This window comes from Phacochoerus africanus, chromosome 9 (assembly GCF_016906955.1).
Source record: "Phacochoerus africanus isolate WHEZ1 chromosome 9, ROS_Pafr_v1, whole genome shotgun sequence".
In the NCBI taxonomy this organism is placed as follows: Eukaryota; Metazoa; Chordata; class Mammalia; order Artiodactyla; family Suidae; genus Phacochoerus; species Phacochoerus africanus.
In genome coordinates, this window is record NC_062552.1 from 88,011,070 (window position 1) to 88,083,158 (window position 72,089).

Sequence of the window (72,089 nt, forward strand, 5' to 3'; positions counted from 1 at the left end):
TTGGGTCCCAGCTCTTAATCCCATCAGGGAAGGAGCCAGGGTTTTTCTAGTTTGTATATCCTAGATTTGGGGTTCCCTCCGCAGCCTGTGACATCTGAGCCTTCCAGAATGCTGTGAGCAGCCCCAGGAAGGCATATAGATGTGACGGACCTTCATACCTGACCCTATTTTGACCCATAATTTTTTCCAAATGTACAGTTCCTGCAGTCTGACATAATGCTGCTTGGCCATTAGTTTCATGCACTGTGTTAAAATGTATGGGATAAACCTAAAGCAATATTTAAAGGAAAACATATAGCTTGGGTAGATTGTATTAAAACAAAGACTGATGATTAATGATTTAGACAAAGCAAATTAACAAATTAGAGAAAAGAGCAACAAAGTAAACACAGAAGACAAAAGGGAAATAATTAAGTGGAGAGACAAAATTAATAAAAACAAAATGTCAAAATAATATAGGGAATTAAAAATATCAAAGTAATTTCCTTGAGAAGAATAAAATGCAAGACTTCTCAAAGAGAGATTCAAAAGAGGAGTCACAATAAGAAATTATGAATTAGAACACAATTTATATCAGCAATGAGATCCTGCTGTGTAGCACTGGGAACTATGTCTAGTCATTTATGACGGAGCATGATAATGTGAGAAAAAAGAATGTACACATGTATGTGTAACTGGGTCACCATGCTGTACAGTAGAAACGAAATAATGTATTAGGAAAATTAAAAAAAGAATACAATTTATAGATGTAGTACAAACTATTAAGATAAAACATTTTTTTTTAAATTCCGCACTAATCAAGTTGACAACTCATCATAAACAGGCAAATTTCCTGAAAAGTATGATTTACTGAAATCACTCAAGAAGAAATATTTAAAAGGCAAATGATATTATAGCTTTTAAATAAGTCAAATCATCAGTCTTATATTCTCCCACAAATACAGTCCAGTTGATATTAGAAAGTTCTGTTAAATATTCAGGAGACAAATGATTTGAATATGATATGAAATATCTTAGAAAAATTTAAAGATACAATTCTTTATCCAATCTTAATATGCACAGAAGGAGCATTTGATAAAATCTGACATATACCTCTGACAAATCTCTTAACAAGTCAAGAATTGAAGGGGATTCATAATAAATCTACAGTGAACAGCAGAGCCAATGATGAAATACTGAAAGCACTCCTTTTAAAATAAGAAATAAAATAACTTATTATTCCTCCTACTTCACAGAAAACTGAAGTTACTAGATAATTCAATAAGACATAAAGAAACAAAATATACAGAGATTGAAAAGTAAGAAGCAAAATTTTCAATATTGGAAAACTGTATGATTACCTATATAGTGAAACTGCCATTAAAAAGCAAGTAAATGCTAATTGTTAAAATTCACAAGAGTTAAAACTGATTGTATAATATATAAAAATAAAAAGGCAACTTATTTTTTATTCAATAGCAAAAAATAATTTGCAAATTCAATTTTAACTACAGCAGCCTTTATCAGAGCAACACAGAGTAATGTAATAAAGGACAAATCTAATGTAGATGTGAAAGACCTTTTTGAGGAAGATTAAAATTTTATTAAAAGACAGAAAGGCTAAGCCACAATACCCTCAATATGTTGTTTCTCCCCAGTTGAATTCAATGCAATTCCAATAGATAATCCATCTTTCTTTCTCAGATCTTAATAAGTCTCAAATTTATACCAAGGAGCAAAGAATCAAGATTAGCTAGACATTCCAAAGAAGAATAGAGTGGAAGAAATTTCCCTATCAGTGATCAAGACTTTATGAAACTTACAGTCATAACAAAAATGCATTACTTGTGCAAGAATATACAAATAGGTCAATGGAAAATAACCCCAAAATACATACACACATACACAAACATACACACATACAGATACAGAATCTGACAAATGACAAAGTAGAATTAGAGATCACTGGGTATAGATATATAGATTATATAATAAATGATGCAGGGAGAAGTAAATTTTCTATATGAAGATATAAAGTTGGATTTCTACTATATAACATACACAATTAAGGTTTAAATCAGATTTCCAGCACTAATATATATATTAACTCATTTTAAACTCGGAAATATATGTTACAGTATAATAGAGGGTTTTTTTTAATAAGTCCTTACTTTACATGTGATACGTTAAGACAGAAAGAGGTCAAGTAACTTGTCCAGGATGAAATTTGCTCAGGTTGGAATTTGCACATGCTGAAATTTACCAAGTAAGTGATAAGAAGGATGACACCAGACTAAGATGGCCTGATTTTAAAATCTTTGATCTTAATCACATTGTGTTTCATCAATTTCAGAGAGATTAAGAACTTAAATGGAAAATCTAACTTTTTATCTTTTAAAAAAAAATACAAAAATCTTTGTGATCCTGAAGTTGTAAAGAATTTCTAAACAAAATGCCAAAAATATACATCCTCAAGGAAAAGATGAATTCACCAGCAACGAACTTCAACTCATCAAAGATAATTTAAAGGGATAAAAATATGAGACACATAACTGTGAGATAATATATGCAACATTTATAGCTATAAAAGAATTAATATTCAGAATTTTTAAAAAATTCATTTGAGACAATAATGAAAAGAGAAAAACACCACACTTCAACAAACAAAAAATGTAAGTCATTCCTCATAAGAATTTCATAAGAACCAACATTTATCAAAATACTCAAACTCAATATGTCACAAGCCATTACTAGTCATGAAAATGCAAAGAAAAACCAAGATTAAATTCCATTCCATAGCCACCAAATTGGTAAAAATAAAAAATATATAAAATTAAGTATTGGGAAGGATGTGGAGTGAGAAAAACTCTATATGCTGCTGGTCAAAATATAGCTTTGACCAACTACTTTAGATACAATTCACACTGCCCAATTTGAGGAAAAATACACATACCTGTCTACACAGCAGTTCCTCTCCTAAACCATACACAAGAATGTTCTCGGCAGCGTTGTTTGGAATCACACAAAACAGCTTTTTTAAAACACACAAAGGTTTTTCAACTATGGAGCAGATATATAAACTTAGATGTATTTATACATCTTAACTATGTGATTTTATTAATATTTTTCAATTTTGAATCATACGAAAGTATTCAATTTTTAACAATGAAATAATTAAAAAAAAAAAATCCCAGGTGTTGAATTGGTTGGCCAAAGGCTATGTATGTGTCTTTTACACTTTGATACCCACAGTCAGATTGCCTGGGGAAAAGTTTCTTGGGAATTGATAAAGAAATAGCCCCAGGTTCATTTCCCCACTAGTTCCCTTAGTTCACAGTAACAGTTGTGTAATTCATTATTAATCTTCAATTGTTTCAATGCTTCTAGTAGCTTCTGATCTCTGAAATCTGACCCAGACCCAGATCAGGGCAGCTCTGTCAGAGCACTCAGGTTGCAGGAATAGAGTTCTCCTGGGGGAGTCTCAACTGAGTTATGATTTGAGGATACCAAAGAGACTCAGCTGTATCATAGGATAAAGATCGTCTGCCCCTGCGGATGGCATTTGTCATTGACCAGCAACATCCATAGAGAAAAAAATTGCTAATCACCATCTTTGCTTCTGTAAAAACAATGGACTCTTCCTGCAGAGGCTCCAGAGGGAAAGAATCTGGCCTTGCAATCAGTAATTCTTTCCTCAGGAGATGGGAAAGAGCAGCTTTCTTCTCAATTGGGAAAATCGTTTCATATCCTTCAGGTGTCTAAGATACCAATTCATATTCACATCCACCTTAGAAACAGGAGAAAGAAGGAAATACTGATGGTTACCTTCTAAAGTGGTTTTATTATTTGGTTTTTAAATCTTCACATTTGAAAGAGCCATCCATAAGTTTCAAAGGCTAGAGAGTGACTAAATAGCCTTTAAATGCCTTTTCCTTATCTCTCAAAGTGGAATATAAATGAGACATTTCTTTGCCGCTTATAAAGCAACCCAGACTTCAGTGCTTCTGTTAGGAATTGATCGCACACCTCCTGGGGGTTTTATTCAAAGAGACCAGGGGATCATTTTTTCAGTTCTAACAATATGCGTTTATTATGTTTCTCATCTTGCAAGGTGGCTGCCCATGGCTACACTGAATGTACATTGGCAAAACTCCAGGGAGGGTCCTTCACAAAGACTAGGATATGAATAGACCCCTTAGAGCTGTGAGAAATGCTAGTCCTGCTACCTGTGTAGCAGTGAGAGTATGCCTGAGAATAGACAGTGAAAGATTATAAAAGACCACCACCATAGGGGTCATATTTCATGTCCTACAGATGACATGAATGGATATCACACCCTAATGCATAAAGCTCTTCCAAAAGCAAAAGCTGTCAGAGCAAGTGTTCTGAGAAACAGAATACTTTCTCCATTGATGGGATGGGAATGGCGAGGCACAGTGTGATTCAATGTTAAGTATATTCTTTATAACTTTGATTTCTTTCTGAGATTATACATATTTAATTTTTTTCTTTCATTAAAATATAGTTGATTTATAACGTTATGCTAATTTCTGCTATACAAGTATAGTGACCCAGTCACACACACACACACACACACGGATACATATACATATATACACATATATATATACACATTCTTTTTCTCATACTATCTTCCATCATGTTCTATCCTAAAAGACTGGTTATAGTTTCCTGTGCTGTGTAGCAGGACCTCATTGCTTATCCATTCTAAATGTAAGAGTTTGCATCTACCGATACCAAACTCTCCATCCATCCCACTACCTCCCCACTCCTCTTGGTGGCCACAAGTCTGCTCGCTATGTCTGCGAGTCTGTTTCTGTATTATAGATAGGTTCATTTGTGCCATATTTTAGATTCCACATCATAAGTGGATAAGTGATATCATATGGGATTTTCTTTCTCTTTCTGACTGACTTAGTATGAGAATCTGTAGTTGCATCTATGTTGCTATAAAAGCTATTACTTTGTTCTTTTACGGCTGAGCAGTATTCCACTGTATATATGTACACATCTTCTTAATCCATTCATCTACTGATGGGCATTTAGGTTGTTTCCATGTTTTCGCTACTGTAAATTGTACTGCAATGAACATTGTGGTGCATGTTATCTTTTTGAATTATAGTTTTGCCTGGATACATGCCCAGGAGTGGGATTGCTGGATCATGTGGTAGTTGAATATTTAGTTTTATGAAGAACCTCCACCTGAATGATGGAAGAGAGTATCAGTCTCCCACTTGTTCCAGTCTCCTATTGGCTGAGATCATCTATGGGCATTAATTCCCTTGCATGTATGAAAACTGTAAGCTTCCTCCTAGGAATCCCATACTGCAGAAGGTAGAAAGAAAAATAAATAAAGCTGAGGTAGGATCTTGTGAAAAGAATGTTTTATGGCAATGGAAAGTTACCCAGGGAAGCAGCAATGATTACCAGGTTGAACTTCTCTGTTGGCTGCTCTCTTTAGGCAGAACACATTAAATCATAATAATAGTAGAGAGGGGAATAAAAGATCATGGCTTCTAGAATATTCTAACATGGACCTCGGCGCTCTGGTCACCCTGGGCACCAGATACATTAGGTAAAATAATCCCTTTCTGACATCACAAAATCAAACACACAAAGAATTAAAGCCAATATATGTTTATTCCACCTCTAAGAAAAGATACTATGGAATCTACCTATGGAGCCTAGCATGGAGGCTGAAGCTCTTTTTGTGAGCAAACCTCAGCCAGAACTAGATTCATAAGTGGTTCTGGCAATGCAGACAGTGCAGACTTAGGTAGAACATTAAAGGAGGACACTGTTAATGAGTTCATAAAGGAGACTGTTTAGAAAGGGTCAGAGATATAGTCAGAGATGCAAGAGAAGTGCATCCCAGAACCTAGAGAGAGGAGGGCTTCAAAAATCAGTCAAATGTCAGCTGCTGCTCATTCCTTGAAGATATGGAACTGTTTGTCTCTGTGGAGTCCTTCCCTCTGGTCACTCAGAACCATCAGGTACATGTAGTCCTTCCCACTGCCAGTGTGACCTTCTGCTATACTTCATTCATAGACACTAAGTGAGAAAGATGAAACACAGAAGATGATTCAACATCTCCAAGGAACCAGCAACATCTGACAATTGACTAGCTTTTGAGAAAGATAATCTCCATTATTTTCCCCACTATTTATTATAACCCCTTCTCTCTAGGACATAGGTAGGAGTCTTCCCAGAGTGCACGGTAGGACTGTCTAAATAACCTGCAAAATGCTGGTCTCAAAACTAGTCTCTCCCAGTGACTAACCTTGTTATCTTGGATTACAATTATGCATCTCAACTTTTCCATACTCAGTGAATTCTTCTCCACAAGTCTCTGCAAACTGATAGATCTTACCAAATAGATTCCCCAGACAAAGCTGAAAATGTTAGCAGTGAGGCATCAACAGGACCCATTTTGCCTAACTAGTGCTTAGTCCTATTAACACTTACTTCATATAAGCCTTTTTATTTTATTTATTTATTTATTTTTTTTTTTATTTTTTGCCATTTCTTGGGCCACTCCTGCGGCATATGGAGATTCCCAGGCTAGGGGTCCATCGGAGCTGTAGCCACCGGCCTACACCAGAGCCACAGTAACGCGGGATCCGAGCCGCGTCTGCAATCTACACCACAGCTCATGGCAATGCCGGATCGTTAACCCACTGAGCAAGGCCAGGGATCGAACCCGCAACCTCATGGTTCCTAGTCAGATTCGCTAACCACTGCGCCACGACGGGAACTCCCATATAAGCCTTTTTAAAAGAAAACTGGAGAGGAAATGTGGCTAGGACTTAAACACTAATGCAATGATTCCTCTAGGCATGGACTGAATGTCAAGAAGTAGGTGTATAGATTCTTGGTTAATGTACCTGTGTGCTAGGTTACTACAATGGTGCAGGGGAAGAGGGAAGATGAGGGGAAGGAAAGAGAAAGAAAATATCTGAAAGAAACAGAACTGAACAATCTTCCCTTTCCTCTACTTTTGCTCAAAAGAATAGAGTTCCTGAAAAATAACTTTCATTCACTTACTGAAATGCAATTGTTTCTTCAAGTTGTTCAGATCTCAGAAGCTGAACAGCATGCTCTTCAATGATACTTTTCCTCAAGGAGCCCTGCAGTGGATAGTAAACCCTTTGATGGGCAGCATGCATTATTCATCAGGTTTGGAAAGAGTCTAATCATCCATTTTGTTGTTAATGGCCTGCAAATGGTTGCTTTTGACAAGAACATTTAATATCAGCAAGAAGGGGTTCAAGGAGGGAAGAGGGAACAGAACTTGAAATACATTTGTGAAAGAGTTTGGAGCTTTCTTACTATGGCAGGCTGAAGCTGCTGCTAGAAAGGCATCCTCTCAGCCCAGAGCTCATGGTGGATCAAATGAATGGTGTCCCTGAATGGCTGGAGAGAGTCAAGTAACTCCATGATAGAAAATGAGACTGTGTCTGTAGTGATGGCTCCTGGAGAAACAGGTGCAAAGTCTCCAATGCGGCTGAATAGAGACACCCCTAAGCTTCGTCTCACATGCTCTCTGAGCATGACCCTCCCTCTTTACACCTCTATTCCTCTTGCATCCCTGAAGCTTCTCAAGAGCAGATTGTCCTTCCCTTCTGAAAGACATAACCCCATAACTTCCAACATCTTAATTCTTGTTCAGTAGAATGCAGAGGAAAGAGATACCTGGTTTTGCTTCAGAGCCATTACTGGTCAGTCCATCTCAGAAAAGGGGCTTCTGAGCCTCAGTTTCCACTTTTGGTCAAAGGGATAAATAATACCGACATCTCCAGATGTACATGAAGCTTGGGTGGGAAAAAGCAGGTAAATTTTCTGGTATGATGCCCAGAATATGTTTGGTTCTTAATAAACCTCAGTATCCTTGCCCTTTTCCCTTATCAGCAAGTCAGAAAGTACAACTGTCTTGGAGGCTGGAGATGGCAGATAAAGGGGATGATGTTTGAGAGAGTTACATGGGTTTTTGTCTATGTAGAATAATTAGTTTTTAAAATAAAGTCTAGATTTTTGTTAAGAATAAGACTCTATACATTTATTCCTCTAAAAATAGAAAAAGCCAATGACTGCAAATACAGAATTAATGTGTGGAACACAAAGTCATCAAAGAGCAGCAAAATCAGCAGCATTTCCTGGCCATCACCCATTGGCAGACAGTTTTAATGGAGTCATTCTTGCTTCCTTGGAATGTGGCTACTGCCTGCGGGTTTCAGGACTTACAGCCTCTCGAATGGTCCCTCCTCTTCATTTCCTGGAGGCCCCAGATTATTCCACATGTACTCACAAATTATCCTGTGTCCCTCTGCCCCAGGCTTCTTGCTGATGTCACATCCTGAGAATCTAGGGTCTTTCTTGAGAAAACTGACTTTCGTAGTAAATGTTCCATCTCCTTGGCTATTCCAAAGTCACCAACCCCAAGAGTGATTCCTTCCCCTGTGTTTTTGGCAAACAGGAGACAAGAAATATCCAAGAAAGTATAATACGTCCTTCCCTTTGTCTCCTGGATCTAGAGCAGGGCTGCTTGTATCCCAGGTCTCACAGGGACCCTAGGGAAAAGTATTTCACCTTAGTCTCTTAGTGTAGGCTTGCCTCCCTCCAAAGCTCAACCTCAGTCCAAGGAGATCTTTCTGAAAAGAGAGAATATCCAGGGTTCTCCACTTTCCAGCATTGCCCCCTCTGTTCCCCCACTTTGTCTTCAAGCATTTAGGAATAAAGGTCCTTCTCAGGGTTTCCTCATTCTGCATTATACAAATGTATTTAAGTCCACGCAAATAGTACCTACAACTTAACAACCACCAGCTCACAAATGTCTGAACACTACTCTGCTACACCTACAACACACACACACACACACACACACACACACACACACACACCCCATGATTTAAATCCACAAGACAGAAACTGATTTGCATTCACACAGGGAGATTCTTCCTGTTACTATTTTGCTCTTGTTTCATTTCTTGTTACTTTTCTTGCTCTTAAAAGGTGATTTAAGTGAGGAGCCTCTCTCCTCTCGAGCAATAGTCTAGGACATTTTAAATAAAACAAAGTTAATTCTATATAATCTAATTTAGCTTCAAAGCAATAGCTACTTAGCCCTCCTTCCTTACTGCTGGCTTCCCAGATACCAGACATGGATACCTTAAAACTACTCCATTCAGTGAGTTGACGTCAGGGAGTAGCTGAAACATATCTTATGGGGACAGTCCAGATCTGCAGTATAGACATCTAATCTGCTCCTTCGAATCTTTTTTTGTTTTCAGTTAGACTAAGCAAAACAGACTTGGTGCCCAGTTGACTCAAAAGGCTGCCATATCATGGACCTAGCAACCAAACTTAATTGGAGCTGAATGGCCCCCTATAGAGATAAAACCAAGGGAAAATCAGAAAGCAAAAATTATAGGATTTATATTCATTTGCTTAATCACCACTTCTAGCTCCTTGGTGCAGGAAAGTAATAGACACCTCATTGTATTCTTGTCTCTATTTATATTCACTGCTTTATCTCGCTTTTCATCTGCATTGTATTCAGGTTCACTATTTCTTCTTTCCTTGCAGTGCCTACACTGTGAGAAAGTCTCTCCCTAATCCCCTCTCAAGGTTGCATCAGATGCTTTAAATGAAGAGGGCTGCATGAAACAAAGTTAGGAGCTGTGTTCTGCACATCTATTTTTCTCTAAACAATTCATATTTTGCTCTTTATGACACATTCTGTTTCAGTAATGGGAGGATAAATATTCCTTTTTCTAAAAAAGGGGTCTTAATCTGCCTTTTAAAGGGAAAAGCTGCTTCTGGAAAGCTTTTACAATAAAAATAATAGAATAACAGAGATCTGAAATGAGAAAGATAAATGTGCTTATTTGATCCTCTGTCTGAGGCAAAATGATATTTAATTCCTTCAGATTCTCAACTTTTGGTGCCTTTGTTCTTGGCTTTCATAAACAATTTCTCAATTAACTAGTAATCATATACCAAAAAAAATAATTTTATTGTGGTAAAATACATAACATAAAATTTATTATTTTAACCCTTTTTAGGTGTACTGTTCAATGGCATTAAGTACCTTCAGATTGTTTTGCAATCATCACAGCCATCCATCTCCAGAACATTTTTGTCCTCCCCAGTTGAAACTCTGTACTCATTAAACAAGAACTCCCCATTTCTCACCTCCTCAGACCCCAGCAGCCACCATTCTATTTTCTGTCTCTATGAAGCTGACTATTCTAGGTACTGCATATAAGTGGAATTATACAACATTTGTCTTTTTGTGTGTCTGCCTTATTTCAAACATCACAACATTTCTGGCCACGCCCATGGCATGTGAAATTTCCCAGGCAGGGACTGAAATGAAGCCATAACAGTGACCCAAGCTCCTGCAGTGACAATGCTGGATCCACAAGAGATCTCCCAAACATCAGTGTCTAACTTGAGGGTGACAAAGGTAGAAAGAGACAGTTGACATTTTGAAAGACACAGCTCTGGATTTAAATTCTACCTCTGCCACTTAATCCCTCTGTATTCTCTGGGGAATTTCTTTGAACTTGTTTCTTTATCAGCTCCAAATGATGGTATTGATAATACTAGGTTGTGTGACTGTCAGGAAGACTAGTATATCCACCAAATGGTATAGAATATAGAGCGAATACTCAGTAGGCATTATTTCTCATTCCATCTACTAAGCCTAAGAAAACTGGGATCAATCCAGAGGTCTAACTTTCAAGTTAAATGAACACTTCTGTGCCTATAAGACATACATTGAAACTGACTCTCTTTAAAATGAGGATGAGTATCTCCCTAAAATTTTATCATAGTAACAAAATTAGATTAAATATAAGAGCTCTATCTTATGGCCATTGGTCCAATTTTAATGGAAGGGATTCCAGAGTGGCACTGGATGATCTGTGATCCATATGATGAAAGTGATACAGTGGTTGGCATCCCCAAGAGGAGAGAAGAAAAGATCATGCAGCATTTGTAGCTTAAAAGGAGAAGGGTATGGACTCATAAAAAGCCCTGTGTTTCCTGCAGTAGAAATACTGTTGATTAAAAACACATGTTTGATAGACTCCTTTTATTTTATTGTTGGAATAACAACTAAAGGTCATCTATCCCAATATTGTTATTTCATGCAACTGGTAACAGCTTGTGTACCTAACTCTTTTCTTCATCAATAGACTGCTGGTTAAAAAAATATAACCCCCAAAAGTGCCTTGTACTTGCCCTCCAGGCAATACAATGAAACTTTCTCTTGAGATGTCATATTCGGATTATTGAATTACAGGCTGTGTCTGCCAATTCTGAGAGAGCTTGATCTTTAAGAAACTAGGCTGAGTCGAAGGTTATTACGAGACCCTTCAAATTGATGGAGTTCAAAGATTCTGAACGTGTTACCCATGACAGGGAAGAAGTAAGATATCTGAGTTTTCAGCTTGTGTATTTGTGGAAACTTATCTATCGCAAAGGTTGCACTGAATCCAATTCAGCAATATATTTACTTGTATTTAAAAAAAAATTTAAAGGAATCAGCTCATAAAATCAGAGAAATTAAACATATAAGCAAACATGCATATTGAACTCATACCTTGAGAGGAATTTAGGAATTTAGCAGTGTGATAGGCTGATTAATCACCATTAAAGATATCAGCTTCTAACCTCTGAAATCTGTCAGTGTTATTTGATTTGGAAAAAGTGTCTTCATAGATGTGACTAAGTTAAGGATCTGGAGATGGAGAGATTATCCTGGATTATTTGGGTGAGTCCTAAATGCAATCACCTGGGTGCTTACAAAAGGAAGCTACAAGAGGTCTGACATGCACAGAGAAGGCATCAATGAGAGAAGGAACAGAGACTTGAAAACTTGAGAACTGAAATAATACAGCTACAAACCAAGGAATGCTGGCAGCCACCAACAGCTGGAAGAGGCAAGACATGGATAAAGAGAAGCCCTGCTGATACCATGATTTAGGTCCAATGACCCTGACTTCAGACTTCTGGCCTCTCAGACTAGAAGAGAATACATTTCCATTGTTTCAGCCCAATTTAAGGTAATGGTTTTAGGAGTAGTAGGAAATTAAAACAAGCAGTTTAAAAAAGATAGTACAGTCTTTTTTGTCATGGATCTTACAATCTACAAAAGAAGATAGACGATTAAGCATATTAAACTGATGGTGACAAATGATGGGAGATATGATAGGAAAGTGCAGGGTATTTTGAGAATATATTAGCAAGGAGGCAAATCCTGATTTGGAGGTCAGGAAGGGCCATGCTGAGGGTGTTTCCAATTATACCTAAGACTGAAAGTGAGTAGCAGGTACGTGGGAAGGGATAAGTAAGGCAGTGATGGAAGTATGTTTAACCCTGTGCAAGGGCCAAGAGGCCATGGAAAGCATTACACATTCCAGCCCTGAAAATAGTCCAGTGGGCCAGAGTGTGGATGAAATGAGTGATAAAGATGAGGTGGTGAGGCAGGTAAAGACCATATTATGCATGTCTGATTGCTGTGGCTAGGGCTTCCAGTACTATGCTGAATAACAGTGGTGAGAGAGGGCATCCTTGTCTTGTTCCAGATTTTAGTGGGAAAGCTTTCAGCTTTTCTCCATTGAGTATTATATTTGCTGTGGGTTTGCCATAAATGGCTTGGACTATGTTAAGGTATGTTCTCTCTATACCCACTTTGATAAGAGTTTTGATCATGAATGGATGTTGTACTTTGTTAAATGCTTTCTTTGCATCTATTGAGATGATCATGTGGTTTTTTCACTTTTCTTTTGTTAATGTGGTGTATGACATTGATTGATTTGTGTATGTTGAACCATCCTTGTGAACCTGGGATGAATCTCACCTGGTGTACAACCTTTTTTATGTGTTGTTGGATTTAGTTGGCTACAATTTTGTTGAGAACTTTTGCATCTATATTCATCAAAGATGTTGGCCTACAGTTTTCTTTTTTGGTGGTATCTTTGTCTGGTTTTGGAATTAGGGTGATGGTGGCATCATAGAATGTCATTGGGAGTGTTCCTTCTTCTTCAGCCTTTTGAAAAAGTTTAAGGAGGATGGGTATAAGTTCTTTTTTGTATGTTTGGTAGGATTCACCTGCAAAGAAATAAAAGGAATCCAAATAGGAAGAGAAGAGGTAAAACTGTCACTGTATGCAGATGACATGATACTATATATAGAAAACCCTAAGGACTCAACCCCAAACTGATCAACAAATTCAGCAAAGTAGAAGGATAGAAGATTAACATTGAGAAATCAGTCACATTTCTGTGTACTAACAATGAAATATTAGAAAAGAAATACAAACATACAATACCTTTTAAAACTGTATCCTAAAAAATCAAATATCTGGGAATACACCTGACCAAGGAGGTAAAGGACTTATATGCCAAAAACTATAAAACATTAATCAAGGAAATTAAAGAAGATCTAAAAAAATTGAAAGATATTCCATGCTCCTGGGTTGGTATAACTAATACGGCAATCTACAGATTCAATGCAATCCCTATCAAATTACCCGTGACATTTTTCACAGAATTAGAACAAATAATCCAAAAAAGTTACATGGAACGCAAAAGACCCAGAATCACCAAAGCAATTCTGAGGAACAAAAACCAAGCAGGATGCATAACTCTCCCAGACTTCAGGCAATATTACAAAGCCACAGTTATCAAGACAGTGTGGTATTGGTACCAAAACACACAGACAGACCAATGCAACAGAATAGAGAACTCAGAAATAAACCCTGACACCTACAGTCAATCTTTGACAAAGGAGGCAAGAACATAAAATGGGAAAAAGACAGTCTTTTCAGCAAGTATTGCTGGGAAGCCTGGACAGCTGCATGCAAATCAATGAAACTAGAACACACCCTAAAACCATGCATAAAAATAAACTCAAAGTGGCTGAAAGACTTAAATATAAGACAAGACACCATCAAACTCCTGGAAGAGAACATAGGCAAAACATTCCCTGACACTGACCTTACAAATATGTTCTCAGGTCAGTCTCCAAGAGCAACAGAAATAAAAGCAAAAATAAAACCAGTGGGACCTAATCAAACTGACAAGCTTTTGCACAACAAAGGAAACCACAAAGAAAACAAAAAGACAACTTACAGAATGGGAGAAAATGGTTTCAAATAATGCAACTGACAAGGGCTTAATCTCTAGAATACACAAGCAACATATACAACTCAACAGCAAAAAAGCCAACCACCAAATGGAAAAATGGGCCAAAGACCTGAATAGACATTTCTCCAAAGAAGATGTACAGATGGCTAATAAGCACATGAAAAAATGCTCCACATCCCTGATTATTAGAGAAATGCAAATCAAAACTACCATGAGATACCACCTCACACCAGTCAGAATGGCCATCATTAGTAAGTCCACAAATAACAAATGCTGGAGAGGATGTGCACTGTTGGTGGGAATGTAAGCTGGTACAATCACTATGGAGAACAGTACGGAGGTATCTTAGAAAGCTATTCATAGAACTACCATATGACACAGCACCCCCACTCTTGGGCATATATTCAGAAAAATCTTTCCTTAAAAAAGACACATGCACCCACATGTTCATTTCAGCACTATTTATAATAGCCAAGACATGGAAACAACCCAAATGTCCATTGACAAGGGATTGGATTAGGAAGATATGGTATATATACACAATGGAATACTACTCAGCCATGAAAAAAGAACAAAATAATGCCATTTGCAGCAACATGGATGGAACTAGAGACTCTCATCCTGAGTGAAGTAAGTCAGAAAGAGAAAGACAAATACCATATGATGTCATTTCCACCTGGAATCTAATATATGGCACAAATGAACCTTTCCACAGAAAAGAAAATCATGGACTTTGGAGAACAGACTTGTGGCTGCCTGATGGGAGGGGGAGGGAACGGGGTGGATTGGGATCTTGGGGTTGATAGGTGCAAACTATTGCCTTTGTAATGGATTAGCAATGAGATCTTGCTGTGTAGCACTGGGAACTATGTCTAATCACTTATGATGGAGCATGATAATGTGAGAAAAAAGAATGTATGCATGTATGTGTAATTGGGTCACCATGCTATACAGTGGAAAAAAAATTGTATTGGGGAAATAACAATTAAAAAATAAAAATAAACTTAAAAAGAGATCATATTATGCAAAGACTTGTAACCATGGCAAGAAGTATATGGATTCTTTTTAAAACAATAGGAAATCACTCAAGGTTTCCAAGTCAGAGGATGGTGTATCTGATTTCACTTTAAATGGATAATTTTGATGTCTCTACAAAGAAGGACTAGAACTGGACTAGATCAGGACCAGATGAATACGCTATGGCTATGATGACTGTGACTTGCACCAAGACCAAGGACAATGGCAGGGGCTACAGAGGAGGAGTGAACACTTGCAGGAGATGTCCACTTGGTAGATATATTGGAACTTGGCAATTGGACGTGAGGTGTGTGAAAAATCAAAGAGTCAGGGTGTCTCTATTTGCTGAGATAGAGAATCCTGAAATCTCTTGGGGCTTAATTGTGAGTTTGGTTTGGGACGTGTTGACTTTGACGTATGTACTGATAGAAAACCTAAATGTAAATAATGACTTGACAACTGGAAATACAGATATGAACCCCGCTGTCAGTCTAGCCCAGAGTAGAAGAAGTGAGATTTACTTTCAGGAAGAGAGAAAAGGTAAGGAAAGAGGGAAAGGGCTTGGATAGAGACAAGAAGAACACACAGTAAATACCGTAGTGAATGCTGATCTCTGAAAACATCACCACCATGAGAGGTGCTATAAACCAGACAATCCGTCCATGACTCAAAAACTTCCTAATCCTGAGCTGAAGTTTCTTTTTCAACTTTTACCTTTCAATGCTTGATTTGACAGTTTAATATTTTTTCACTTAAACACATCCCTGCAGACTCTTTTTTGAACTATCAAATAATATAGTTACATCCTGCTTGGAAAATATCTGTTATTAAAGTGAGAGCTGAATTTTTTGAGGTTAAATTACTCAGAAGAAAAAAAAAAAAAGAAGGGCAAGGATCAGGGTGGGGAGGAGAATGAGATAACAGAAAGGTGATAACTGCAATGATACCGCATTAGAAAAACGCTGTAATTCAAGGCAATTTAACTTAATACACCTATCATTATTTTGCAATACTGCACCTCCAGATAGAAAATTGGATTATTTACTATACCTCCAGAATATTTCAGGTCAAAAGAAAAACAATTTTCACCTACAAAATGTAGAAAATTGACCCAAAGATTAACTTGGATTGAATGTTCTCTAAATATGGCTAAATTTCCTACTTCCTTTTTTCTCCATTTAAATTCCTCCATGCACCAGAAGGAAAAGTAGATTTCTTAAAAAATATACAATCACAAATAAATTCATTTCTTTTTACCTAATGATGAGATGACAGGCACTGCAGAAAGGAAAAGACAAACAAAAAATGTTAACTTCCTCCATTGTTCACAATGTTAAGAATAAATAGGCCAGATATTGTACGCCACTGCAACAAGATCCGTGTTAATGAATGTAGCTGATATCTGAGCAGCTATTACATGTTTGGTATTTTATCTGACCTTCAGATTATAGCAATGAATGAGATAGACAAGGATTCTGTATTCAGCAAGTCTGTCTCCTAAACAAAGTATTTGAAGAGCAGAGAGGTGCGAATAAATGCTGGCTAATTTACATTGGAAGATAGAGGGAGCCAGGCCAGAATAATGGTGGGAGAAACTGGAAAAGGTTTCTCAGACAAGGTGACATGTGCTTTGAAGTTAGACAGATAAAGAGGAATTCACCAGCTAATTGTAGAGGAAGATGTAGAAGGCAGGGGACTTGACAAAAGTAGCAATGCAGAGATGAGAAATTACCTAACAATCTTCAGAGAATGAGGAACCAACTGATAATAGCTAAAGCACTGGGGACTGAGGCCAGATTATATTAAATGCCATGCAAAATGATTTGAAAGCCAAGCATTTCTAACTGACCAGGAGTGAAAAAATTGTTTTAATCTGTTAATAGCCATAGAGAGCAGAACCCTTGTCATGTCACAGATCACCTGATGAACCTGTTTACACCATGCTCAATCTCCATAATAAGCAACTAAAATAAATAAAGTGAGTTTTTGCCATGGGATGAGATTTATTCCTTAAAAGTTCTGGCTCATGATGGATTATACCAGGGAATGAAGTAGATTTTCCATCCGTGGAGTTCTAGGGCTTTGAGACAGTTTCAGGCTGGTCTTGTCAAAATCTCTGAAGCCAACCGCAATGACCATTTTAGTCCCTCTGGAACTCGGGATTTTTATGATTGTGAGACCTTTAAATGTGCAACACATTTACAGAACAAGCTAAAATTAGACTGCTGAGGTAAAACTAAAATAACGAAAGGTTGTATTTTATATCCATGTCCACATTTATGGCTGCTTTAAAACTTGTAGCTTTTCCAGAACCTTGGAATCAGGCAAAAATAAGATAGTGTTTGTGGTTTCTCAACAAATTATTTTTATCAGCCATCCAGTGGCACAGCTTCAAGTTTCTATAATATACTTGCTAAGCCTTAATTAATATGAACCTTTTACCATTATTTTCATAGTGAAAGCTCAGACCATTGTCATACATCAAACAATAGAAAATTAATTTTGTTTGTCACTGATTTCTGCTACAGCAAATATTGTATTTCTCTCCAAATAGATAATTTATTTGGGAGTATTTTTATAGCTACATATAGCCGTGATCTTTCTTCAGAAAGATGAATTTCAAAGGCCAAGACTTATATGATAAATCCCCACTACATAATTTAATGATCTAAAAGAACAGTTCTACCATCATTGAATTTATAGACTCTTTGTGTATTAAGAAGCAGACATGAGCTCAGACTTTGTTAGTGATGAATAGCTACAAGGGCATGAACAGCAACTATTCATTTAAGGCCAGGATCTCCTCAAGTCATTCCATCTTTGGGTCAAGATGTCCACAGACTATTGAAAATTCTCTCATCACCTATTAAAAATGTAAACACTATGAGGTGGCAAAACCCATAGCTTAAAAAAAAGAAGTTTCATGGCTCCTTGCCCTGAGCCAGCAGACCTTTAGTCGTATGATGTAATCTTGGGCACAAACTGGTTTTTAATGTGATGTAGGTCACAGTCCAAGCAGACTCTGTAGAGGTCCAAGGGCACAGGTTATGGGACATATTTCACTGTCAAAGCTTGGTTCAACATTGATGGTAGGACCAGCATGACTCTCAGGATTTGGGAAAGAATGACAGATGACCAGGAGCAACAGAACCTGAAGCTGTTTTAAATTTAAGGATACTGTGCTTGGTGTTCAGAAAGCATCCATTCTACTCTTTTTCATTCTATGATGTCTGTATGTCTGTTCATTTGTTTCTGGGAAAGCTATAGAAACAAGATGGAAACAAAGAAATGTAATACTGCCTCAAGATACGCAGCCTATAAAAGAAAAAAAACTCAATTAATCTGTTGATTTACTGCATCTACACAAGGTCAAACTGAAAAGCAGGACGAAAAGCAAGGAAGAACAATTATTTTAAATCTCAACAAGGGAAAGAGATCAGAACGAAAAGGAAATAATCAAAAACCAAAAACCAAAACCAAACCATAAACCAAATATCAAAGAATGCCCTCTCAAGTAAGATTCAGAGTCACAGTGGCCTCCTAATTTTTATAACCTGGGTAAAAGAAGCTATCAGAAAGGCAGAGGAGGTGAGTGAGTTGTGGACCAAAACAAAAGGACACACAGGAAAGATGAAGGAAGGGAAGACAAAGTAACTGGCATTTGCTGCTTAGCAGGTATCTGTCAATGATATTGACACCTGTACATCATTTCCGACCACAAAGAAGCTCTGTGGGATGGTATCACTCTTTGTATAAGTGATGGAGTCAGGATGCAAATGAAGGTGTGCCTGTAGGAAAGCCACTGTCCTTTCCCAGTGTCTTATGCTACCCTCTCCTAATTTATCATCTGAGTTCTACTCCAGCTGAAGGTGGGGAGAGATGGGAAGAGAAGGGTTACAGAGAAGAGCCACCAAATGCAAACTCCATTTCTCTCCTGTGAGTTACATTTGGCAGACATTCAGGGCACAGCAAGCTTCCCTCCAGATTCTCTGATATTTCTCAGGTCCTCTCTGAGCTCTTCCCAGAAGTGCTTGCTCCTCAGTGATGCTTTATCGGATCACAGTCAGAGAAGAGTCAAGGATGAAATGAGGGAGCACAGAAGGAATTTTCTGGCATTTATCACACCCCAAGGGACTATAACTAAAGGCACATTTTCACGCTTACACACAAAAAAGGCACCAATTTTTCAGGTTTGGTAAAATACAAACTAGAGAAAAACAGAACCCCTTGCAATAAAATAACCTATTTTTATTAAAAAGCTTAGAAAGAGCTCCCAGCACTTGCATTTCCTGATAAATTAATGAGGAATTCTTTAAAGCAAGACTTATTTGAACTGGAAGGACTACACCAAAACAGCAGTATTTTTTCTCTGAGTGAAAAAAAAAAAAAACATTTTTTTAGAACTTCTTTAATGTTACATTTTCCAAAGTGAGACTATATTACTTTTAAATTGAAAAATGAAAACAAACTTCAGTTTAAAAAGCAGGAGGGGAAAAGTTTCTGCTCTGACAAGCTCATCCTGAAAGTACTTATTGGAGGTTTTGTGATAGACGTGCCATGCGATATGGCTTTTAAGATTATCTCTGACATAGATTGAGTTACCTTAGTCAATAAATTTCAGGTCAGGAAGGAATTTTCCTCAAGGCTTCTTGGCAGCAGTCCTGCATACTTTTTACCTTTCCCTGAAGTCCTGCACAGGGCTCTTCCTCATTTGTTCCTGTTTCCAATTTCTCATCTTTGACAGAGATGCCACACAGACAAGAAAAAGAAAATCAGCTGTTTTCAACCCAAGCTACCCCAAGCCATCTAATGCAGCTCCTTCGAAGTCACAGAAAAATGTCTGGAAAAAGTCAAGAAGAATTCAAATTAAGAGGCAGAGAGGAAAGCATCTAGATAGAAATTTAAACAGCTGTTCTGTCAATCATGTTTAAGTATTCTTCATTTTAGAATAATTTTTGATTTATAGAAAAATTGCAAAGACAGGACAGAGTTCTAGCATAGCTTACATCCATCATCCCTTATTATTATTATCTTAAAATAGTGCAGTACCTTTGTTATAAAATAAACCAATATTGATACCTTATTATTTATCTTATTAAAAGATACCTTATTAAAAGTATGAAGTCCATACTTAATTCAGACTTCTTCAGTTTTTATTTAATGTCCTTTCGTGCTTCTGGATCTCATCATGTCTCTTTAGGCTCAGCTTGACTGTGACAATTTGTCAGTTACATTTTAATCTTTCGAAAACTGGAAGAGATAAAGGGCCGTTGCTGTTGTTCCAACACTTTACAAACTTACATATGGCTAGATATTCCCAGGAGGGTATCTGAATCCCTGAGATACATATAAGCTACCAATGTTCATTCAAATGCTAAGCAAAATAGAAAATAAAAGACGTTTGCCAGCATAGTTACAGAAGAACGAGTGTCCTTTATTTTAGGCAGCTGCCTGATAAATGTCGGGGGGGAAGAGGCCCATCTGGTTGACATCCAGTGCATTTTAATAAGCAGAATTCAAAGACAGGGTCCACTCCAAGGGATAAAACAGAAATCAGTCAAATGCCTAGTGTGGTAAAGGAAAGCACATACATGGTGTCATCTGTGGTACCTGCACATGCATTGAATGAATGAATATAAATGAATACACATGGCCTTGGAAGTGACTGTGGATAGGACCCCTGGACAGCAGAACTTAATTTCAGAGTGAAACAATTCATGTGCAAAGTGAAATCCACCATTAACTCTAGAACTTAAACCAAACTCAGAGCCCCTATGATTTTATTTTTTAAATTCAATCTTATCATTTAAAAATTACACATACTAGGTAGAGTATCAAGGGCCTACCCTGAATTGCTTCTATTTACTAGCTGTTGAGTCTTTAAAAAGTCATGTAAACCCTTTGAGGGTTTGTTTTATCATTGGTATAATGCAGATGGTAACAGTTGCTAAGTAGATTTTCTGAGAGAACTAAATAAGACAATGTCTGATGTAAGAGTAGAAACTTGGCAAATGGTGTTAAAACACCATATTCAGTTGACCTTCATTTTTATTGCTACCCAAGGATATTACATACAAAGTAGGAACTACTCTTTTATTTACAACTGACCCTTGAATATCACAGGTTTGAATTGTGCAGATCCACTTACATATGGGTCTTTTGTTGTTGCTGTTGTTGTTCCTGTTTTTGCTTTTTAGGGCCACATCCATGGCATATGGAGGTCCTCAGGCTAGGGGGCAAGTAGGAGCTACAGCTGCCAGCCCACACTACAGCCACGGCAATGAGAAATCTGAGCGGCGTCTGAGACATACACCACAGCTCACAGCAATGCTGGATCCTTAACCCACTGAGTGAGGCCAGGGATTGAACCTGCAACCTCATGGTTCCTAGTCAGATTCACTTCCTCTGTGCCATGACGGGAACTGCCATATGGGTCTTTTTCAAAAGTAAATACTGTAGTACTTACCACATGATGTGCGATTCGTTGAATGGATGAGAAACTGGGGATATGGAGGAACCCCACACAGGGAGAGCTGATTCTAAATTATTTGAGAGCATGACTGGGTGGAGGTCAGGCTTTCCTAACCCCTGCACTATTTAAGGGTCAGCTGTACTTTCTCCTCCCCACTACCTCTGTCCAGTCTGGAATTCTCACCTCTGAAGCAGCCACATGATATCCTGTGACCTGTTTGGTAAATTCCTCAGCATTGTTTGAGATGTACCTTGAAAAGCATCTCCCTGAAAAGATTTTCCATGCCCCTCTTATTGTGTCTTCCTAATACCAAGCTGATATGTCAATATAACTCTTATTTTAGACACTGAAATCTTGGTTCCTATCCCAGCCACTTGGCTGAGAACTCCTTGAAGAATAGAATTGGACACATGTTCATCTCAGTACACCCAGCACCTAGCATACTGCAGATATTAGTTTTCCAGGGCTGTTGTCACAGAGGACCACAAGCTTGGTAGCTTGAAATAACAATGTCTCACAGTTCTAGAGGCTAGAAGTCCAACATCATGGTGTCATCAGGGCTATGCTTCCATTGAAGTCTCTAGGAAAAAATTCTCCCAAGACTCTTCGGAGCTTCTGATATTGATGACTCTCCTTGGCACTCCTCGGCTTGTAGTTGCATCACTCTAATCTCTGTGTCCATCTTCCCTAAGGCCTCTTCCCTCTGTGTGTCTGCATTCATTTGCCATCTCCTCTGTGTGTGTCTACCTCTGTGTCTCTTCCCCTTTTCTTATAAGGGCACTAGTCATGTTGGATTAAGAGTGCACCCTTAAAAAAAAAAAAAAAAAAAGAGTTCCTGCCGTGGCTCAGCAGAAACGAAATCTGACTAGCACCCATGAGGATGCAGGTTTGATCCCTGGACTCGCTCAGTGGGTTAAGGATCCAGCATTGTCACGAGCTGTGGTGTAGGTCACATACGCAGCTTATATCTGGCATTGCTATGGCTGTGGTATAGGCCAGTGGCCACAGCTCTGATTTGACCCCTATTCTTGGAACTTCCATGTGCCATGGGTGCAGCCCTAAAAAGACAGAAAAAAAAAAGAGTACCCTTCTTCAATATGATCTCGTCTTTAAAAAAAAAAAAAAAAAAGACCTTATCTTTATTTACCTCTTAATTACATCTACAAAGAACCAAATAAGTTCTCATTCATGCATACTAAGGGTTAGAACGAGAACATATCTACTTACGGGACATGATTCAACCCATAAACTGCCCAACAGGCAGTCGGTGCCCTAAGGTGTTCTAATGAGGAAATGAATAGATCAATGACTAAGTAAACAAATTCTACTCTCCCAGTAACCAGGTGCCGACATACAGGTGGTAGTTCATTCTTCTATAACCACAACTATGCTTTAAAATTCTGCGGTTTCTTGGCACCCACAGAATTCTGCCTTTTAAAATCCATGATTAAATAATCCCATGCTAAATCTCACAGTAATTCCCTTCCAGGGCTTCATATTTGTATCCAATTATGGAAAACCCAAACCAGAGCCTCAAAGGCATAATTTTAAAACTTTTTTTCCCTTTCTAAATTAGCTGCTTCAGCAGCCAGCATACTCATTGCATGAGTGTCCCTTCACCTGTATAATGTTAATAACTTGAAGTCAAAACAGTTCTTTATAACCACATTCAAGGTAGGGGCCAAAGAAACAATGTTTGAGAGAGATATTTGCTGCCAGCTCTTTTTAACTCTTGACTTTTTAATACATGTAATCAGCACCTTACTTTTCTCACTTTTTCTTCTCTGTTAGAACAAAATGAAAACCCCACAGAACATACAAAACCCCACACTTCGGTGTATGGTGGATTCTGACTTTCACACTTCCATTTTCCTCATCTTGCTCCAAAACTATGGAGAGGTGGCTCTGGCTTCCAAGGTACTGAGTCCTCATTAGATGTTCCGCTTTCTTTGTTAACATTACTCTTTTCCTAGACCCTTACTGACTTGCCTCTCTCTCTCACACTCTCTCTTACACACATACACACAGACACATGCACACACATATGCCCATGTGCGCACTAAATTTTGGAAAAAGAAAATGAACTTCTGATGAACTTTTTTTCTTCAAGGGCATTAAAAACACTGGTCTATTGGGATATTGTAGGTTATGGTTCTACCCGATCCACTAAATAGAAAAATGTCCTTCGTCCAAAATATTAACAAGAAGCCTAGTTCTATAACTTTCCTGGGTTCAAAAATAAATGAGATACATAATACCTTTCTCGACATAAAAATAAAATGAGATAACACTAAGAATAAAAACCAACAATTTCTTCACTCCTTTTTGAGGGAACACTAATTTTGTGTCAGACTTGGGGCTTAAGATTTTAGGTACAAAATTCATTTGTTCCTGAGAACTAGATTTTTTTTTTTAAAAAATCACACTTCAGAAACGAGAAAGTCAGAGTTCAGAGAATTGAATTACCTTGTACCAAATGACAACGTAAGTGGAAGATCCCAGTTTCTAATCCAAAGGCACAAATCTGATCCAAAGGTACTAATTCTTAAGACTTTGTCATATATAGTTTACATTCCCATGGCTCAAAAGTATAAGAGCAGGATGACCACAATAAATGGAAGACACACATTAGAAGCAATCTATAGTCAGATTGGGCACCTGTTATGATGGCCCTTATCCCTGGGGCAGGGGGCAGGGGTGTGGGTGTCCCTAAAATACGCTTACGTTCTTCACTTTGGGCAGGGCCCTCTAATCTTTTGCTCTTCTTGGCCTTTGGCCATTCACTCCAAAAAGAAGAAAAAAAATTTTTTTTCATTATATCCCCTACCCATATAAAGTAGCATGGGAGATTCAGAACTTCTAGGGGTTAAACATCTTTCTCAGGGTACTTTGATAGGGATTGCATTAAATTTTTACATTTCTTTGGGTAATGTGGACATTTTAACAATACTAATTCTTCCAATTGATGAACATGGAATAACTTTGCATTTATATGTATCATCTTCAGTTTCCTTCAACAATCTTAGAGGTTTCAGAGTATACATGTTTCACCTCCTCTGTTAAATTTATTCCTAGGTGTTTTATTCTTTTTGATGCAATTGTAATTCAGATTGTTTTGTCTCTTTCTCCTTCTGACGGTTCGTTAGTATATAGAAAAGTAACAGATTTCTGTATATTAATCATGGATCTTGCAAATTTACTGAATTTATTTATTAGTTTGAATAGCTTTTTCTATGTATAGTATCATGTCATCTGCAAATAGTGACAGTTTTATCTCTTCCCTTCCAATTTAGATACTTTCCTTTCTTTTTCTTGTCTGATGGCTGTGACTAGGACTTTTAATACTATGTTGAATAGAAATGATGAGAGTGTGCCTCCTTGTCTTGTTCCCGATCTTATAGGAAAAGCTTGAAGTCATCGCACTACAATGCAAAACTAAAAAGATATTAGAAGGGATAGTGGAATAATGAAAACCACTTAATCCAGAAGAGACAAAAGAGAAGAATATATAACAGATGAGAACAGTAACAGCAAGAATAAGATGGCATACAAAAGACCAAACAGATAAACACTTTCTTTAACTAAAGAGAGGCTATTCCACTGAGTCTCACAATTGCTGGTCCTTCTGCCTAGAACACTCTTCTCCCTGATAATCCTGTGGCCAACATCTTTGACTCTTTCAAGTATTTGCTCAGACATCAGCTTCACAGTGACACTTATCCTGACCAGTATATTTTTACAAATGCACTTTCCCTCATCAGGCAATCCTGATCCCTTTTTCATGTTCTGATTTTTCACATTCCCATTGTAATTGCATCTTTTAACATTCCATATAATTTACTACTTTTGTGGTTGTTATTGTTTCCTCTTTCCTCCTGGAGATAGTCTTTGAAAACCAAGATCTCTCTCTGTTCTTTCACAAACTGCCAAGTGCCTAGAAGAGTGCCTGACCCTTGGGAGATAGGCATTCATCTAAAAAATGTTAAATTCACAAATAAGTACATGCGTAATATGCAGAATTAAGAATTCTGAATTGTGGGCATTCCTGTTGTGGTGCAATGGAGATGAATCTGACTAGTATCCATGAGGATGCATGTTCGACCGCTGGCCTTGCTCAGTGGGTCAGGGATCCTGCGTTGCTGTGAGCTGTGGTATAGGTTTCAGACACTGCTCGTGGTAGCCCAGAAACTGCAACTCCAATTCAACCCCTAGGCTGGGAACTTCCATATACCATGGGTGCGGCCCTAAAAAGCAAAAAAAAAAAAAAAAAAAAAAAAAAGTCTGAATTGGGCTAAAAATGTGAGGGAGAATGAATTAAGGAAACACATGCAGGATTTCCCTTTGTGGATCAGCAGTAACAAAGACAACTAGTATCCATGAGGATACTGGTTTGATCACTGGCCATGCTCAGTGGATCCGGCATTGCCATGAGCTATGGTGTAGGTCACAGACTCAGCTCAGATCCTGCATTGCTGTGGCTGTGGTACAGGCCAGCAGCTGTAGCTCCTATTTGACCCCTAGCCAGGGAACTTCTATATGCCACAGGTGCAGCCCTAAAAAGACAAACAAAAAGAAAAAAGAAAAAGAAAAAAGGAAGGAAGGAAAGAAAGAGAAAGGAAGGAAAGAAGGAAGGGAAAGAAAGAGAAGGAAGGAAAGAAAGAAAGGGAGAGAGAGAGAGAGAGAGAGCGTGGGCGGGCAGGCGGAAGGAAGGAAGAAAACAGGCAAGGCACACCACATTTTTTACTTTAGAATCCGTGTTATTCAGTTAACATCCCCACAGACCAGGTATGAAAGCATGACCACTGATCCATGGAGGAGATTTTTCACTTCTAAAACCATCAAGGGAAAGAAAAAAAAAAAGTATTTCTAATAGTTTGTGGCCACAAAGGACCTCTGAAACCCAGTTTAGATGAATCAAAGATCAAATTTCAACAGCACAAGGCACCAACCACAATTCTCAGGACACAGGGATGTTTAAAACAAAATAAGTTGATACAAAATAAAATCCAAGCCTCTATTTAGAATAATCCTCATTAAATAATGTTCGCACACATTTCCCATAGGTCTTTATTTTTTTACAAAGGATTTTTTTTTCTGTTGCTTGTTGTGATTTTCTAAAGATCTTTCTCCCTATCCCCTCCTCTTCAATACCTCTTGCCAGATTAGAAAATGATGACCCAGAGACTTTAACAATTCAAAGAATAAATCAAAATGTCATATGCATTTGAAGACATCCTAGTAGCCCCATCTCTCTTATCAGGTCCAGCAGCCCCGGGAAAGAAATAGCTAGAGCCAGTCTCCTGGGGACCATGCATGTGAGTGGGTCTCTGATTCATCAGACGGCCTCCACTGCAACCATCGAGTTGCTATGCATAATATACCAGGTGCATGTATATTGTGTTCCTTTCTTAGCATTTTAAGGGAATAGTGAATTCATTTAAATGTCATTTAAATGTCATTTAATTCATTAATGTCATTTACCACCTATCCAATCCAAGTTCAAGAGAAGTATATAGAATCATTGTAAATCCATGCTTCCAAGAATAGGCTTATAAATAAACAGAAATGATTTGTGTGAGCTAATGTCATTGCTATGTTAAAGTTTCCCCCTCTAAGGTGTAGCAAAGAGTTCAAGGGCCATCTCTGTCTTAGATGGGAAACTCGAATTGGATATTTGAGCAGAATGCTGTACCTGAAAAGGCAGTAAAATGACATTATGCTTGAGATGTTGGTAAAGGAATGCTGTGGGAATAAAATAATACAGCTTGCTCCATGGAGCGTTAGTGAACACTAACTATGTGCCAGCACATTCCTGGGGCTTTTCTTTTCTTTTTTCTTTATTTTTCTTTTTTTTTTTCTTTTTTTCTCTCTCTTTTTTGCTTTTTAGGGCACATGCGGCATATGGAAGTTCTCAGGCTATGGGATGAAACGGAGCAGCAGCTACCAACCTACACCACAGCAATGCAGGATCCAAGCCATGTCTGTGACCTACACCACAGCTCACCACAACACAGGATCCCTGACCCACTGAGCGAGGCCAGGGATTGAATCTACATCCTCATGGATACTAGTCAGATTTGTTTCTGCTTAGTCACAAAATTATTTCCTGGAGTTCCTGTCATGGCTCAGGGGTCAATGAATCCGACTAGGAACCATGAGATTGCGGGTTCGATCCCTGGCCTCGCTTAGTGGGTTAAGGATCCAGCATTGCCATGAGCTGTGCTGTAGGTTGCAGATGCGGCTCGGATCCCATGTTGCTATGACTCTGGTGTAGGCTGGCAGCTACAGCTCCGATTAGATCCCTAGCCTGGGAACCTCCATATGCCGCAGATGCAGCCCTAAAAAGACAAAATAAATAAATAAATAAATAAAAATAAATTATTTCCTTTTAAAATAAAAACATATCCCAAAATGTTCACACACTCAAGATGATCTTAAATACTGTATTACCAATGTATCAAAGAGGCCCTGGGAGAGTCTTCTTCATGTTAGATCTGAAAGTCGATGATGGAGAGGATGAAAACTGTATGGAGGCTCTTGAAAAAAATTGAGTCAGAACACAAGAGGAGCCCATTGTTCACTGCTCTGAGAACCATTTTCTCCCGAGTATTTCCCTTTCCGAAGTCAGGAGGGAAAGAAAGGAGGGAGGGAGGGAGCAGAGAAGAGAAGAAGGAAGGGAGGAAACCAACTTTACGTGTACAAGGCACTGTTCAGAGGTTTTATACGAATCACTTCACTGACCTTCATAGTTTGCTTGTGCTATCAATACTTTGGCCTCATTTCTCTGACAAAGGAACTCAGGCTCACTGAAGTAAGTAACTTGTCCAGGATCACAGAACTAGTTGGTAAAGATGCTCATATTTGAATCCAGATCTCTTTGCCTCCAAATCTGGACACCTTGCTTGTTCTAAGAACCATAAACAAGCATGTCCTCCTCACTGTAAAGGCTAGGATGCTTAGGACCAGTTGCTATCTTCAACTACATTCATAGGTTTGACTATTAGCCTTGGTATATTATTGGTTTTTCTACAATTGCTTTTATATTTTATTCTTTTCATATTAATCTTATTACACTATCTGTCGGAGCGCATTTTTGCATGCTCATTCTCTGGTAATGAGAAACAGGGAACACTGCAAGTTTGGTCCTTCCACTCTGGCCCAAGCACTCCAGAAATAACTGAAATATCACACAAATACTGTGATTTGGTTTTAGCATAAGACATAATGAATGGAAAGTATTATCTAACACTTAGACAAAGGTTGTGTTTGCAAGGAACATACAGAGTAACAATTCCTATGTGAATTCATGGCAGCTAGGCTCCTGGACTAGCATGCTAATATTTGGGTGGGTATATTGCTCACATCTGTGTCATAGCTTTGGAGGGTTATATACAGTTCCTCAGCAATGTTGTTTTCTGCATCCTCCCAAACCTGTGTAGAGGAACTCTGTGGTATGAATGTATCACTCAAGATAGATTAGGTTATACCGTGGTAATAATTTTTTAAAGGCTTATTTTTTCTCCCATTCCACACATCATTCATGGGTTCACTGGGAGCTCTGTTGCCCATCACCCTACTCTTTTTTTGGAGGGGGCCACAACCATGGCATGCGGAAGTTCCTTGGCCAGGGATTGAACCTGTGCCACAGCAGAGACCCAAGCTGCTTCACTGACAATGCCAGATGCATTGACAAATCAGTGGACCAATGGGGAAATCCTCTTTCTTCTAACCACTTTTTCTGATTATTGGATAGTGTCAGAAGCTGAGCTCAACAACCTTGTTTATTAACATAAGTAAATCTTGTACAACCCTATAAGCCAGGTACTAGTAGACGAAGAAACAGACACAGAAATTAAAAGGCTTGCTCAATATCACTTAGTTGGCAATAGTCATTTATCTTTCAAAATTTGAAATGAGCTTGACACACACGTGGTGCTCTCACTAAGGCACCATTAGCTCTTAATTCTGAAATTTTGAACTATCTATCTCAAGATTTCAACAAGCTCTAACTTTGCTCCTACCCTCTGAGTGCTCAGGAGATCAAGAATCCCTCACCCCTGATCCACAGCATCCCATATGACCCAAATCCAAGTGGTCAGGGCCCTAGTTTTCCAACTCAGATCACCCATATGTGGCCACCTGCCAGGAACTCCCCGTTCTTCCATTGAGGGCTTTCTCAAAGTGACTGCTCATATGTCTCACATCTTTCTTCAGGATCCCACCTAGATATCTATATGTGAGAATGTTTGATACAGGCTTAGGAATACAACCTGGATGGAGCTGATCCGTGGCAAATTCCTGACTGCCATTTAACACCCCTTTTGGTGTCACAGCAGTACAAGTCAGCCAGGCCTTTTTTTAAAAAAAAAAAATTTATTAAACTATAGTTGATTTACAGTGTTGTGGCAATTTCTGCTGTACAGCATAGTGAACCAGTTTTATATATATATATATATAATATATATATATTCTCTTTCTCAGAAACGGATTCTTCAGGTTCCTCTATAAGGCTTCTTTCCCTAAGATTCTTAGACAAATTAGTACCAGTTTGCTACCCCAGAGAAAGAGGGAAGAAGAGAGAGAGAGAAGGAAACCTCAGTTTACTAGGTTTCCTCACTAGACTTTTAATTGGGGGAGGGGACAAGTGCTTAACAAGCTGGATTGACATCTGCTTGCTCAACATTCAGAGGACATTCGCTCATCTGCAGGACACTGGTCTGATTGGTTACTGCGATCAGTCAATACTGGCACAGAAATAATCATCACTGTTAAGATTCAGGCAGGGTTAAATGTTACAAAGCACTGGACACAAAAGATATCCAGCACAATCACCTTGTCTTCTTATTTTTTAAAATCACATTTTATTTTGCTTTCACAACATTTTGTGCTCATAAAACTGCAGGTGCACACGTGGACATAAATCAGCTAGATAATTGAGGTTTAAAAGAACAGGCTTATGACCTGGTCAAATCAATCAATAGCTGAGCCTCAAGGTATGTTTTGGAATTATTTGTCTGGGTAATTCTAGCAAGAACGACAAAATCCAAACAGATTGCAGGGAAGTTAATAAAGAGCTCAAAGTGGGTATATTCATGCACCACAGAGCCAACCAAAACAAAACAAATGAAATGAAATGAAATAAAAGCAAAACAGCACCAGCCCCAATGAAAAACAACATCTCAGGATTCTGGGATGTTTTTCAGGAATCTTCTCCACATCACTGTCATGTCTATATCGTTTCACTTCTCCTTGGACTTCACCTCTCATTCCATGCTATAAACTTTGTCCTTCTACCTTTTTTTTGGTCTTTTTATGGCCACACCCATGGCATATGGAAGTTCCCAGGCTAGGGGCTGAATAGGAGCTGTAGTCACTGGCCAATGCCACAGCCACAGCAACTCGGGATCTGAGCCACATATGCAACCTACACCACAGCTCATGGCAACGCCAGATCCTTAACCCACTGAACGAGGCCAGTGATCAAACCTGTGTTCTCATGGATACTATTCAGATTCTTTCCCGCTGGGCCATGACAGAAACTCTGGTCCTTCAACTTGAAGACAAAATTTAGTGTTCCTGGCATTGACCCTTAGTACTCTCTAGATGTAGCCCTTAGACATGCTCTGGATTTTCTGGTGTATGGTTATTTCCAGTGATATCCTGTTTCTCAGTCAAGGGCTACCTCAGTTCATTCTCAATAAATGCTCATTTTCATTTCTGGACATTGTGGAAAACTAGAGCTTTGCTAGGATTTATGCATACCCTAAAGACCACAGAGTATTTTGTTCCAAAACAGCCATGGATGCATTAACCATATTATCTCTTAGAATACCCCTAAGACCACCTTACAGAGAACACACTTTGAAAGCCTGGCACAGGCTATTCCATGCCATCTTTGCCTCAAACCTAATCCAAGGCATTTTTCCAACTGGTGTTGGACGAGGTATTCCACAAGCAGGGATCATTTTGCACAGTCAACTCTGAGAAGGAAAATTTGAAACTGCAGGAGCCACTTAGAAAAGCAGATCTAATTGGGAGACCTGAAATATGTCCAGGTCAACTGGCTTCATGTGCCATTCCCAAGGCTCTAGGACTTTGGCCTCACTCTCACCAAACTGGCACCAGCTCATAGAACACAGGCCACTTACCAGCAAATCAAGGAACAGATTTATTCTTCCTGCCCCCTAAAAGGAACAGCTGCACCTGAACAAACTGGCAAGGCCAGGTTCACATGCAGTTTATGAAAACCTTCCCTGGACCCCACTCCTAACAAAAGCCAAAGACAAACCTAACTCAGGTTTTCTGGCCTTTGGCCCGCTGCCCCATGTGACAGTTTTCTGCACCTAGCTCACAAAACCTCATCGTTTAGCTGTCCCAGCGAGGCCTGCTTCAGGACAGGAAAGAGAAGCTCTCACATATCCTCACTGCATCTATGCTAGTTCCTTTTGCACCTGGGATCTCCTTGGGGGCCCCTGAATCGAAGTCTGACTAAGCCTGACCTTGCCTTGGTTTATGAGAATAATGAAATCACAGCCCCAGGTGGGGCGGCTGCAGGTGCACTTGCTCGGCCCTTCGGAGCCTTGTTATTTCTGTAATTTGTCACATGCTGTCTCCTGCTTGGGGTTATACTTTACAACCTAATGAATGTATTCTCTTATTAAGACAAATCTTATCCATGCCATTCCAATTAAATGTATGTAATTAGCCTGGTAATTTTAGAGAAGTGGATTTCAATGTAGCTGGGTTATTTTTTTTTTCCTTTCTTTTTCTATTGTAAGTTGTTAGACCAGGACTAATTATGATTTGGGAACTGAATAAGCTGGTGGAAAGACCAACTAGTTAAATGTCAGAAGACCTAGGTTTTTTTCCAGTTCTGGTATGTGATCTTCAGCAAGTTCCCTCTCCTCTGTGGTACTGGTCCCTTGGCAATGCAATTAATAGTTTTTGCACATTCGTGCAGATAATACCTTTTCATTTATTGAGTTACCTTACTGCGTGCCAGACAATCGCATCAAAACTCGGCCCAGTGGATTCAATGTTATCGATTGTGGGAATACAATCACCAGATTTAAGAGAGAACAAATGATTCACCCAAGATCATTCAATGAAGAAGAAGGTAAAGAATATATGGTTCCAAAACCCATTCATATGCTTCCCAAATTGATAACTTATACTCTTTGCAGACTATGAATCTTAGAGGGAGAGTTTGGAAGTAGCTGAAGTCAGTATCGGGTCACAAGGCTGAGCTGCATCCGTTGCTCAGTTGCTAACTCAGAAATCCTAGACCAGTTGACCATCTCATTGTCAACCATCACCACAACTAATCTCTCCTTCTCACTTAGTTCTCAGAAAATTCAGGTTAATATGTAAAGCATACTTGGAACTTGCCTAAAAGATAGGCACAATAAAAACTGAAGTAGAGAAAATTTTTGTTATGCTTTTATCTAAAATAAGAGAAGAAAGATAATATGATTCTCTAAACACAATAGTTAAACGTTGGTTCCAAACATGAAACCTCACACTGCTATTCATGGTGCCCACCAAGCTCTAGCTTTCACCTATGAAGCAATTTGTTCAACAAAAATTGTGATCATAAATAATCAATGAATAAAAAACTTAACCTATATTCATATGAAAAGTACATATTCCTAGCCAGTTCCTAGTACTAGATTAAAACTCAATTCAACATCTAATGAAATTATGAAAATCTTGCTATTGCAGAAACCAGTTATTCCATTTTTCAGAGAGATAAAAATGGGCCTTTTAGCAATTATTTACTCAAGAATTTGAGTCAAACAATGTTATCACTTGGAGAAAAAAAAGGAGGGCTCTGTCCTTGGCTAGGGTATTCGTCTGCTTATATGAAAAAAACAATAAAACATCAAAATTTCTTTCTTTACTATGTTGAAATAATATACATATGGAAAATTGCACCAAAATTTTTTTCAGACCAATGATTTCTAAAACTACCACCCAAATCAAGAAATAGTATATTACCAACACCACAGAAGCCTCCCATATTTTGAATTCCAATAAATGTCCCCTCTGTGCCCTCAAAGGTAACCAATATATTTTTTAAATTAACACTACATGCGTCTTTATAATTTACCATCCCAAACATACTATTGCCTGTTTTACAGACTCATATAGTCGATATTCTTCTATATCTAACCTCTAAAATATAATTACATTCATGATACTTAGCCACAGTGTATAAAGCTGTCTTTTGTTTTTTCATTACTATGTAGTATTACATTGCATGCATATTTAGTATACATATACATACACCATAATTTACCATTCTACTCTTGATGAACACTGGCTGGAATTATTTGCAAATTTGGCCTTTTATAATAATGTTCCAATAAATATTTTTGCATGTGCCTGTTGTGTACCTGGCATGTGTTTATGTTCTTGGTATATATCTTGGAATACATTGCTGAATCAGTGGATTTGCCTGTCCTAACTGTGATAGATACTACTGAAATATGTTCCCAAAGGGTTCTATCAAATTAACTCCTATCAGCCACACATGAGAGTTCTACTTCTCCACATCCTTTCCAATACTGAGTGTTATCTATCTTTTAACTGTTTACCATTATGGTGGTTACTGGTTGCTATCCTATGCTTTTAGCATTTTCCTGATAATTAATGAGGTTGAGAAACTTTCCACACATTTGCTGGCCATATGAACTTCTACAACCCACCTGGAATTAATTTTTGTATATGGCCTAAAATAAGGACCATATTTCATTTCCTTCCATACATATGCCAAGTTACTTCAATAGCACCTTTTTGAAAAGGCCATTCTTTCTCCACTGCTGTGAAGTGCTACTTGTGTCATTCGTCGTCTGCCATATACATGTAGGTTTGTTCCTGGGATCTTTCTTTACCCCTCTATTGGTTTAGTTGTTGATCCGTTTATCCTTACACCTATATCATAATGTCTTAATTACCACATATGTTAATACCTTAATGTGTGGTACAGCAAGTTTTCCCACTATTTTTCCTCTTTAAGTGGGCTTTGGCTATTGCCAGAATTTGCAAGAACTGGTTTGTTAAGTTCCACTGAAAAACAAAACAAAATTACACCTGATAAGATTTTGAGTGGGATTTCGTTGATCTAGGATCAATGCTCTTGGCAGCTTAGGGACTATTAAAAGCTAAGCTACAAGTGAAGACTTGGCTAGTTCCAGTTCATCATTCTGAATTCTCTTAAGAGTCTCCTAGTTGCCTGTGTAGAAATCCCAAAAAATCGTGTGTTGGATTTATTCCAAAGTATTTTATCTTTTGGTACAGATAGATTGTATCTTGTAATTTTTTTCCCATTTTCTTCTAATTGCTAAATTGTAGAAATCCAATTGCTAAGCTGACCTTTCCTTTAGCAAATGTACTAAACTCTCTCTTTCTTAGTCTTATTAAATCCTATCACTCATCCTCACAAGGCTGTCAAAATACGGAGGACTCTCTTCTCTGACGCCCCGGAAAGTATCCAAAATGCTGGGCTGGGCTCAGTTCTTTGGCTCCATAGTTCTCCAGGTCTTGGCCTTCTGTGTCCAGTCAACTCCGTCAAACAAATATTTCTCTTCTTAAGTTTTGTGCAGCTTTTCACCTTGCCCTCATAGGAAGGTTTGTTTGAATTACTTAATCCTCCATTATGAAAAGTAATCTCAAGGTTTCTTTGACAAAGTATAACACAAATGTAAATGCAGAAAGATTCTTCCTGTTAAACTCCTCTCAGAGTTAAATTTTCTTTTAGGTCTAAAAATTTTATTAAATTGGGAGATAGGAGGGAAGAATGACAAATGTTAAAACATTATGATTTCATTATTTTCTATAATATTTGCAATTGGTTAAAAGTAAAAATCACTATATAAAAGAAAATAATTTTCTTATGTTGTAAAATAGGTATTACTTTAATCATGAAAACAAACCTATTGTGTTAAAGAAGACAATAAACATCAATTAATGAGCAATTATTCTAAATTAAACTGCTGTTCATATATTTGTGTGCAGTTGCCAATGATTTGTTGCCACTTTTGTCTGTTTTCGCTTTGTTAGTTTACTATATTCAGAGGCATGAAATTTGTTCTCATTTTTATTTCTCAAAAATATTCATTTTTAGTCCTTATAGTTATCTCAAATGACACATTGCTATTATATTAGCAGCAAAATAGTCCAATAATATGCATAAACATGCTCAAGGGATCAGGAGGAATCCTACCACATTTATTTTCATTTAATTCAGATTTTCAACACCAAAGGTCAATACAACTCATATTATTATTTCCAGGAAAGATGGTAGTTACATAAGCCAGATTTTACCTGAGAAAATTTATAGAAAGTATGTATTACTAGCTTTATCTGGACACATCTGGAAATGTTCAAAGCATAGCTATTCTAAGTAAAGTAAGAAGAATATATCTGCATTTATAAGGGATTTTTCTAAAATTATAAAATTCAAAAATCATCTTTTGTCATGCCTTTGTACTACAGAATGTGCCAAAGCTCTAAATTTAATTATTATTATTATTTTTTTTTTGCTTTTTTTTTTAGGGCCGCACCCACGGCATAGAAGTTCTCAGGCTCGGGGTCGAATCAGAGCTACAGCTGCCAGCCTATGCCACAACCACAGCAACTTGGGAGCCACTTCTGTGACCTACACCACAGCTCACAGCAGCTCCGGATCCTTAACCCACTGAGCGGGGCCAGGAATCGAACCTGCAACCTCACGGATGCTAGTTGGATTCATTTCTGCTGCTCCACAATGGGAACTCCCACGTTAATGTATTAAAGAGTTAGAATACAGACATTATTGACAAATAGAAGCTTCTTGAGCCTTTAAGACCAAAGGCTTTTTAATAAATTGTTTTATGTTAAAGGAATTGCAGAAATAAATGAGAATAAGCCACATAAGGAATAAATGAAGAAATAAGAAGCATCAACACTTGGGAGAAAGCAGAGGTGTACAAAGACTGGGAGCCCTGATGAGCCTGAGGAATGGCTGTAGTGGAGGAGATTGATCAAGGCACCTGAACCAGAGGGAGTCACAGGCAGATAATGGGATATTGAATTGGTATTTGCAGAGATGGGGCAGTTATGGATAATGACCAGGACCAAGACAGGACAGGGAGTACAGATGACATGGAGGAGATTCTCCTAGAGTTGAGGAGGTTAAAGAAATGAGAGGCCGCTGTGTGGACTTATCCACTAGGAAACTAAATAACCCAGGGTCATGGCAAGGAGTGAGGGAGAAAGACAGACTCTGAATCAGATGCCAAGGTCTTTTATGAATGAGGATAATTTTTTTTTTAATATCTAAAATTTAGGCAAGAAACAACCCCAAAGGGAGTGCTACCTGCAGAAAATCCTATCTGGTCAAAAATACTTTCTTTAACAATGAGATGGTAAAAAAGAGGTTAATAACATTAGCGATGGCTACCAACACTGCTGGTGTACCAGCAGCAACCAGGTCATTTTCACCAGGTCACTTAATATGTCAGCAATAACACAAGATAATACATTTGATATCATTTCACACATTCTCTAATTAAATTTTCAAATACATGTTAGAACTGGAGACAGAGAAGCAGAAATGCCATCTAGGGAAACCAGCTGACTGTCCAGATGGGCTCTTAAAGGGCAGAATTGCCTTGACAACATCTTCATTCTTTCAGAGATATTTTTTTTGGGCCACACCCCTGGCATATGAAAGTTCCAAAGCAAGGGATCTAATCTGAGATCCATGTGTGATCTACACAGCACCTGCGGCAATGCTGGATCCTTAACCCACTGCACCAGGCAGGGGATTGAATCCTCACCTCAGAAGCGACTGGAGCTGCTGCAGAGACAATGCAGGATCCTTGCTGTGCCATAGTGAGAACTCCTCAGAAGTATTTGTTAAGTACCCACCATAGGCTGGGCATTGAAATGCACATGTGTTTACACTCCAGAGCGGTATTCGGGTTTTCCTTATCTTTACTTTGCTGGAAGTCAATATTTCAAGTCTTCAAGGTCTCTCAGTAGGACATACCAAACTACATTTAGTAATGACAAGGAGAGTTAATGAGCAAGGAGGCTAAGCAAAAATAAATGGATGTATTACAGAATTTTTCCTCTAATCCAGACATGGCCAAGCTACGGCCCAGGAGCCAGCCTGCCACTTATTATAAGATGGCCAGCAAGCTAAATGTATTAGCCTTCTGGGAACAGTTGCTTGATTTTGCCTCTTGGCTGGTAAAGCTTAAAATATTAACTATCTGGGCTTTTGGAGAAAGTATTTCCCTATCCCTGATTTAAGCAAAACCCAATGAAACATCCTTGTTCATTATCTCCTAGTTTCAGTTTTCTGAACTTGGAAAGATTGTATCAATGGTGCCATCACATTTGGGGTCTAGTCTTTGCTTCACCAGTGCACCAGGAACAAACTTCTGTTCCCTTTTTGCCACCTAGTTACAATATTCTTCAGCTACAATATTCATTGTCAAATAGTTTTGTTTGGCATTCTAATCTTAATTAGATTTCCAGGCCAGTTCTCTCTAATTTTTTTTTTTTTTGCTTTGCTTTTTAGGGCTGCACCTGCAGCATATGGAAGTTCCCAGGCTAGGGGTTGAATCAGAGCTACAGCTGCAGGCCTACACAACAGCCATAGCAATGCAGGATCCAAACCACAACTGCAACCTACACCACAGCTCATGGCAATTCTGGATCCTTAACCCACTGAGCAAGGCCAGGGATTGAACCCACATTCTCATGGATAACAATCAAGTTCATTACTGCTGAGCTGCAGTGGGAACCTCTATCTAACACTCTCTGATTTTTTGGATTTTTTGACCTGATAAATATCCTGGTTTTTTTATTTATTTATTTTTTCCTGAAGACTTTTATAGATCCTATACTTCATGGACTATGTGCACTATAATCTAAGTTAAGGATTGACAAATGTTTTGTGTAGAGAGCAAAACAGTAAATATTTTTGGCTTTGCAGACCTGAGGATCTCTGTGAAAACCACTGAACTCTGACACTGTCATATGAAAATGGAGACAGAAAATTTAAAAATGAATAGGGTAGAGATGTTCCAATAAAACTGTATTTTCCAAAACAGGAGGGGGGCTGGATTTGGCCTCTGGGCCATAGTTTGTCAAACTCTAGTCCAACTGATTCTTAGATGTTCTAACTCAAGTTTTATAAATAGCTAGGTAGAAGTTTCATTTCCTATTACATCCACTGTACAAGTGGAAACAATCACACTCTCTCTCATATCGGAATAAACTCTGTATTTGAATAAACCAAACAATCAACTAATACAGCTTTGGGTAAAAAAGCAACCCATCACATTGTCATAGCTGAACCCCAAAACTGAATTTGAATTTTGAATTTTTCCAGGGATGCCTTAAATTTGATCCTCTAAGAGCTGGTGAATATTGACTCATGGCTCTCAAGCAAGCAACTCCTCACAACTCTATTTCCTATTGGATCCTGTTTGAAAAAAATGGTTTTAGCTTTAAGGACAGTCCATGTTTTCAAGAAGCTGTTAGCTTCAGCCTTTGGGTGTTGTTCCACCTTACATATCTGAAGATGCCATTTCTACCTGGAAATCAGGGCTGGTCCGAAAGCCCCCGAGTGTTGCTCCTTTTGGGTATTGATTCTAAATGTTTAAACACATGGGTCACAAGACTGAAATTAGGTCAATAAAATCTTCTGAGGCATGCTCTCTTCTGATGGATGAGCTGAAATGAAAACCATTTCAGAACCTACTTTCAGCAGAATAATGAATTCTGCACTTCCAGTCATTAAAGTTGAAATTATAATAGATAGCATTTTGCCCCACTGTTCATGAGATTTAACTCTTCAAAGGTCATAATAGATATACCCTATTAAATAATGCAGGCCAGACAAAGCTGACTTAATAAAACTGAAATGTCACTTTGGGTTTGAATTGATTTTCCTACTCGAGGACCTTTTAGGCTTACAAATCAGAACTGCCTTGTATTTGCACGTCTGAAGGAAGTCGACTTTCCCAGGATTAGTTTTAAAAATGCAGATTGATGGGAAAGGTTTGTGTTGGGTCAGGATCGAATGGTCTTCTCTTGAGGGCTTGAATTATTCATGAGCATCCATGTGTTCTGTGTTTCTTGCTTAACGCTGTGGACCATAGGGGCAGGAGGCGAAGGGAGTCAGCTGCAAACATAGATCCCTTCTCCAATAGGCTGGGGGTGGACAACGGTGGGGGCTGGATCCAATTTTACAGGAATTTGAATCAATAAACCTTGAAACTAAAGAACTGGCCAACGGCTGAGCATACCCAAGTCTTATGTTATCTACGGTTCATTTCTGACAAGCCGTGTACACTTTAAACAAAGGTAAGAAGCCATTAAGCCAAGTGTCTATCTATCTGCTGATTGTGAACGTGGCTATTTTAGGCTGCCTCCTGTAATGACTTTGAGGTGGGGTGTCCCCTGTAGATGGAAATAAGACTCCAGAAGGGAATACAGCCAGTATTTTAAATAACTATAAAGGGAGTGTAATCTTTAAAAACTGTGAATAACTATGGCATACACGTGAAACTTACATAATGTTGTTCATCAACTATAACTCAATTTTAAAAAAAGGAGGAAAGGAAGACTGAGAGAGCTAGTTTCCACTCTGGTCTATTTTCCTCTTATCTCTGTGACTTTGAGTATATCATCCACCATTTCTGAGCTGCAGAGAGCACTTCCATAAAATAAAGCACTTTTAGCCTCTTCAGTGGCTTTCAAATTTGGGGGTATGTTGAGAACGTGCTTTTTTTGTCTTTTAGGGCTGTACCCATGGAATACGGAGGTTTCCAGGCTAGGGGTTGAATTGGGGCTGTAGCCGCTGGCCTACACCACAGCCACAGGAACGCCAGATCCATGCCTCACCTGTGACCTACATCACAGCTCAATGGAAATGCCGGATCCTTAACCCACTGAGTGAGCCTGGGGAGGCCAGGGATGGAACCTGCCTCCTTGTGGATGCCAGTCAGATTCGTTTCTGCTGAGCTACAATGGGAATTCCCCAGAGAACATTCTTTTTTTTTTTTTTTTCTTTTTGTCATATGGAGGTTCCCAGGCTAGGGGTTGAATCAGAGCTGCAGCTGCCAGCTTATGCCACAGCCACAGCAATGTCAGATCCAAGTCTCACCTACAACCTATACCACAGCTCACGGCAACACTAGATCCTTAACCCACTGAGCGAGGCTGGGTATCGAACCTGCGTCCTCATGGATGCTAGTCAGATTCATTTCCACTGACCCACAACAGAAACTCTGAGAACATTCTTGAAATAAAGCATTCCCTGCAAGTCACATGCACAGAACAGACATAGGACTGAAGCAGGGGTAAGGAGTTCAGGGAAGGACAAGTTGAAGTTCTCATTTCCCAATTTGGTAGAATTGGTCTTGGTATTTTCCCTGACCCCTGCTCCCAAATATCAAGCTGAGGAAGCCAGGAGAAAGGAAGAGCCAGGGCTTCCTCTGCTTTCCCTGTCGGTGCTCCTTACTGCCCCCATCCTTCCTCCCATGGTTCACAAACTTTAGGTCTAAAAACTTCCTCAGCTGCAATACTGGGAGTGGTCTTGTCTCCAAAGAAGACCCAAGATCATGGTCATGGCCAAGGAGAGCAGACCTGGGGTTCCCGGCAGGGGTGGGGGGAGGAGGAGGAGGGAATGGGATAGATGGGCATTTGGGGGGTTTTTTTGGATGCAAACGTTATATGTAGAATGGATGGGCAATGGGATCCTACTGTACAGCACAGGGAAATGTGTGTGATTGGGTTACTCTGCTATACAACAGACTTTGAAGAAACAATGAAAATCACTGAAAATTAAAAAAAAAAAATACGACTCAGAATGAACCACATTTAAAATCATTATTTTCAGGACCCACTTCCCAACTTCAGAGGACTCCTGTGTCTGTACCAGTAGTTTTGAGAGCATTTAGAGAAGGAAGGAATGAAGAGTGGTCAAAAAAAATAAATAAATAGAAGGAAACATTATTGGTTTAAAGCTATATAGAATTAGACCTGGAGGGCTACAGCTAAAATAATGTCTTAATTTGGAACATAGAATGGCCACATCAGGTTACAGCAATATTGGAGAGCCTGCAGCAAAGTTTCTCCACCCATAGCTCCCTTACCAAATTAATGCCTATAAGGAATCAGCTGGAGCCCCTATGGCAAATGGTCACCTTATTATTGTAGATGGGCATTCTTGTGTCAGACAGAAGTTGTCCTTTGTCATCTGGGCCTTTATTTGGTTCTCAGCCCTAGACAATAAGACAGTTGTAAAATTTTTTTTTGACAGAAAGAAAATATGCCATATTTTACCAGAATGCAAACTCCACCTAGACAAGTAGTCCAAGAAAAACATTCAAGGAAAACCCTGCTTAAACCTCAAAAATCTGTGACCTTAATGCTAAATGCAAAAAGATGATCTTAAAACCAAAAAAAGAAATGTCTAAAGTTCAAATTCATTTTTTTTTTCTTGCTGTTAATTAAGACTATGAGGACAGTGACCTTAAAATTGTAATGTTCCTTTAGGCGGGGATAGGAATAATGCCGGGCCCTTAAGACTACCACCGAATGGACAAAATATGCATTGATTATGCATGCAATTACCCAGAAGTTTGTTATTTTACAAAATTGAATTCTTTCCTGCTGAAGTCCAAAGCTGAGTAATTAAATGCAGACTGTATTTAATTTTGTCACAGAGTAAATAGCAGAGGTTATGGAAAGTGTTATGGCTCCACAGTCATTAATATTCCACTGGTGTTGGAATAGACTAGCAAGTGAGGAACACAGCAGGTTAGGATTATATGAATCTATTCAAACCCCACATAATGAATGTGGAGAAGAGTGATTTGAATGTCTAATAGCAGTCACTCAGGAGAAAGAAAAAATTCTCATACTTACTCTCAGGGCTTTGAAAGAGCTGTTTATTTCATAAATTTCCACTCACTATTACAATCAGGCCTACTGAAATAAACTGCTAATAATTTTCAAGCTAAATAGACTAGTTTTTTCCCTAGAAAATTTCTAAATTTCTCATGCTGTCACAAGAATTCGTATTCTGTAGCTCTTTCCACAATAAGGAGTCAGAGAGATTCTGATGTGCTGCCATTTTAATGCTTCCCTACACACACCCCTCCTGAGACCCACCTTTTATCCCTCTTGAATTCAATAGCCAGATGTGGTTATTTTCACATTCCGGTAGAGATGGCTAAAGCGGCTAGCCATTTATGCCACACTTCTACCAAATGTTTTAGGTACAGGTAATCTAAAGGAGTTATACACCATAATTAAAGGATGAAAGAAATTTCCCAATTCAAAGAGGAAAGAGCAATATCTATCTGGAACTCTCAATGATGGGGGCAGGGCATCAAACAATAAATTGTGGGTAAAGAGATGGGCAGGAAATAAATTTAATAACAAACTCTGATAGAGAGGAAGATGGAACATTACAGGATCAAAGAGCCCTGGGGAGGAAATGACAACTATGTGAAGATGTCTGAGCATCTCTCCTGCAGTGTCAGGAGATGTCTTTCCAGGAATATGATGAACAATAACCACAGGGAAACAAACAGATTTATCAGTCACTTACCCAAGACTCTCAGAAGGGGCCTGACCACTGTCACCATTTTCTACTAAGTCAAATCTGTGATACTACCTTGGAATGTAAATACAGACAGTAAGAAAAACAGGCATATAGGTGAAAAAGTTTTCTTTCAGAGCAAGTGTCACTTATTTTTTTGGTTTGTTTCCAAAATTACTGTCTTGACATTACAAATAAATAAAATTAAAAACTTTGTCCTAAATGGGAGTTCCCATTGTGGCTCAGTGATAATGAACCAAACTCGTATCCCTGAGGATGCTGGTTTGATCCTTAGCCTCAAACCAGCCTGGGTTAAGGATCCGGACCTGCCGTGAGCTGCAGTTTAGGTTGCAGATGCAGCTCAGATCCTGAGTTGCTGTGGTTGTGGTATAGGCTGGCAGCTCCAGCTCAGATTCAACCCCTAGCCTGGGAACTTCCATATGCCACTGGTGATGCCCTAAAAAGCAAGAAAAAAAATTAATTTTAAAAAATTAAAAAAAAAACTTTGTGCTACATCTATAGAACTATAGTAACAAGCAAAAGCTTCTTATATGATGAAAATACTAACACTAAAATGTAATAAAAACTTTAAAAGAGGTGAACGAGAAGGAGGAAAATTGCCTGGAGTTTCTTGTAAGTCCATCCACCTGAGAACACAAGTGGGAATTGGTTTCCAGTTCATACTTGACTGGCTTTTGCTTCTTCCTGCTAATCCAAGGAAACCTATTCATTGTAAAATATCTACTTGGCCATCAAGGGTTTCCAGGTGTCCCTGGGGGATGTCTCCCATGTGCTTATGCATATGCCCATCAGCATCCATGGAGCCTCACTGTCAAATCCCTGGGGACTCACATCTCTGCTGTTGTCATCTACTGCACAGTACCAATGGCTGTCAGCTACACTCACCCTCACACTACTACTGCTATGCACTTTGGGCACTAGTGCTAAGAAATTTCTGCCACCTCCATCCCATATTTCAGAATTCCATTGGAAGAAGCTGCCAGTTCCATCACGTCCTACCCAGTAACCCCTCAGTACACCAGACCTCCATGGAGCCCAAGCTGTGTGGCGGTCTAGAGGAAAATCCTTACTTTGTCCTCTTCATTCTCTGACATGGCAGTATTGGTTTGCCCTGACTTACATATATTGGATGGAATAGCATTACCAGTTTTTATTTTACTTTAACCTCTTTCTCCTTATGACAAAGACAAGAGTCCCTCCTTGGTGGTTGAGCTCAACTCTTAACTCATTTTAATCATCACTCAGCACTAACATTGCTCTGCTCCTCCCCTCCAGCTGTAAAGTTGGCCTGATGCTCTCTTTCCTTGAAGTAAGTTTGTAACTACAAGACTCTCATTCAAACAGATTCCTGATAGACTTGCCCTACAAGCTCATCAGACCTGCCCAGACTCTCAGGTGTAGAGACAATACAGACCTTCTTCCCCCAAACTAAGAAAATCTCCCCACATTTGTCTAGCATATTTATCTTTAAAAACGTGTTTACATTATTTTCTCTTAATTCAGTTCTATTGAAACATGGCACAGGATTGCAATCACTGGAACATTTTTTCTTCTAGAGACTTAGCCTCTTAGAATGTTTCAGGCCACCTGAGCAAACAGAATCCAGTGCCAAAGTAAGAACTGATCAGCAATCTTGGGACTTTTAAAATGCAGTTCATAGTTACTTGTTAAGTCATCATCCTACTGATACTTAAGGGGATTTATCTCTTTTTTTCTGAAGGATGAGAAAAATAAGATCCCCATCCAATTTGGCCATGGGATAGCGAACATCAAGGGGAGAAAAACTCAGCTTCCAGGACATACTATTGTTACCTTATCATCACATATATCGCACTGCATTGCCATTCCTTTTGGACTCATCTCTGTTCCCCAACAGCTCAATGTCCATGTCCATCTTGTTCTCATGGTATCCTCAGCACCTGGCCAAGTGCCCGACATGTCAGATATTTACAGTAAATATTCAGAACATTTAACATATTCTGAAGTTGGAGCTACATGAATCTTACATTACCCATTTTTGTTTCACCTCCACAAGCTTCCTTTCGCCAAAAACTTAGAAATAGTGGATGCTAAATAAATAATTGATAATGAAATTATGTTTATTTCTCGAGATCAGACACAAGGAAAAAAACTGGCTTACTTTTCCACTGAATTGACATTATAAAGCTATTCCTAAACCTTGTATAAGTAGCTATAATCCCTCAATAAGCTATACTTTCAGACTTTGGGAACAAAGACATTGATTATGATGCTTTCTGTATTTAATATAAAGTCTGAAACATAAAATGGATAAGTCTTGCCATAATCAGAGGGTGCCTCACCAGAAAGGTAGTTTCTCAATGTGTCCTGCTAAGACTAGGTGTTCTTCAATCCTCAAACTGCCAAGTCAAGGTGTTATGCTAATCTAATCAGGGGCTCTTTCAGAGGGGAAAAAATGACTGATTAGAAGAAAGCTGTAAATTTCATCAAGGAGGAAACGTCCTTTACAAATTACGAGGCTTGCTGTCCTTTTAAGTAGATGCCCTATCCACAATATAAGCCAGTTTTTGGAGCCTACTAGCCTCTGAGTAGAGCACAGAAGATTCTACTAAGGTACCACTTCACTAGAATGCCCAGGAGCAGCAGTCAGCCCCACTTCATGTCTTTGTGGCTTCAGAAATATGGCTTATTTTCAGTGATGCTTGGTGTGTGTTTTGTTTTTCTTTTTCTCAAGTATGTGACCTCAGGCCATGTGCCCCTCTAAGGTCTCAATTGCCTCACTGAAGAGCAGCAATTACACTCAAAACTCTCCTTCTTATAACACAAATTTGTGACACTACATTAAATCTCTTCTCAGAAACTCTTCCTTGGCTAGATTAGTCACATCTGACTCTACAATTCTATGATTCCATCCAATGTTGAAATGAATGTCTTATCAGAACAATCCCTGCCAATGTTTCTCCTGTATCCATCAGACATACCATTTAATTTGTCTGGATGAGCTCTGAATGCAATTCTTGGTACCTCTGAGGCTGTAAATTCTGCTGTCCAGGGGTGTCAGGGAACTGACATTTCATGGGGTCACCCACAACCAGTGATTCTCAAGAATTAGTGTAGAAATCCCCCAGCCTGCTTGCCCCTCAGCTGCATTAATTCCATGCCTTGTATTCTACACCATTTCCCAGACTTTGCTTTCAGGATCAAATGCTAATCCCCCATGATGGCAGCTGGCTTAATAGAGCACACTCTTATTTCTGCCTTCCCTTCCCTGTGTCACTCCTTCCACTCTCTGTTCAGCCCAAATAAATTATTTGTACTTAAATCTTGTCTCAAGGTCTGCTTTGGGGGGAATCTGAACTAAAACACGCATAAATATTAAACTACATTGAAAGTATTGTCCCAGGTATTTGAATGCCTTTATATTTTCTTTCTTCTTTCAATCTCCAGAGAATAGATGAATGAAGTATCAATACCCTGGGACGTGCCAGCATGAATTCTGCCTTCCCTGCAGAATAAACAGCTCAACATGCCAGTGCATAAAACTACATAACCCTGTGCCCGCCTTATGCACCAGACAAAGTGTTCTGTATATATTCACATCATACCATGCTGTGCAACTCAAGAAGCCCTACAAGAGCCACAATTTGTGATAACACAGCAGAAGCCACTGTAGAATTCTCAGATAGCTGGGAAGAAATATAAAACAAAGAGAAACATCCAGAAAATAAAGATGATAAAAGAAAGTATCTTTTGACTTTGTGAAAATAACAATCCCTGAGGACTCAGTCATAATTGATTCATCAATTTATATTTACATAATTTATATATTTGGTCAGGATGGTTTAGATCTGTGTTGCCCAATATAGTACCACCCTTAACTATGAAGTTTGAGCACTTGAAATGTAGCTGGTTTGAAATTAGAGGGGTTATAGCTGAATATGCATCTGGTTTCAAAGACTCAGCCTGATAAAAGAATGGAAGATATTTCATTAGTGATTATTTTTACAGAAATTACATGTTTAATTTATAATATTATAATATTTGAGGTATATTAGTTTGAATAAAACATTATTAAAATTAATTTCATCTATTTATTCTTTTTCTTTAATGTGATTACTGAAGAATTTATAAGTACCTATCTGGTTCACATTATATTACTATTGTACCATACTGGTCCAAATTCCATGGGGTAATAGCAGATAAAATCTGAATTTTCGGTAGTAAGTAATGCAAAAGTGGTCCACTTCTTATTCATGGTCCATATCCAAGAATGGTACATGTACAAACCCAGCATGTGTTTTTTTCTTTGCGGGGGGGGGGGGGGGGAGGGGGAACCCTCTTCCATCAGGGATTCAGGCTGATTGAGGGACTGTCACTTTGATCAGAAAGGTAAAGAGGACTTTTTTTTGTAACCATAGAAGAGATAGAAAGTCTGGGGGGATCTTGCCCCAGTGCAAAATGTTTTGAATCAGAAGGAACACACAGCATTCTACTCATAGTCCATTGTCAAAACTCATCACAAAACTCCAAGGGCAAAGGAGATAAGGGAAGTGTCATTATCCCACACACCAGAAAATAAGTCAGAGTGGACATGGCTGCATAGCTAAAGTGTCTACCACAGTGTGCATAGTTTGGTGAAGTATAAATTTCTAACATCATTCACTCCAGACTAGGGCATAATAGCATGAAGATGGCAAGACTGCACTGGATGAAATTATCAGTCATTTACACCTTGATAAAGCCATTTAAGAGATGCATTGTTAGGTGAGGAAAAGAGCCTGAGGTTGAGAGAACTGATACATTGGAAGTGCAGAAAGAAAACTTGCCTCGATACCCATGTTTTTCTAGCAGTGTCTTGTGCTTTGATATGCATCTCAGGTGAATAAATGAGATCAAATGTTATCTAATGAAAGCCAGACATCTTCTTAGATAGAGCATCTAAAGTGAAGAGTCCAAAATCTAATGATCAGAAAGACTTTGTTGGGACACTAAAATCGGCTCTGTCTCTCAGGAACAAGGTCATATTTAAACAGAATTCCAATGTATTAACTTAAGATGGAAACACATATTTCTCAGGACTCACAAACTCATCACCTTAAACCAAGGAGAAAATGGGTAAATGGAAAATCACGCTTACTTGGTAAATAGAAAATTAAGGCAAAAAATGTCAGCTGATCTCAATAATCACTTCTGAGGAAAGAAGGCTTGAAGAACTCTCATACATTGAAGGAATAATTTGACCAAGGAGAACATGATGCCTAAGTCCACTTAATCAAAACAAGCTACCTTCTGGTGTAGACACATAATGCTGACCAAGACCTGGTACTCTTCTTATTTTATGCTTTTGAGGTAGGAGATAGATGGGTCCCAGGCTGAGCAACTGGAATCTATCCCCTGCGGACAGATACTTCAAGATGAAGATTATGGCAGGAGCAAGGAGGAGCTGCATCCTGCTTGGACGAAAGATAAAGAGATCACATACTTCTCATCCTTGAGGTCAAGGAGACCTCCAGAACTACACAAGCACAGAAAGATTCCCCAGGGATCAGAAAAGGGAGGGACACCAGACCATAGTACATCCTGGCAACTTCCCAGAAACGCTTGTGCTAGAATCCATCTTGGCTAAAAGATACAAAAGCAAAGGGGAGGGCCCTGAATCAGGCCAAATGTGAACTCAAGACCAGACAAAGCACGATGATTGGCCAGAGGAAACCCAGAAGGCCTGCCCCCGTACAAGTGATTTAAACCACCTCCAAAGCATGTGTCCCTCTTTTCTTCTTTCTCTTTCCCTCTGTCTCCCCACACCCTCCAGCCTGTCCATGCTTTCTCTGCGCATATATTCTCTCTGAATAAATATTTTATTTGCTTCACTACTCTCAGCCTCTTTGCCAATTTTTTTTCTCCAAAGGGACAAGGATTGGGGACCTACATCAAGTGGTTAAAGTTCAGTGCTTTCACCCCAGAGCCAGCCAAGAACACTTTCATGACTAAACCAACTATTTCCCACAGGCTTTCACCAGTGTAATCACAAGTAATGAAATTTCAAATGGCTGAACTGCATTTACATCCATTCCATAGTGCCTCTCGGAGATGACTTCCAGAAAGCCTTAATTACAGATTTAGATGTTCCCACACCCTTTCAGCACATATTCATTCATGGTGTTATATACCTCCTCACTCATAATGTGTAGATTTTTGCCATCTTAATTTTCAGGAAGCTCTTGTATTTATTAGTCCGCAGGACCACCTATCTGTGGCACCCATGAAATAGAAGACTGTCTGATTTGGATTAATGCAGTGACTTTATTTTTTATGGAAAATTATGTTGCCTTTGGCCTAAAGTTTTGATACTTGAACTAGTAAAGGAAAATTGAAATTTAGTCCTAATAATTCTGGACTATATGAAAGATCTCATCAAGCCAATGACCAGCTTTTTACTAAAAATATAAAATTAATAAAGACGGCTTTACCTTCCACATTTTTTCTTCAAATTTTCACTGAGCCATATTAAGATTTTATACACATAGCAAAACTTATCAAATGTTTTGCCAGAAACATCTATCAGACATACATCTGCAAGCATTAAAAATATAAATATTTTCTGGAGACAAATCTACTACTCGTGAAAAGTTTTCAACATGATGCTAAAAGCTAGTCAGTATAATCTCCCATTGCATTGACTCTGGGTAGGTTTAGAATGACAGTTATACCAAAGAAAAGTGGAGTCAATACCATTCATGTTTATAAGGAAAACAGAGAGTTTATTATACCATATGATTCCAAAAATGCCAGATAGCCTCTCTATTAAAAAAAAGAACACACTTTTGGTTAAATGCTTAACATTCCATTCTTAAGGTTTGTAAAAGATTAGAATTGAAGGTGTCTCAGGGGTCTGGTCCTACTCTTCATTTTTGGGGATAAACACTGCCCTTTTAGGCCTTTTAATTTAAAAAATGCAAATGATACCAAGACTGGTAGGAAATTGAGACAATATTTTTCTAATGTCAATCAGTGGACACCTAGACCAGAAAACTTAAGTGGCATAAAGTTATTAATTACTTCAGGAGAGGCATAGCAAATGTAATTCAGAAGGGGAAATATGGCATTGGGAGGGATGAGTCATAATAAAGAGATGGGTTAGCTTCATAATATTATTCAGTGTTTGCCCTAAATAATACAGAACTTTAAATAAGTTTTAAGACTTTTAAAAGAGAAGTTATGCTTTTATATACTTTTTTTTTAATATTCCCCTCAGCTTCTCACAGTATGCTATAAATATGAAAGGGATTCAATAAAGATTTGTGCATTCAATATTTACTACTTTTTTTTATAGTGACAGCTATATCTTAGTGGCTATACCAGGTTATGAATGTACATTAAAAGCAAGAAATTCCTTGCTGTCAAAGCATTTATAGAGTATGCAGTTTCCAAACAATAAAACATGCCATTAGAATTCACTGTTAATCCAAGAGCAAAATACAAAAATCAATTATATTTCTGTATGCTAGCAATAAATAATCTGAAAATAAAAATTTAAAAATCTGGAGTTCCCGTCATGGCACAATGGAAACAAGTCTGACTAGGAACCATGAGGTTGCGGGTTCAATCCCTGGCCTCACTCAGTGGGTGAAGGATCCAGTGTTGCCATGAGCTGTGGTGTAGGTCGCAGACATGGCTCAGATCTGGTGTTGCTGTGGCTCTGGCGTAAACTGGCAGCTGTAGTTCTGATTAGACTCCTAGCCTGGGAACCTCCATATGCCGCAGGTGTGGCCCCAAAAAAACAAACAAACAAAAAAATTTAAAAATCCGTAATGTTAAAAAAGTACTTAGGAATAAATATACCCAATAAAGTATAAGATTCATACTCTGAAAATTACAAAACTCTACTGGAAGAAATTGGAGAATATTTAAATAAATGGAAAGATCTAAATAAATGAAAGAAATTAGAGAAAATCTAAATAAATGTTCATGAATCAAATGATTTAATATTGCTAAAATAGCAATATTCCTCAGATGTATCTATGGATTCAACATAAACCCTATCACAGATGGCTTCTTTGTGGAAACTGAGAAACTGATCCTAAAATTACTTTGGAAAAATCAAGGAATGCAAGATGGCCAAAATAATCTTGGAAAAATAGACAGAGTTGGGAGACTTATATTTCCCGATTTCCAAACTTACTGCGGAGCTACAGAATCAAGCAAAGGTGGTACTGGTATAAAGTAAACACATAGGTGAGAAACAGAATTGAGAGTTCAGAAGGAAAGCCTCACATTATTTATGATCAACTTATTTTTGGCAAGTTTGCCAAGACAATTTAATGGGGTAAAGAACAGTCTTAAAGGAATGATGCTGAGACAGCTGGCTATCTACATGCAAAGGAATGATACTGAACCCCTAATTCACAACATACACAAAATTTAACTCAAAATGGATCACAGATATAAATGTCATATCTGAAACTATAAGACTTTTAAAAGAAAACACAGAAATAATTCATCACCTTGGCTTAGACAATGGATTTATAAAAAAAAAATCTCCAAAGGTCAAAGCAGCAACAACAGTCAGTATATATACATGTGTGTGTATATACATATTTATATATATATATATATTTGTATTTCATCAAATTTTTTAAATTGTACTTCAATGAACATCATCAAGAGAGTGAAAGTAAACCCCACAGAGCAGGAGAATACATGTGGTAGTATATTTGCAAATTTATATCTGAGAAGGAATTTGTATCTAGATTATATAAATAACTCCTAGAACTCAACAACAGAAAGAAAAATACTCTACTGAAAATGGGCAAGAGATCTGAATAGCCATTTCTCCAAACAAGATATACACATGGCCAATAGACATACTAAAAGATACTTAATATCGGAGTTCCTCTCATGGCTCAGTGGTTAAGGAACCCCACTAGTAACCATGAGGTTGCAAGTTCAACCCCTGGCCTTACTCAGTGGGTTAAGGATCCAGCATTGCCATGAGTTGTGGTGTAGGTTGCAGATGCGGCTTGGATCCCACATTGCTGTGGCTGCAGCGTAAGCCAGCAGCTACAGCTCCGATTTGACCCCTAGCCTGGGAACCTCCATATGCCGTGGGTGCAGCTCTAAAAAGACAAAAAGACAAAAAAAAAAAAAAAGATACTTAATGTCATTAGCCATTAAGGAAATTCAAACACAAACTATGATGAGATGCCATTTCATACCCAATAGGATGGCTAGAATCAAAAAGACACTTACATATAGCACTGCTAAAATTTTCCTTGTTAAACTTTTTAAAAGAATAAAGATAATAACAAATGTTGGTGAAATTGTAGAGAAATCTGAATCCTCATACATTGCTGGTGAAAATGTAAAATAAGGCAGACACTTTTAAAAGACAGTTTGTCAACTCCTTAAAAAGTTAAACATGGAATTACTATAAGATCCACTAATAGCATACATCCAAGAGAACAGAAAACATATGTCCACTTAAAAAGTTATAGATGAATGTTCATAGAAGTACTATTTACAATAGACCAAAAGTGAAAACAGCTTAAATATTCATCAGCGGATGAATAGATTAACAAAATATTGTATATCCACACAGTAGAATATTCAGCCACAAAAAAGAACAAAGTTCTGATACATTCTATAGCACAGATTAATTTTCAAAAATATTACACTAAGTAGAAGAAGCTAGTCACAAAAAAGCCATATGTGTATGTTTCTATTTTTTCGAGATGTCCATAACAGGCAATTCCAAAGTCAGACGGTATATTAATGGTTGCCAAAGGTTGTAGTGGGAGTAAAGAGAGAATGGGGAGTGACTGATAATGGGACAAGGTTCCTTTGGGGGATGATTTAAATGTTCTGGAATTAGATAGCTGTGATTCATGCATGATTTTGTGCACATTCTATAAACTACTGATGAATGTACTTTAAAAGGGTGAACTTTATGATATGTAAATGTGCAAGGAATTTAGTCAACTTATGCAGTCTAAGGAAACAGTCCCCACAATACTGTGCTCTCTTCAGACCCTAGACACAAATCTGGAGGTCCCCAGAGCCACTCTTACCTCACACCAGCTGGTTATAAATTAGGGGTTTTCCTAATAACTATCCTCAGATTTGATAATTCGCTAGAATGACTCATGGAACTCAAGGAAGCACTGTACTTAAAGTCACAGTTTTATTTTAAGAAAGGATCCAAATTAAAACCAGACAAAGGAGGAGATATTTAGTGTGAAGTCTGGGAAATTTTCAAAATTAAACTTTCCATCCTTCTCAAGGATGTGTTACTTTCCCAGCATCAATATGTTACAATATACATAGAATGTTGCCAACCAAGAAAGCTTACCCTTGCTTTAGTGTGCAGAGCTTTAATTGAGGCTTCATTGTGTAGGCATGATTGATTGAATCATTGCCCATGTAAGTGAATCCAATTTCTCCACATCTTACAGAGAGGATCTGTCCTAGCATCTAGGCAGAACTATATCCTCAGCTGAGGACCAAATGGCCCAAGATATATCTTGGAAGAAAAGAAAATACAATAAAAGGGTATAGTTCTCAGTCAACATGAACCCTACATTCACAATGAAAATATTTGAAACAATTTCACGTGCCTATGGGCATTATTTTTAATCTTTGTTTCTCCTCACAAATAACCTATATGAGGAGAATTCTATGGACAATGGCTTAGAGTAGACTCTTCAAGGACAGAGCTCTGAAGACAGATTTCAGTTAGGGAATCAGGAGTATGTCAGCTTCATGCATGGCCAGGACCCAAAAGGAGCTGAGAAGAACCTGAGCCCGGTAGCATTAGTAACCTAAACCTACAAGTCTTATTTGCTTTTACAAGTTAACATCCAAAGCAAAACTCTTTAGCAGAACATTACTTTTATGCAATGCCGAAGCATGGGTTGCAAATGAAAAAAAAAAAAAAAAAAAAGCTTACCTGAAAAAAACTTGTTATAACAAAATTCACTTATTGTTTTATCCATCCAAAATATACCTTGGAACATCTACTCTTCATGTATTTATTCATGTAACAGGTATTTTTTTGGATGCTGACTAATATCAGGCATTTAGTCCCTGATGATACACAAGTAAACAAATCAAATAAGATAGTCTTGGAAGGAACACAGGGAATGAATACACAGATGTTACACATAAAAACACAGATATGTACTAAAGAAGGATAATTCATGAAGTGACAATGCACTAAAGAAAATAAAAGAGGGAAATGAGATTAAGTGTGCCTGGGGAGGGGAATTCCGATTTTAATATGTTAGATCACAGAAAGCCTTGCTAAGGCAATGACATTTGGATGACTTTCTGCACAGAAGACAGCCAGGCAAAATGTGAAGAAAGAGAGTTTCAGGCAGAGAAAACATCAAGTGGAACAGACCAAGAATGGAATATGCTTGGGTGTTTGAGGAACAGAAAGAGGGATGACACAGAAAGCAATTATACCACAGAACTTGAGGAAATGTTGTAAATCAACTATATTTTAATAATAATAAGAAGAAGAATAGCATATAGATAGAAAATATATCTGGAAATATTCTAATAGTTTTTTAAATTTTTCTGGAGAGATTTTTAAACTTTCTATATTTTTATAACCGCTGAATTTTTGTAACAAACATTACTGCGTTTTTATGAAGTAAAGCAATAATAACATTTGGAAAAAAATTTTGACCAAAAAAAAAAAAAAAAGAAAGAAAGAAAGAATGAAAGAAAGAAGAGGCCAAATACACAGCTCCTTAAACGCCACAGGGAGGGGGTGTGGATTTATGCAAAATGCTATACGTTCTGGGCCAAGTAGATTCCACGGTCATATTCTCTGCCGTCTTGAGTCTGCCGGTCTAAACAGTGGGACACAAACATTAAAAAAATAGCCATAGATGATAGATAGATAGATAGATAGATGGATAGATAGATAGATAGATAGATGATAGGTAGGTAGAGATGATAGATATATTCATAGAATTCATTCACTTTAATTAAAATTTTAAAACGATGACCCTAATGAGACTCCTGATGAAAAGAATGACAAATTTTCAGTCACACAGAATACATGCCATCAGACATGAAATTTTTATTATCTTTGCAATGACAGATTGATTCACTATACAGGACTTCATAATATTTGAAATTAGGGACATGGCATTAAAGTTCACGAACTGATTACCATAATGATAGTTCATTTGATCTTGATTGCTTTTGTAGGAATTCTTGATTAAATCAGTCTGCCCTTGTAATTCCTAAAGCTGGCTTCTTGCAAAGCTGTAAATTTCTTGGGATAATAATTCAGCATTTTCCTTTCAGCCCTTCCCCTCTTTCTATACTATATTGTTATATTTGTTTTAAACATAAATATATTTTTTAAAAACTTGGAGTTGTAATAATCCTTTATGGTTTACAAAGATTTTTATTTACAGTGTTCAATGACTCAAAACAAGTTGGGGAAGGCAAACGTTATTCATTCTATTTACAGATGTGGAAAGTGGATATCACCAAGGGGAAAGGAACTGTCCCGAGCCACACAGCTCTTGCTGTGTTAGTTTCTCTTCTTCAGGTTGTCAGAGAGCTCTGGGGTCGGGTTCACACAGGCAGGGAGCCATCCATGCATTTTTCTTCACCAACAGGGAAATGCATGTGGAAGCCACTTTGCTTCTTTACCAAAGGAGAGCAGAGAGGTTAGAAAGAAGCAGAAGTGCAGAGGATAAGTTCCTTTTGAAATGCGTAGGTTTTTCTATCCTCCCCCTCCCAATGTTCTGTGTTCTCAGCCTACACCATAGAATTTGGATTTTGACAACCAGCTAACCAGTCAGTGTCTGCTCCCTGGGGCAAGAAAAGAGGCTGGAAATTTGTCTGCAGACAGTTACCTCTGAAGAAGACTTCTATAGATGTAGAGCTCCAGCCCTTTTGATTCATTGAAGAGGGTTCAGTTAGATAAGGGGGTTGACTGAATTCCTAGAAGACCAACCAAGGACACTAGTGTGTGTGTGGAGGGGTATTATGGAGGCTGCTATTTTGGAAGATTTTGCCTTGAGAGGTGAAAGGCAGGGGCCTAAGGAGGCTGCAAGTGTAAGGACAAGCCCAGAGAAAGTAATATTGTACATCCACTGGGCACCAGAGACCTGCCAAAATGTTTGGAGTCCCAGAAGAGAAGATTCCATCCCAGACAGGGCCACAGAATGACAGCTCAGTCCCTGAGAAACTGATGACCAGGTATAAAGAGAAGCTCAGTGATTGGTTGTGACTCAAAGGTAAAGTGAGGGCTCAATACTCCTCCCCAGGGACTTACTCAAATTCACTCTATCAATTGATGTTTGGAAGACAGAAAGGAAAGAAGAGGAGTAATAAGTATTGGTATGGGCTGAACTGTACACCCTCAATTCATAGGTTGAAGTCCTAAGCCCTAATACCCCAGAATGTGACTTATTTGGAGATAGGACATTTAGAGTGGATTAATTTTGTATATAGTATGAGGCAATGTTCTAAACTCATTTTTTTTTTTCACATGTAGCTGTTCAGATTTCCTAGCACAACTTAAGCAGAAACTGTCTTTTTCTCCATTGTCTATTGCCTCCTTTGTTGTAGATTAATTGCCCATGGATATGTGGATTTATTTCTGGGCTATCTTGTTCCATTAATCTATGTGTCTATTTTGCGCCATTTTTAATTATTGTAGGATTGTAGTATAATCTGAAGTCAAAGAGTGTGACACCTCCAACTTTTTTTTTTCTTTTTTTTTTCTTACTTTCTTTAAAAAATTTTTTTCATTATAGTTGATTTACAATGTTCTGTCAATTTCTGCTGTACAGATGAAAGCTTAGGTTGTTTATTGAGATTTTGTTTGTTTGTTTCTTGAGGTATGTCTGTGTCACTATAAACTTCTCTCGTAGAACTGTTTTTGCTGTATCCCATAGATTTTGGAATATTGGGTTTCCATTTTCATTTGTCTCAAGATGTTTTCTGATTTCCTCACACCATGTGAAAAAGAAACACAAAATGGATGAAAGGCCTAAATGTAAGACCTGAAACCATAAAAACTCCTAGAAAGGAACACAGGGAGAATACTCTTTGACATGAATCATAGCAATTTTTTTGGATCTGTCTCAAAAATAAAAGCAAAAATAAATAAATGGAAAAAAATCAAACTTAAAAAGTTTACCCAGTAAAGAAAACCTACTAAATTAGAGAAAATATTTACAAATGATATGAGCAATAAGAGGTTAATATCCAAATTTTATAACTCTCTCAGACAACTCAATATCAAAAAAACCCCAAAGAACTCAATTTAAAAAAATAGGCAGAAGACATGAATAGGCATTCTTTCAAAGAAGATATAAGACTGCTAAAAGGCACATGAAAAAGTGCTCAACATCATTATTCATCAGAGAAATGCAAATCAAAAGCACAATGAGATATCATATTACATGTGTCAAAATGGCATCATCAAATTCTGCAAATATCAAATGCTGGCAAGGATATGGAGGGAACCTTAGCATACTGTTAGCATCATTATAAATTGATGCAGCTACTGTGGAAAACAGTATAGATGTTTCTCAAAAAACTAAACATAGCACTATCATATGATCTAACAATGCCATTGCTGGCTACATATCCAAAGAAAACTAAAACACTAATTCAAAGAGACACACGCACCTCAATATTCATAATAGCACTATTTATAACAACCAAGATATGGGAGCAACTGAAGGGCCCAAAGGGCCCATCAACAGATGAATGGATAAAGGAGATGTGAGATACACACACACAGAATATTACTCAGTCATGAAAAGAACAAAATTCTGCCATTTTTCAACAACATCAAGTATTATGCTTAGTGAAATAAGTCAGAGAGAGGAAGACAAATGCTCTGTTATCACTTACATGCGGAATCTAGAAAGAAAATAAAATGAATGTACATAACAAAACAGAAACAGACTCACAAATACAGAAGACAAAGCAGCAGCTACCACTAAGAAAAGGGAAGTGGGAAGGGATGAGATAGGGTTTGGGATTAAAAGACACAAACTATTATGTATAAAATAAGTAAGCCACAAGGACATATTGCACATGCAGCACAGTGTAATACAGCCATTACTTTGTAATAACTTCAAATGGAGCACAATCTTTAAAAATAGTTAATCACTATGTTGAACACCCAAAATGATATAATATTGTGCAAATCAACTATACTTCAACTAATGGGTTAAGTTAAAATGAGGTCATTAGGATAGGCTCTAATCCAATACCACTGGTGTCTTTATAAGAGGAAGAAATTTGGACGGATACAGAGGGGAGACCATGTGAAGACAGAGAGAAGACAGCCATGTACAAGCTAAGGAGACAGGCCTCAGAAAAAACCGATCCTGCCAACTCTTTGATCTTGACTCCAAGCCTCCAGAATTGTGAGCAAATACATCTCTATTGTTTAAGCCACACAGTCTATGGTACTTTGTTTTGGAGGTCGGAACAAACTATACAGGTATGTCTGTGTTTTTCTCCCCCACATTTTTCTGGGGTGGGGGAGGGTGTGTTATCATAATATGCAGCCAACCCCTGAGGAGATGGATTAGAAAAGTGAGGGAAGAATTCCCATCACGGCCTCGCTCACTGGGTTAGCAATCCAGCATTGGCGTTAAGTCACAGATGCAGCTGTGATCCCACGTTGCTGTGGCTGTGGCATGGCCCTCAGCTGCAGTTCTGATTCAGCCCCTAGCCTGGGAATTCCCATTTGCCACAGGTGCGCCCCTAAAAAGAAAAAAAGAGAGAAAAGTGAGGGAGTCTGTTCTGCTGGAGTGGGGATGGGTAGCATCAGCACAGCCATCTACAAGGAAATAAGAAACAGTTTCTGGAAATTGAGGAATGAGATTCTATTTCCCTCTTCTATTCCTACAAGTTGCCCAAAGACAGCAGCGAAACAGCTTCTCAGTGAAAAAACACCTTTTTTCCCTCCTTCACAATACAGCACATAAGGACCACCCCACCCTTAAGAGTAAATCATCTGAAGTTTATAAAATAAAACATAGTCAGGTAGCTCAAGTCTTTCCAAAAATCTTTGACCCAGAAGGGTACGAATCTAGAAAAAAAGAAATCATGATAGATCGGGTGTTTTTGTTTTGTTTTGTTTTGTTTTGTCTTTTTAGGGCCGCACCTATGGCACATGGAAGTTCCCAGGCAAGGGGTCAAATCAGAGCTACAGCCACTGGCCTACGCCATAGCCACAGCAACGCCAGATCCAAGCCACATCTGTGACCTACACCACAGCTCACGGCAACACCTGATCCTTAACTCTGAGCGATGCCAGGGATCAAACCTGTATCTTCATGGATACTAGTTGGGCTTGTTAACCACTGAGCCACGACGAGAACTCCAGAGATTTTTTTTTTTTTTTTTGGAATAGCCTCACCTTTGACATTCTCTCTTTCTTTTTTTCATTTGTTTTTATTTTTTATTTTATTTTGTGTGTGTGTGTGTGTGTATTCAGAATCTGCCACTGTGGTTTTTAAAATTCCCCGCTTGCTTTGGTTATTCTTTAGGTTTTTATTAAAGGCATAGAAAAGTATTCAAATGAGACATGGTGTAAGAGAAAGGAAAAGAGAGAACGAGTCAGTCAAAGCTCTAGGGGAAACCTGAGGCCACCTGCACTGCTGGGAACCCAGACTTCAGTGCACTGGAGCAACAATGTGACTGCAAAGCACCCCCACTCTCAGGGCTCCAAGGAGAACAAACTAGGGTGAAGAGCCAGCTGGGGTCATTCCCTCCAAGTCCCTAAAGACATCCTCAACTGAGCAGGCAGGTGGGCAGATGCAGAGTGCGTTCCCCCTTTGGGGAGGGGGGAGCCTTTCTCGTGCCCTTGACCAGCTGATCTTAATCATTCTGAATCAGAGGAATCAGCAAGTCCATCACTGGGAGATTTAATTATCTTTTCTTTACTCAAATCTCATAATGAACAATTCCAAGGGGTTATTAATTTTCCATTCCAGAATGAGCACATGAAGGCCACCTAGTATGAAGTTCTGCTGCCTTTGAAAAATTCCACACATGCCTTGGGTCTGTGCAGTGAATGGACTGTACATTCTGCTAACATCTGGAATCACACTGAATCTTACCGAAGAGGGCTTAAGGTAAGGTTGTACTAACATGCACCTAAACATCTGTTAGCTGAGGTATTGCCAAATCCACATTGGCTTCAAACAGAGGCTGGAGCATGGGGCACTATAGAACCCTGCCCCCCCAGCCAGTGTGTAGAAGCCCCTATAACTAATGTCTGTCAACCTGCCCCTGGTGCTGCCTCAGCTCTCATTTGAATAGTAACATTAGCCTTTACCTTCTTCTTCCAGCTCCGCTTCCTACACTCAGCCATACCAAAGTACCTGCACTTGCTTGGATGGAACTTCAAGTGATGCTTTGTGTATTGTTTTCCCTTGGCCAAGAATTGCCTCCCTGCCTGTGTTCACCTGTGTAAGTTTTACTCCTCCTTCAAGAAACTGCCCAAGGAAGAGTTCCCATTGTGGCTCAGCAGTAATGAACCCAACTAATATCCATGAGGATGCGGGTTCCATCCTTGGCCCCCTCAGTGGGTTAAGGATCTGGTGTTGCTGTGAGCTGTGGTGTAGGTCGCAGATGCGGTTTGGATCTTACATTGCTGTGGCTGTGTGCAGGCTGGCAGCTGCAGCTCCAGTTTGACCCCTAGCTTGGGAATTTCCGTATGCCGTGGGTGCAGCCCCAAAATGATGAAAGAGAGAAAGAGAGAAAGAGAGAGAGAGAGAGAGAAAGAAAGAGACAGAGAGAGAGAGAGAAAGGAGGGAGGGAGGGAGGGAAGGAAGGAAGGAAAGGGAAAGAGAGAGAGGAAGAGGGAGGAAGGAAAGAAAGAGGAAGAAAGGAAGGAAGGAAAAAGAAACAGTCCAAGGACCACCGCTTTGAGAAACCTCCCTCCCTGCCCACAGACATGACTGCCTCCTCTGGATGGGACTATTCCTTACACAGAATGATGGAAAAATAATTGGACACTTCTAAAATTATATTACTCAATAACTAGGCTGTATACAAATATACAGTATACATCAAATAGTAATTATCCTGCTATTTCTCAATTTTTAAAATAATTACGGCATTGGAGTAGATTATAACTCTGGCATAGCACCCAAATAGGTATCACCCCCTTTGATTATACGAGAGAGCCCCCTTTATGTGACATGTTTTTAGAGGGATCCACATATTATCAACATACTGAAAAATACATATCTGAGAAGATATATAGGTACCTTCGCCATTTTGGATCTGGCACTCAGTATTTGCACAGAGAGATTCAGAACCCTAAACAAGTGCTCACGTGACTAGCACTATTTGGACCCAGAAAAATGTGTTCCAACATCTCTTGCCCTCTATAAAAAGAACTGCATTGAAATGCTATGAGAGTTTGGGTGGTTCTCAAGTGAGGGAAGGGCTGCTTCGGAGAATGGAAGAGATTTGACAGAGGAGAACACTTTGATAAGAGGAAAGACAAAATAATTAACTTGTCTCATCTGTCTTCTTAGCTCTAAGTGCAGTGGGCTCTTACAAAATGAATTCTCATTTCCCAATAATGCTGAGTGTCCAGTTTCTTGCTCCTCTTTGGTTTCAATTCTTTATTCCAGAGTTTTTTGCAAATTAATGCAATATTCACAGCAGTTGCATAAGTTGGCGGGGGGGAACATTTTGCAACATAAAACAATTGCTTAGGCAAACATCCGTGGCTCCTCAAAACAACACCCAGACATATGCAATAATTAAGTTTAGTAGTGTTTGATATTTCATCAACTTTGAGTCAAATAAAAACATAGCTGTACACATATTTTGTCATAGTGAAGGCAAGCTTTTCGAATTTGTTTTTGTGATATGTAACTTTTCAATAATTAGACATATGATGCTGGGACTCCATTTACACACTTGCCCCAAATGTTCAGGGAAGCCTGTACCTTGATTCCCAGATATTATGCCCTAGCCACTTCATTTGGAGAAATATCAGGATCCTCAAGGTCCAACCATCCCTTGTGAGGAAGAAAGAATGAGCAAATGCATGCAGAACATCATGACAATATTGATTGAGGTGTGCTATAAAAGTTCTCTAATACGCTATGAAAGACACATTAAGTTTCCATATTACTGTGTACAATTTAATTATGAGCAGGCTTCACCAAACATTTATAATGTTACACAAACAGCCCTGATTGCTTCCTTACAAGTTGGTTGTGACAACACATTCACATAAAACCAAGTTCCAGAGTTGTAATTTTTGAGAGTATTCAATTTTTTTGAATCTTCTGTGTAGAGCTCTCACTCCATAATTTAACAGTTATGCATTTGCATTACTGGCTTTGCTCCTGGAAGATTGGGACAAAACCATATTCTCCTTGGATATGCAAAACCCTGAGTGGGTGCCTGTTTTTGATGGACTTTCTTGCAATTTTCAACTCTACCTGACAAAAGAATGGAAGCATTGGTTGGAGGAAAGTTCTTGCTATTTGAAACAAAATAACAGCTAAGCAAGGACTCTTCAGCAATATAAACACCTGTTATGTATTGTTTTGTTATGGTTGGTCCTCCATAAATGCACATGAAATGAATCAAAGATGCCTAAGAGCAGCTCTCTGCTCAACAGATACAGTGTTCCTACCAGCAACCTTTGTTTCCCACCTCTAGCTGAGTTTTTCAATCATATCAAGTTCTTAATTTTTAGCAGCATTTTATCACTTCTCTTCCTGTAGTTAAAAATTATTTAATTAGCATGTACTAGGTGCTTTAAATTATCTTATTTATTTTTATGTCCAGTTCTTCACTGTTTTTCTCAGTAGACTCCAAATGAGAGACCTGTCTGTGTTACTCACTATGGTATCTTCAACACCTTGAAAATAGTAGGCGCTAAAATATATATGTAATACAAAATGGATGGATGTGCATATATGCACCTGTAATCTCAACAACTGAGGTTTTTAGAGCTTATTTCCTCCCTCTATTGCTTTCTTTTTTATTCAAACAATGAGATAGTACGTATTTGTTTTAAAATAGCAAAAAAGATTGTTTGGGAAGGTTCTCAAATTAGTCATTTCATTTTTCATTTTTTTTCAGCCACACCCACATCACATTGAGGTTCCTGGGCCAGGAGTCAAAACCGAGCCACAGCTGCAACCTAAGTCCCAGTGGGGGCAATGCCAGATCCCTAACCCCCTGTGCCACAGTGGGAACCCCTCAAATTAGTCATTTCTTGATGGTGACTGATGGACTGATATTTTCACTCTTTTAACTTTCATTTATATCCCAAATCATTCTTCATTCTAATACATACTGCACATTGATAGGTGCTTCTGCAGGAGATGCTAGAATAGAGCCCAGTATGATACTGCAAAGCTTCTTCTCCCAGCAAAATCTGAGTCCATCAATAACACCTCCATTCTCCACAGCCAAAGATTGCAATTTTTTTCCAGTCAGATTTCACTTTCCTGGGATAAATCTGGCAGGCTATTAAATCTGACTTTTTGATCCCTGCTAACAGAGTATTTGCAGAACTATCAAAGAGACAGTGTCTTGTATATTACAGTAAGCCCTTGATAGCAGCCATTAATGTGCTGTGTGATGGGGAATGTTGTCTACAGATAAAAATAAGCAGGTGGGCAGACATCAAACCAATCGACTTAATTTTACACATGTATACCCCTAGTGTGAGTGCAATGAGATTAGGTAAGGCCCTTGTTGGCAAACATTATAACTTTTCTCAAATAACAAAGCTCTAGTTGATACCATAGCTTTGGTGCAGCTAGGTAGAAGAAGGAAAGAACAAACAGTAGTTGATTCCAAAGGAACCCTCTTGTTTCAAAAAGCTTGCCCATTAAGAAAGCATATATCAGATAGAAGTATGTACAGAAGAAGGATTTACAGCTCTTTTGTTTTAAAATAGTCAGAGGTGTAGATAAGCAGAACAGACTGAAAGCTATTATCAGACCCTTTTCTCCTTTTTGCTTTCACACCTGAAAGGGAAATCCTGTTTGTTACAGACTCTATTAAATCATCATGTATGCTTCCTGCACACTATTAAACCTCTAGTTGATTACTGGATGCATTTTTTTAAACAAGTGAGCCCCACTTAGGATAGGAAGCACTTATAAAAAATAGCCCTGTTAGATAACACCTGTGATTCTGACATGTCAAAGCCAGGATGTAGAGAGACCAAGGTCAGAAACATTCCTGCTTCTCAGCAAAACAAGAGGGGAAAGCCTGGGGCTGGTAAATCCATCAGATTTCTGGGACCTGATGTCTTATCACAGGTTTGGGTACAAGGTAGATGCCCTAGGGAAAAAAAAGACAGTACCGACAGGTACATTTAAGATGCATCCCAAATGCAATCCTTGCAACTCCATTCAAGGAGAAAATGATTGGATGGGACCAGAGGGGGAAGGGGGATGGGGAAAGCAGACAAGCCTTGAAACACTTCAACCTTGTCACAAGTGGGCAGGTGCAGCAGCCACATGGATCCTGCTCTATGTATTTCTGCATCAATATAATAAAATGTAGGTTTTTCTTTAATGTAGTGAAAGGAAAAGCTAGTCCTGGAAAGTATAATTATTTTAGTTGTTTTAATACTGGAATGTCTGAATATAGTACATTTGCTAATTTAATCCTGAGTATTTGTTGCATACTCCCTATTTAAGTCAAAGGAAATTGCATGCAGGTACAGCAAATGTTTAAGTAAAAGAAAAACAAAAAACAAAAAACCTTTGTGACATGCCTGCTTTTTACCAAAGCCTGAATTCCATGGAGGCCGAGATTATCTCTGGGTCTAATGGGAGAGGTACCATGAATTCTAAATGCTACATTATCTTGCTTTATAACTGCAATACCTAATAACAGAAAAAGAGCTTTGGGCCATAATTAATAGCCATTCTTACAGATCTTTTAACTCTCTGCAATCTCTAAGGAGTTTGCTTTCCATTAACATTTCCAGAAATAGCTTACTTTACATTATTAAAGCGCTGCGAGTGATAGTTTCCGAATTATCCCTAAGCTAATTATTTAAAAATGATTACTCAAAAAAGCTTTTCCCACTTTAAATTGTGCTTTTAAGTGTCTTGCAGTAAATATGAAGGCAGTGCCGTAGCCATTGTAAGGATCTCTCGTGATATAGCCGATTTTATGAAGTCAATCTCCAGTGTGCTCTAAAATGTGTTTTTATTACAAGTTATGGTGCTAAATACCATGGGGAAAGATATGCAAATCAGCAATATTAACTATGCCAGTTAAGATGAGCCAAACTAACCTAATGAAGGGATATAGCCACTAGAAAGCCATGTTTTGATTTTTTTTAAAGGTTAATTAGACAGCCTAATTATCCCAGACTGAGAGCATATTATTCTCTTGGAAAAGCAAGCATAATTAACTTAGAGAGGCTAACCCCACAAGCAAAAACATGTAAATAGAAAACCTTCAATCCAAAGTGGTTTTGCTCCTGTTGAAATCCAGAAGGTGGCTTGATGCTTATGAAAATAGGATAAAACACATATGTGCACACACACACACACACACTCACACACACTCACATACACACAACAGTAATTGCTAAGTATGGCCATTCTGAGAGGTTACATGATATGGAAGAGCTGACTGCAAATATATATCCATATTTTAAAATCTACATAATGTACGCTTCTCAAGAAGATGAAAAGAAAATACTTTCTAGGAAAGACATATATATGGGGCATTTGTTACTTGGAGCTGCCCAGACATAACCCCTCTTTCTTTTGGTAACACTTCCCAATTTTCCCTCTAGAATTATCTGTCACACCTACATTGGAGTTCAACCTCTCCTCCTACCTAATCCTACCTCCCTCAGTCCATTACAGTTTAATGCTCCCTAAGAAACTTTCCAATAAGCTAACCACACACAAATGTCCACCTCAGTCTCAGAGAAGACTCTTCCAGGGAGCCGAACACAAGGCACAAGAGAATTGGCCCTCGGAAGCAAAAACCAAAATGGGGTTTCGGGTTTCTACCACTTCTCTGCTGACTGGCAATGAGGAGCACATCCACTGATAGTTGAGGTGGAATTGACAGCCCCCATGTATGCTGTAGCAAGATTGCTGTTAAAACTTCCCCTGGTGGTGGACTGGGATAGAGTACACGTAGAAGAAAATATATTGGTGTACATAGTAAATGTAGGGCAAGTACAATATCGCAGGTGTGTGAGGATTTCATGAGAATCGGCAATTTAAAGGACAATGAAATCCGATGTTTGTTGCTGGGGCTCTTGATGAATCAGAGAAAGACAAGGAAAGGCTGATGGTGAGTAGCTACTAATTTTAGACAGAATGACAGAGGTCCTCCTTGGCAGCATATGAAGAGATATTCACCTCCTATATCCAGGCAGCAGGAGAAAACTGAGGATCAGGACAAAGAATTAATTATAATCTCAGCTGAGCTCCAGAGAAGGTTGAAATCCAATCTTGGAAAGTCCATTAAATTATTTTAAGGATGCTGATTGGAAAAGAATGAGATCCTGGGATGTGGACCTACCTTGATAAGGCTAGGAACTCTCTGCTTAAAGATGGCAGTGGCAAATGACTCAGCAGGTTGGTTAGGAGCATATGAGGACAAAGCAATCTGTGGAAGAGACATGTTAATGAACATGGGATGGAGCACAGTGAGATCTTTGTTCTGTATGTTCATGCTCAACACTGATCATAGAAGAAACACTAAACAACAAAACGGACTAAAAGACTTGACCAGTTGACAACCTAAATTCTGATCCAGTGGTTACACTAAAACAACAACCAAAGTAGCAAAGGTAGAGACTATGCATGGATCCAACAGTCTGGATTCTCACTCATCAATGCTGTTATAGGAATGATGCTGCAGCAAGTTTAACCTGCTGGTTACAGAGACCAAAGCCAAGCTCCGAATATGACACCAGAGACTAGTTTATCAGCCACTTAGTGGCAAGTTGATTATATTGGATCCCTTTAATTTATGTTAACTGAGATTGACACATATTCTAAATAGATATTTGCCCTCCTGACTTCAGGATTTAGTAGCACCAAAATGTAATGGCTTATACAGTGTTTCATCTACTGATAAATGATCCTCTTCAACATTTCATAAGACTAGGACGCTACTTTATAGCCAAGGAGGTGAAGTAGTTGACACAAAATCATGGGATCTATTCATTTTACACCACATCACCTAGAAACTTCAAGTATAATAAAGCCATAGAACAACATTTCGAAGACATAGCTGAGGCACCATCTTGGAGATGACACCTTTAAGTATGGGTACCACCCTCCAAGACCTAGTATAAGCCCTAAATCCATTATACCATTCTGTGTTCCAACTGGCAGAATACATAGGTCTGAGAACTAAGGAGTAGAAGTAGGAGCAACTCCACTTATCATCACTCCCAGCAGGGAGTTAGTTTTTCTCTCTCATCCACATAAATGTAGGCTTTTTAGTCTAGAGGTTCTGATTCCCTTGATGGAGGATGCATCTATCTGGGGATGTAGCAAGAGTTCCATTAATCTATAAGCCTTTCAGTTTCCTTGTGCCAAGAGATCAGATTGCTAGGAAATTAATTACGGACCCAAATCTTGAGGAAGATGTTGAACTATTGTTACATAATGCAGGTAGGAGAACAGATCCTGGAAACCTAGTTGATTCACTGGAGCTTTTTTAATACTCCCCTGCCTAGTTGTGGCAGTAGGTGGGCAAGAGAAGCATTCATGGCACAAGAAAGGCCTAGTGACCATGTGCTCAAGCCCCTTAAAGAGGAGAGTCTGGGTCACCCTGTGACAGAAGAGGTGCTAGCAGAGAGTGTAAGGAATCACAATGACTCCTGAGGGAGGGAGCATCACTTACGGCCACATGAACAGCTTTAACAGCAGGGGCTGTAATTTGCTTCATTAAGCTTACCCTTTTCAGTTCCCCCCCCCCCCGACACACACAAAAAAAACAGAACCACCAGAGTTCTAAAAGAGCTGTTCCCAGATACGCTGAACTTATACAGCAAATGGATCCGGGCAGTAAAAGGGATAGACCAGAGCTGATACTGGGGTGCAGCACTCAGGTCCTCCAGTTAAGACTGAATTCCTCCTTCCCCAAGCTGCCAAGGTATATTTCCAGATGACAGCTCAGGTGCAAATTCTCCAGGAACTTTTCTCAGCCAATGAGAGCTTGCTCATCAAAGACTATGCCCTAGCTCAAGTATAGGCTTCACCCAATGACTGGTTAATGTGACAGTACAAAGACCTGTCTCTAAAGGATCCCTCCAGCTTCAGAACTGCCATCAACAACCACAAGATTGTGCAAAGTAAGGAAAGTATTTCTTATACTTACACATTTCAGTTAACATGGTACTCTACCAGGCAAGGGCTATCTGTAATATATATGAGCTATCATAAAATAATTTTTTTACTCTGTATTTAATGTAAGAACCTGCCACAATATGCTTTCCTTTAAGTGGGCTTCCATATTCTATGAATAAATATTTATAATTTATGCCAATATAAAGCAAGAACAGTCTATTTTCCTAGAAAGGAGTAATATAGTGGCCTCATTCTTATCCATTTGTATCCATGCAAATATTTTGTAGTTAAAGGAAGAAAGTGGAGGAGTGGGGAGAAGAAGGAGAAAAGAGGGAGAGGGGAAAAATAAGAAGAAAATCCATGATTTGAAATTTAGCAGTATATAAGAAGGCTATTCCAGATGACCTATTCTCATTTGCTACTAATTTATCCCATGGAACAATCTGCCATAGAATCCCCAACGGTCCACTAAAAACAGTCCTTGGCTCCCTCATAAATTATAAGGAATAAATACTGAAATTAGTTCTTATGCCCAAGCTTCTCCATCAACAACCTGTAATAAAGTGAACCACACAGCTCCTCTGTCTGCCTGTTGAGAGCCTGAAACATAAGTCCTATTGCTTAAGGATTGCTGCTTTCAGATTGCAAATGCGACACTGGCTTTGGGTGCTGGGATGTTTGCAAAAATGCAAATGTTAACAAGGCTCAGCAAGTCTAGAAAAGGACTTGAGAGAAGACCGTTGGTGCGTTAAGGTAAACTCTGAGTCTTGGTGTCCTCACCTGAAGGAAGGGTTGGTTCTCCTGAGCTTTCTGTCTGCTCCCTTCCAAAAGGACTTTGCCAAGGTTCTAAGGCCACCACAGAGAAAGGAAATTGCAGGTGTTCAGTCCTCCTAGCCAAGGCCATAGCTCAGTTCCCTTCCATTCTCCCCTGCAAGTCAGCAGGGCACCACTCCTAGCATCTTTGTGACCTCTCACTTAGGTCCAGAGTACTACAGATTTCCAAAATCAACCCTGAGTCCCTCCCCTTTCTTGAACAGAGTGCTCAATATGGGAGTTTTTTTGTTCTCATGTGGAATAGCATGCCCTCTGTTTCCTCTTTTCTTAGAAGTCAGTTCCCAGGCCCTAATTATTTACCTTAGTAAACTAGGAACAACAATGGAAACTGAAAAAATTGAAATGGCCATTTGCACTCCTGGAGGTCAGAAGCTGCTCAAGGCCAAATGTTACAGGGGCATCTGAGGCCAAGAAAAAACACTTTACTTCTCACAACATTTTATCAGGGAGTCAAGTGGAGTCACCCCCCATTAAAACAAGTTGCCTCTTACACATCGCCTCATCGAGTAGGTCCCCTCAGTGACGAAAGGCCCTCTTGTTTATATGAAATGGAAACTGTGGTGCTCTGTACAGTGGTTCCCAGCATCAGTTCACATTAGAATTCCCTGGAAAGCTCCTTTCAACACAAATCCTGGCCCCAACCCCCGAGTTTCTGATTCAGTCACTTGGGGGTGTGGCTTAAAGGTTTGCATTTCTAACCATGCTCCCCCCCAGGGGATGCTGACTCTGCTGGCCCAGGGCTCTCAATGTGTCAGCTTCTATTCTATACTAAAACTCTACTACGCTACTATGGCTATAAGGATAGCAGGTGACCACAACCAAATGGCTCATCAATGAGTCTGCTTAGGATGGAGATTTGATTTAAAGTATTTTAAACCAAAACTGCAAAATTAATACAAAGAGAAATAAGTGGGTTTGGGGGAAAACCTTGAGCTTATGATACTGGCTTTCCAGTCTCATCCCTGATCCACAGCTTACTGATGAGCCAATTTCAAGAGGGGGTTCTGGTGGCATAGAAAACTTTCATTTAGTCCATCTGCAGTAGGATGGTTGTCCAAGTTTTTTTTTTGTTTGTTTGTTTGTTTTTTTCTGTTCAATAGTCTTATCAGCCAGGTACCGGAAGTCCAGCCAGTGAAAGGCTTGTAATTGTTTTTATTCACCACAAGAACTAAATGCTGATTCAGATGAGAATTTGATTGATTTTCAGACAGTGTTTACTCTTTTCCTTGTCATCATGCAGACAGCCAATAAATGATATTAAAGATTAATTAATAGGGAAGCTGTGCGCTACCTGCCAAAGAGATGATTAAGCTCAGAGTCCATGTTCCTTCCCAGAGAAGAAAATAAATGTCAGTAATTAAATGTTCAGAGGCAGCTTTTGTCCTGGGTACAGAGTCCATCCAAGTCAGAATGGGAAAGCTTTCTTAAAAAGCCAAGTGGGTAGACTCAAGCTGCAGCCAAGTCTTAGCCATCCAGTGGTGTCAATCCATGTGAGCCAGCATGCGAGCCAGCAAACAGCTCCACCTGCCAGGGAAGCAGGAGTCATCGCACAGGGCCTCCATGGGCCTGCCCTCCAAATGGGGCAGCAGCCACCCAGAGCTGGCTCTCCATCCCTACACCTTCCCGGCTCTCATAATCGCATCCCACTTCCCTAAAATGGTCTCTTAATCTAAAGATCACCTTTTCGCAGATGAGTCTGCTGAGGCTGCTCATTTTTCTTCCAAAGAAACACATACCAAAGGTAAGGTCTGATCATTCTAAAAATGCAAAATTAAACAGAAAGTTTAACTGGGGTTGGGAGAGAGATGGGCATGATCTCACCAGAACCCTCCAGACCACTCCTGGGGCCTCACCCTGGATAACAGTTCACAGTTCACCATGTGTGCTTGTATTTGCATGCCATCCCATTATATACTTCCCACAGTTGTGAGAAGTGGTCTTTTTATTGGTGTTTTTCACAGATGAGGGTGCTAAGCCAACATGGGTGTGTGGAGTCTAGGGAGAGAAGGTGTCAAAAGATGCCCTGACCAATGTTGATGTATATCCATTGATTAGCTGTGGGAGGCTCTCACTGACAGTTCTGAATAAGGCACTTGGCTGTACAGCCCAGAACAGCTCCTTGAGGCTGTCATGAAAATCACGCAGAGAGAAAAACATGGAATGACATAACTTCTAAGTCTAAGGTAAACAGCTAATTCATTAAATAATACACAGTAAATATAGCTAATTCATTAAATAATACACAGTAAAATAAAAGCTATAGCTTATGGATCAATAATGAATACAGCTAATTCATTAAATAATACACAGTAAAATAAAAGCTATAGCTTATGGATCAATAATGAATACAGCTAATTCATTAAATAATACACAGTAAAACAAAAGCTATAGCTTATGGATCAATAATGCGACCACAGGCAGTTCTGATCCAGAATATTTGCAGAGGGACAGAGGACAAACCAGACCTCATGGTTGTCCCATAATTAGCAAAGTGGTGCTTCAAAAACAAATCCCCATGTTTATCAATGTTTTGGGTCATTGTATTTTGAATATTGCTATTGTGGGTGACATGGAGACATATAATACTATAGTTGAAATGTATGATGTGTTTAGCCAACATGAATGCTCTATATGTCCTTGTCCAGAAAAAGATTCTTCAATAAAAACCCTTT